A 72,089-nucleotide genomic window follows, 5' to 3' on the forward strand; every position below is an offset into this window, starting at 1 on the left:
GCCCATTTCTACAGAACTATTTTAAATCTGGGAAGAAAACTTCTGACCTCAGAAAGTTTATATACTACTGAGAGCCTATCTCTTACTATTAAAAATCTATCCACAGAAAGTTTAAAAAATGTTTTCCATTTTTTTTAAACTGGAGGATGATTATATATTGAGGATCCTAAACTATCATTTAATTAGCCTCTGCTTTTACAGTTGAGATTAACATCAAGTCAGCCAATCACAAACCCAAGGGAAGTCTATACAGTATATAAAAATATTGCCACAACAGTATTTGTTTAAACTAGAATTATGGCTCTGTCTTTGTTCATTCTCTGCTAAACCTCTCTTCAGGGCACTATTAAGCTTAAATTTTTATCCTATATCCATTTTTAGAACAAACAAGTACTCTTCATTTCTCCTCAGAAGATGGTAAAATACAACAAAGTAGTTACTATTGCCACTGAGGCTCTAGGCCACTCTTTTTGATGGTAGGAAAGATAGGCCTGCCTCATCACCAGTGAACCTACTGCCATTTAAAACACCATCTTCATGTGTGATGCATTAAATCTACCACTTTCTTTCAAATATGCAAATATTTCATAATCAAATATAACAGTGTATTCGAGGAAAAGATAACTGACTAGATTTGGATTTCTGCTTAATAGCACATGGGGAGGCTAAAGTCATAAATTCTATTATGCCAAATTGTCAAGCACATTACTAATTATCTAAGTCTGTATAAAATCTACAAACAAATTTGCAAATTCCAAATAAATTCAAATTCACATTATGAGTTTAAAAATAAAATAAAATAAAACACCATCTTCCCTGTTCTCTTCAGAACACCCGAGGGATGCCTTTCTTATCTTGTACTTACGTTGCTACAGCTAAAGGCCACTGGAAAACATCTGCGCCATTGATCCAAGGGCTGTCGTATGTTATGAAAAGCAGGTCCACAAAGCCTCCATTTCTTTTGAGGAACTGCATTATCCAGTCATTGTCACAGTATTCATTTCCAAGCAAGACAACAGCCAGATGCTGCAGTTTCTGGGTTTGCATTAAATTCTGTGCATAAAGTAACCACTAGGTGGCATGGGAGATCTTTGCTTTTTCTCTTCCTTTTAATACAAGGACCACATTGTCCACGTCTATGGAGAAGTACCCTGGAACCACACCGGGGCCAGTGATGAAGCTGTTGAAAACAACACACCACAAGCAAGAGATAAACAAAACTGAACAAAGGAAATTTCAATCATTTTATATAAAATCTAGAATAAGATTTAATTAATATTCTTGTTGGAAGTGCAATTTGTATAATGCAAGTTCTTCTGAGCAAGTGGGACAGAATAATAGAAAGCTTTGGATGTAGAAATTCAGCTAGTATATGAGAGTGGACTCTCATTTCTTCACTGAAGGCAAGGCATTAAGATACAATGTAAAGGAAATCATCAAGCTTCAGGAGATTCTGAGCATAATTAAAAGGATTTATGTGCATGCGTGCCACGGTGTGCTTGTGACAGCCAGAGGACAACTTGGAGGAGTTGGTTCTCTCCTTCCACCATGCAGACCTTGGGGTTGAATTCAGGTTGTCTGAGTTAAGGGCAACCACTTTTACCTGGCAAGTCATCTTACCAGCCCTTAAAGGATAATTTTATGTAAATATGAAAGTACATAAAAATAAGTATTGAAAAATACTTATATATCTTCCATCAGTAGAAATATAAAAATCTGAGTGAGATTATACATTAAATTCCTAATAGCAATTCTTTAGTGAAGAATAAAAAGAGTAAGAAACAAAGAAAAGGTTTTATTGGAAACTATTCTGTTAGGAGGAAAGTTAAACATAGAGAATTCCTGACAGCTGAGATATATTAAGTCTGAATGGTTAGCAAGTTGGAGAATGTTGTATTTTCTTCTTTGCAATATATTTTTAAGAGTCTTCATAAAAGGAATAGACATGCTCCAAAACTCACACTGTCATCTGCTGCCCCAAGTAATCACTGCCGCCGAAGTGTTCTGAACTTTGGGAGTCAAAGTGCAAGGGAATGAGCAGTTGGGAAGTGAAAACAGTGAGTGTGGACAAGTGTTCTGAAATCCCGGATGAGGATCAACGGAGAGTAGTGGGGGAGGAAAATGAAGGAGAGAGAGGCAGCACCTGACAGAACATGGTCTGAGAAGAGAAGCATGGAATGCACAGAACATCCTGGAGTAGGGAGATCACCTCCTAGAGAGCTCAGGGTGAGGGAAGGCCCCAAGAGAGATTGGGTAAAGATGCCTGCGCATCTAGTTAAGGCAGAGAATTACAGATGCCCTCACTCTCGGTGTGCTAGGAATAAGAATGTGCGCCCCACTCCCTGTCCATGTTGGCCTGGGATCCAAGCCCAGATGTGCGCATGTTCAGTGAGAGTTCTACCAACTGAGCTGTATCTCCAACCCCTAGCTACTACACTTAAAACACGAAAATTTCCTACTATACACTAACATTATAAAAATAAGGCTTGTGTATGAGTAGTATAATGTACAGAATGAGTGCTATGTTCTAATTATCTAAGGTTATTACTGAAAATCCATTAACTGAAAATAATCATGTACAGAATTCTAATTTGCTCTTGTGGGTTACTCAGCATATGTGTAAGCATCAAAACTTACAATTTTCAATATATTTTTCTACTACTTTCCTCAACTGAAAAATGTCTTCAGAGTAAGCACTTCCACATAGAGAGCCCAGAGTAATTATTTCAGTCGAAATAACTATGCAAACAGTATAGTTTTGGAATTCACACAAGTTAGCACCAGTGTAACTTGACTGAGACTACAACTTGCGATTCCATAAGACTTCATTCATTTTGGATACATTATCTACTACTTTTCACTGTTTAATAAGGTATTTTAAAAGTCTGTCACAGAACTTGACTATAAAGTTCTCTAAGAGGAAAGAACATGGTTTCTTCCATGATGACGTAAAATCTTGCATACAAACCTAAGAAAGGCAAACTGGGCTTAGCCTTTCTTGGTGGTAGTTAACGATGTTTTGCTTTAATCCCTTTTCTATCACTGTGGTAATACCAAGTAATCATAAGCTTAGGGTGACAGGCATGACTGTGCCTTCAGTGAAGAAATGAGAGTCTCACATATTCCATTCTATAGACTAGTTGAATTCCAGAACCTTCTCTGCAATGTTAGTCCACTGAAATGTTCACTGCTCAACTACAAACACAGAAAGCAATTTATGCATGCAATAATTTTTTTTTTGGACTGGCCATTAAACCCAAGGTGTTGCACATTCTATGACAGCCTTCCTGCCACTAAGATCCACTTACTCTTTCAAGCAGTGAAATCTAACTAGTGTGAAGTTTAGGAGTATACACACAACCTACAATGAGATTAGAACAATGAGGCTAAATACCTGTTTACACTGCATGCATGATTTGAGAGAGTAGCTTTGAGAGAGTCAAGCAATGACAGGCTCGGGAGCTACCTGAGTTGGCAAAGTGCTTGTGCCGTGAGCATGAGGACCTAAGGACAACTCTTGAACTAAGATAAAAGGCTGATGTCATGATGGAGAGGCAGATCCCTGGTGCTCACTGTCCAGACAGCCTAGCCTAATCACTCAGCTTCTGGGAGAAACCTGTTCTCAAAACCAGCTGGTTGCTGCAGGCTGCCGAGGTGTGTATGTGGGCACACATGTTAACATAAGGTTGAAGGGAGAAGTGGTGGGTTGTACAGAGAAGGAACTGGAGGGGAGGGAATGCAGGTTGGACTGGACCATGTATTCATGATCTAACATGTATTCATGTCCTCATGTACTACCAGTATATAAAATATTTAATTGAAGACAAACAGGGACAAGCCCGGTTTGGTGATATGCACCTGTAATCCCAGCACTGAGGAGGCAGAGGCAGGCAGATCGTTTTGATTTTGAGGCCAGCCTGGTCTACAAAGCAAGTCCAGGGCAGCCAAGGCTACACAGAAAAACACTGTCTTGAAACAACAATAACAAAAACGAAGTAAACATGTAAAAACAACTAATATTTACTTCCGTTAAAAGCCAACTGGAAACAGTAACTTCATGATAAAACTATGTTTTTTCTAATTAAAATCATCTTAATTCTATTTGAAACTTAAGAAATTATACAGTGATAAGTAAGTTAAATAAAAGTAAAATCCTTGAAAGTGTTGGCAATGCACTGGTGTTTTAGAATCCAAAAATCAAAACAGAAACAGTTTTGAATTTTGGAAAAGAAAGGGAGCCTACATAATTATGTAAATCATAGTAGATATGACATAAAATGTTTTAATAAGTAAAAGTTGGACTCTGAGTATTTCCAGGTTAACCTAACTACGAATGAAAAGAAAATCATGAAAGTAATGTTTACTTTCGTCCTCTAAGGCATAGAACACTGTGTTCATTTACCAGTCAAGTGTATGAAATGTGGAACATGAAGTTTTCCATATCATCAGCTAAAACAAAAGTGAAATAAGACTCCCAAGGATTTATTTACAGACTTTTAGTTTCTTTCTTCTCTGCACTGGGGACTGACCCCGGGGCCTGGCACATGCCAGACAACTCATCTGCCACTGAGGCAGGTCTCCAGCTTTCCCTCCAAAATTACCTTGAAATGTCTAATTTAATAAGAAAACCTTTACTAAAGTGTAAGCAGGACCTATTTATTCATTTATTCATTCACAGGATAGAATTCTGTATTCTTCCCAAGCTGAAGCATAAAGATATAAAATAGGTTTATAGAAGTATAAATATACTGTGCATACTATATGATAAAAATATAGAGCATACTTATGAGAGTATATTCCCTCCAGTAGGTCCATGAGGCGTCACGAGGCAGGCAAGGTCAGTGTTGTCTAACAGTACCTGTACTGTGTTCTTCCTACAATCAATTGTCCTTCCCTCCATTGCGCAGTCACGGCCAGGGGATCAAGAGTGCCTTCGAAAACATGTTCCCACAGATACAAACCTGGTAGTCAAAGAACAAAACCAGACACATCTACTGTCTTAGCCGTTTTAGAATGTTAGGAAAATGTATATTTTATTCTTTTCTCTTTTGACTCTGACCTGAGACATTTCTCTCCATGGTCGGTTGCAGGCGGTGACCTAGACAATCCTCGGTCATGTGTGGCAGCTTACTGTATGCGGGGTTGACTTCAGTGGCTGTAGTTGTAAAGATGACAGGACATTTTACTTATACCAAGGAACCCCAAATGTCACTGAACCCTGGCTACCCATCATATTCTGAAGCAAAATGTATATTATAAACTAAAATACCATCATTATTAGAATTAATTTAATATCGTGACTGGAGAAACTAAATGTCTTGTGCTGAAGCCACAAGTACACCAAAGCATTCAGTGTGTCAAGGGGATAGATATCACCTCCCCATTTGTTCAGACGTCCTTGAAGGCATGATCCCCTCTGCAAGCTGACAGACACTTCATCCTGTCTCCTAAGGGCAACCAGGATGCTTTGTTTTGTTATAGGAGGTAACATTAATATGCAGGCCTATAACCTCTGAGAACCCCTTGTCAGTTATTTTGAAAGATATTCTTTGGTCCATTTCCATTATGCCATGCTCTTAAACCACACTAACAACCAGTGTGAAAATGTGGGCCATTGGATAAAACATCCAAATGTGTCAGGCTAAATAATGCCCTGCTTCTCCAGGTCATACCCTAATCTCTAGATCCTGTGACTATTGTCTTACACAGCAGAGTGCCTCAATGTGACGTAGCTGCTGAGGTGCAGAGCCTTCCAGAGACAGACTCCCGCCTTGAGGAAGGCAGAAGCTGTAATGTTCTCAATTGCTCCTTCGGCAGTTCGCTATAACAGCCTCAGCAACCTGTGCTATGTGGGTAGAACAGGGTACCTGGAAGGGAGGTGCCACTGTAACAAACAGTTACATGTGGAAGGGGTTTGGAAACTGGGAAATGGGGGGGGCTGGAAGAAATCTGAGAGTAACTTTTTTTATTTTTATTTTTATAAGCAAAGTCTACTTTAGATTGCCTGAAACAGACTGCAGAATAATTCAGATGCTCACAGTTCATTTAGTGAGCAAGACTCAGAAGAGAGCAAGGAACACAGTAGAGAAAACCTACATTGCCTTAAGAACAGACTCCCTGAAACTGACTTGGTTAAAGGAAATACACAATCTAGCAAATTCCAAACCAGGACAGGACACAGTTTACACCGTTCAAGCTTTTCCTCTTACAGTGACTTACCAATGACTGCTTTGACCCACATTTGTACACTGTGTTCGTGTTTCTCTTTTGTGGGTTTGTTTAATATTTGCAGACGATCTCCTGGGCTCCTCCAAGGGGCTTGGGTCACTTCTCCAGCCCCACCCCCTGCAGCACACACAGCTTGTCTTCTAAGCTCCAGAAGGCTCTATTCCATTGCTGTTGCTCTTCTTGGTGGTCATCTTATGTTACTGCAACTGGGATGGAATTCCCCAATAGCCTCTCAAAGGCTCTCTGCATGGTCCCTTTAATCCTGGGTCTTCAACTGCTGCTGAGGCTGCACCTTCAGCAGTGGCCTCTCCTGGCTTCCTACAGAGCCAAGTCTCAGCTGATATCCACACTCCTTCAGGCCTTCAAAACCAGTACCACCTGGGTGACTCGTACACTACCAAGTTCTGTTGCCAACAGCCTTGGCCACCTCTGGAACACAGCACCTGTGTGTTGACCCCGAGAAAACACTTTCCAGAAGGCTTTACGTTAATGATGCTGGGCTCTTAAGCACTGCTAGTTCCTCAGCTGAGGCTGACCAGCACTGATTGTCTCAGTCACACAAAGCTTTCTCTTCAATGGTGCTGGTCTTGTGTTCATCACAGCTGATTCTTCAGTTCCAGCTGTTCAGACACCACAGATTCCTCACACAAATGGCCCAGCAGAGTCTTTGCTTTCCTCTGAAACTTGCAAGCCAGGCCTCTATTATCAGCCCCTCTCTCAACATCCTTATCTTCCAAGCTCCAGCAGCTGCCCACTAAGCTGTCAACACTCAATGGTTTTTTCATCCAAAGTTTTAAGTCCTTCTGCAATCCTCCCAAAACATCACGGTCAGCTCAGTCTCACAGCAACACCCCACAATCCTGGTACCAACTTGTCTTTGTTTGGGCTGCTATTACTACAATGAAACACTGTGACCAACAAGAAAGTCAGGGAGGAAAAGGTTTATTTGACTTACATATCACTGAAGGAAGTCAGGACAGGAACTCAAGCAGGGCGGGGACCTGGAGGCAGGAGCTGATGCAGAGGCCATGGAGGGGTGCTGCTTACTGGATTGCTCCTCATGGCTTGCTCAGCCTGCTTTCTTAGAGAATTAGGACCATCAGCCCAGGGACTGCACCATTCAGGATGGGCTGGGCCCTTCCTCATCAATCACTAATTAAGAATATGACCTACAGCTGTATCTTATGGATCAATTGAGGCTCCCTCCTTTGAGATGACTCTAGCTCATGTTAACAAAAGACTAGCCAGGACAGATACCAAGGGACCTTGGGGATCTTCCTGCCTCTGCCTTTCCATCCCTGGGATTACTGTGTCCTGGGACAGAACTGGGACCTTTGGACCTTGTTCTTCTTTGCAAGCAGTTTACTGATCAAGCCTTTTCTCCAGCCTGGATCTTCTAATGTCTTTCATTAATCTCTTTATTTATATGCATATTGGATCTTTTTGTTTCATTTTTTATTTTTTTGTCATTTGAATTTAGTTATTTTCTATTGTGATTTCTGAGAAACCTGCGCAGTTTTAGTAGCACAAAAACTTTTATAAATGTTGATAAGCGTAGAAAGGCTCTTTAGTCTAAATTTTAAATCATATATTAATTTTTTTTAATTATCCTCTTCATAATAAACTACTGGTATTTTGACCCAGAGAACATCTAAAATTTATGATACCATACATTCTATTTTTCAGTACCCGTGTTGTTATTTATCCCGTTGTTAGTACCTGAGGAGTGTAAATTAGTTATTAACATTTTTTCCATCCCCATGGAAGAATCTTATGTACTTGTCTTGTTGTTTGGTCTGATCTGTGGCCATCTAAAATTGCTTTGGTTAAGTTTTGTTTCGTTGTGTTTTTTGGTCTCATGGCCAGTGTCCAGTAAAACTGACATGCATCTCTCTTTAGAAAACTGTTGGAATCTGGAGAATGTTCTTAAACACATGTGCAGTCAGCAAGTAGTTTTTTTAGCACCCTACATCCTCATCACTTGTTTTAGCAATGTGGGAGAGCAAACAGAACCTTGGTTATGTCAAAATCCAGTGTGTGGCCACCTCTGTCTTGTAGATGACCCCTGTGTGTGCCTGACGGCTACCACAAGCAGGTGCTGGGTAATACTGAGTGGCATATGTCATCCTACAAACAGGCACCATGCCTGGAAGATGGTAACATAGTCAAAATGGAGAAACATTATTACAAATCATAAATCTTTCGGGTTTTGGATCAAGGACCTCAACATAAAACCAGATACCCTAAATCAATTGGAAAAAAGTGGGGAACAGCCTAGAACTCATTGGCACAGGAGACAACTTCCTGAACAGAACACCAACAGCACAGGCTCCAAGAACAACAATCAATAAATGGGACCTCATGAAACTGAAAAGTTTCTGTAAAGCAATGGATACTGTCATCAAAACAAAACGACTGCCTACAGATTGGGAAAGAATCTTCACTAACCGTTTATCTGACAGAGGACTAATATCCAGTATATACAAAGAACTAAAGAAGCTGAAAAGCAGCAATCCAAGTAATCCAATTAAAAAATGGGGAAAAGAGCTAAACAGAGAATTCTCGACAGAGGAATATCAAATGGCAGAAAAACACTTAAAGAAATGCTCATCCTCATTAGCCATCAGGGAAATGCAAATCAAAACGACCCTGAGATATCACCTTACACCCATCAGAATGGCCAAGATGAAAAACTCAAGTGATAAGACATGCTGGAGAGGTTGTGGAGAAAGGGGAACCCTCCTCCACTGCTGGTGGGAATGTAAACTGGTACAACCACTCTGGAAAGCTATCTGGTGCTTTCTAAGACAAATAGGAATAGTGCTTCCTCCAGACCCAGCTATACCACTGCTAGGTATATACCCAAAGTTTGTTCAAGTACACAAAAAGGACACTTGCTCAACCATGTTTATAGCAGCTCTATTTGTAATAGCCAGAACCTGGAAACAACCCAGACGTCCATCAACGGTGGAATGGGTACAGAAATTGTGGTATTTTTATACAATGGAATACTACTCAGCAATCAAAAAGGAAGAAATCATGAAATTTGCAGGCAAATGGTGGGATCTAGAAAAGATCATTCTGAGTGAAATATCCCAGAAGGAGAAAGACAAACATGGGATATACTCACTTATATAGACCTATAAGATATGATAAACATAATGAAATCTATACACCTAAAAACGAAAATCAATTGAGCGGACATGGGGTGAGATGATTAATCCTCGTTTAGAAAGACAGATGGGATGTGCATTGAACGTATGACAGGAGTCTACTGAGTGCATCTGAAAGACTCTAACTAGCAGTGTTTTCAAAGCAAAGACTCATGACCAAACCTTTGGCAGAGTACAGGGAATCATAAGAAAGAAGGGGAGTTAGTCTGATGGGGAAAGGATAGGAGCTCCACAAGGACCAAATATATCTGGGCACAGGGTCTTTTCTGAGACTGACATTCAACCAAGGACCATGTATGGATATAACCTAGAACCTCCACTCAGATGTAGCCTGCGGTAGCTCACTAACCAATTAGTTTCCCAAAGTGAGGGGAAGAAGGACTATTTCTAACAGGAACTCGATGACTGGCTCTTTGGTCTCCCCACCCCCGAAGGGAGGAGCAGTCCTGTTAGGCCACAGAGGAGGGCTTTGCAGCCAGTCCTGAAGATACCTGATAAAACAGGATCAGATGAATGGGGAGGAGGTCCCCCCTATCAGTGGACTTGGAAAGGGGCAGGGTGGAGATGAGGGAGGGAGGGAGGGACTGGGAGGGAATGAGGGATCAGGACACGGCTAGGATACAGAATTAATACAATGTAACTGATAAAAAAAAAACGATAATGTTTATTCCAATAAAATTTAAACTGGGGTTAGCTAATGTAAGATTCAAAAAAAAAAAAAAGAAATGTGTTGGAAGATGCTTGAATTAGAAAAATGATTAGTAGTTTAGACATTATTATCATCATTGGTATTGTTTGTTATTATAACCATGATACAATTATGCAGATAAAATCATTGAATTATAGGAAAAAAAAACAAATCATAAATCTTGCCGGTTTTGGAAAAAGAACTCAATCTTTGTAATACATTTCTTCGATGCTGTAGCTTCTTAACATAGCAACAAAAGAAGTCAGTAGAACAAAATGAGTAAACTGTCATTAATACAAAAGAAGTCAGTAGAAATAAACTGTCCAACATTTGCAAAATTTTGCAGTCGAACAGTTCTGCCAAAATAACTCTCTTCTAAAAGGCAGATGGGAAACTGCACTTACCTATATTTAACAGAAGAGGGCACTGCAGGCAGACTTTTAAAATATATGACCATGGTATTAGAGGTTCCTGATCTAGTCTAACAAATTCTTTAAAAAATAGATTATAGAAGTTGGGTGTTTATGTGTCAGTGAATTTGTGATGTTTGTTCTGAGATAAAAAAAAAAAAAAAGAATGTTACAAAGAGAATTCTGGGTTTGTTATTAAAGAGATCTGTGTTCGTATATGTGGCTAATCTTTTATGAGCAAGCTGTTTCTAGGTCACTCCAACTGAGGGAACAAATGGAATAAAAATGATAAAAAGAAAGATTTCTCTGTGTTGGCCCCATCAGCTGTGCACTGAGGCTTGTCCCCTCCCTACTCTTCCTGCTCTCTGATGTGCGAGTGACCTCCTTCTTCATCCTGGTTGGCTGTATTAATGTCTTCCATGCGCCACACCTGGCTAAACCCAGACGAATAGCACTGTTCCTCGCTCTGGGAGACGTGTACACTGCCACAGTGATGTAGATGCCAAAGGGCACGTGGCAATGTCAGTTCTGCTGATAGGGCATGCATGCGGCCCTAAGGCGACTTGATATGCTGGTGTGGGTTGGTGATGGTGGGGGATCCCACTTTCTAAGGAGAAGGGGAGGGGGCAAGGGAAAGAGTGAGGGGGTGGGATCAGGAGGAGAGGAGGAAGGGGGCTACAATTGGCAGGAAAGTGAATAAATAAAAAGAAACAGCTTTTTTTTTCTTTTTTCTTTTAAACATCAACTTATTTTCATTACAAAAAAAACTCTTTAATCTTGTTTTGATGAAGCCTCAAAATGGGCCTGGCCTTGCCTACATTCTAGAAGAAAGACATTTTGGAATCAAACTTGCAAAGGGAGGGGGCTGTGTGATCTCTTGCTAGTGGGAGGCTTGAGCTACCTCATGCAGGTCAAGATGAGCATTAGCAGTAGCAGTGCATTTCCATGAAATTTTCTGCTCCTTTCATAATCAAATAGGGCTGTGCTACTCTGCACTCAGTCTTAACTGCAGCTCGGCTGTGCATGTCTGGAGAAGCCCAACCTTGAACTCTAGAAGCAATATTTATCTGTGTGCTGTGTTCTCACACAATAGGAGTAGGACAATTGGGATCTCTAAGCACTAATTCATTTTCACACCACACTGTACCAGGACTCACCTTCTTGTGTCAGCTGTTTATTTATTTTTGACCCGCTGCTTTAAAAGATAACAGTTTGAAAACTCCCAGGTTGGTGATGCAGCTTGATTTCCATGTCAGTATTCTGGGGCTTCTGACTAAACTTCCCTGTTATTAATCAACATCTAGACTTACGGGTTAGTTCTATAATTTCATAGTGGGCAGGGTAAGTTTCACTTCTGATCCCTACCAAAATGTCACCAATGTTTGGCCCTCCTAGCTCACACATTTTGACTTGTTTGTCCAGGTGTTCTACTAGTGTGACAACATTTCCGGTTCCTTGAACTGTACCTCATGTGACACAATGTCAAATCATTACCCTAATACTTTCAGGGAGAGCCACTGTGGAAAACAGCATGTCATTTTCCTACAGCCTGGCAATGTAGAGTTGCCAAAGAAAATAAAGTTTCCATCTTACTATAGTTCCAAAAATGGGAATTAACTTAAGTCCAATAGAAGCATGCACAGAATGTTTATGATAAAATACAATGAGAACAAATGAAAAGGAAAGACCCAAATTGCTGAGGACAGATAGCATATGTGTTCATCAGAGAACATGTGCTTGAGGTAACAATTATTCCCTAAATTATTGATGGACTTCAGTAAATCCAAATAGATAATGAATCTTGAGGCTTTAGAAACACGAACAAGCAAAAGCACATGAGGGAAGCACAAGAATGACAACAGTGTGGAAAAGTGAAAGAAATATGGAGGAGGCACAGTACTCCAGACAGAATAAAGCCACAGCGACCAAGGCACTGTGTTGTCAGTGAGCCCAAGCATTCAACAGAACATCTTAATGTCGATGTGCAAGTGAACAGTTAGTTGGTTTTTGACACTGCTGCAAAACGAATAAAGAAAAGGTAATTTTTTCCAAGAAATGGTATTGGAATAATTAGATATCCATGAGCAAAATAGTTACAATTTTTGCAGCCTATGAAAAGTTACCTTGAAGAGGACTGTAGATTAAACATAAAATTATCATAAAGTGTTTAAAAGAAACCATAGAAAATGATCTCCATTACCTTGAGGATTGATGGTAAGTTTCCATATATGACTCCAAAAGCAAAATCTCTGAAAAAAATATCAACAGCAGCAGATTGAAAGAAAATGTTTGCAAATCATATACACGACCAATGCAAAATGTAGTCTCAGTACAATAAAACCAATGCCTGGTGGAAAAAAATGGGTAAAATATTGGAAGATATTTGTGCCATTTTTTTCTTTGATGTGAAAAACAAACAAACAAACAAACAAAACAGCGGACAAAAGCGAGCTAAGAGCAGGGAGGTGTCTGTTGGGTCCTGGTTTGCAGGTCCTGGCTAGCGGGAGCCCCAGCCCGCGAGGTCGGCCAGGCCAACTCGGGCGAGCGAGTGGCTGGGGGGTGCGGGGTGGAGGCGGCTCCTGGCCGCTTCCTCTACGGCCGTGGGGCGGACGCGGGGACCGCGCCAGGGCCGCGCACCATTGTTGAGACCCTCGCGGGGGTCGCGCCCCGCCGGCCGACGCCGCCTCCTCCCTTCCTGCCGGAGCCCCGGGGCTGGGACGCCGCCGCCGCTGCCGACGCCGGCAGGCCGAAGGGATGGCCGTCCCCGCGCAAGTCCGATCGGCGGGGCTCGAAGGGCGGCGGCGGCGACGCGCCTCGTACGCGTCGGGTTCAGCGCCGGCGGGAAACGCCTCTCCGGAACCTGCGCCGCGAGGGTCCTCTGCTGCCTCGGTCGCCCGGCGCCTGGGCTCGGTCTCCGCCGCCCATCGGCCGCTGCTGCCCCCTGGCGGCCGCGGCCACTCGCGCACCCTTAGCCGCGCCCCCGCCCGGCGGCCGCCCAGCCCTTGGCGCGCGCTCAGCCCTGCGCTCGCTGCGCAGGGAGGATGGCTGGGGCTGCCGCAGGCCGCTGGCACTTCGGCGAGGCGGGGCCCTGTCGCCCGAGGGGACCGCGCTCAGGGCCGACCCTTTAGCCGCCCTCGCCCCGGTCCCGGCTCCGAGCTCGTCCGGGAAGATGGAGGCCCCTTGTGGCCAACCCGAGTGGGGCCCGCGCACCAGCAGTGACTGCCCTGAAGGAGCCCGCTGAGCCTCGCTCCTCCTGGGGTCCGCGCGGTGGTCTGCGCCCGGAGACTCCTCTGAACCTAGGGACAGACTTTCTTGCCCCCTTCTGTGTGGGCCCTCGACAGTTTTTTCCAGGGGAGGATGTCCAGAGTTGGGTGTCGCCCTTAAAGAATCCAAGATGCTAGACCCCAGGAGGCAACTGAATATTGGATTGTGAAGGACCTGCCTGTCAAAAAGCACAAGAGGGCGAAGTTGTCCAGTTGAGGCAGGGAGGAAAACTGCCTGAGCACCATCGTGCTCTCGATCCCAGATGTAGTTCAGGTACTAGGATGACAGGGAAAGAGCGGTATACTTGGCATCGGTCACACTTAGGTGTCGCTGGCTTTCATCCGGCTGTGTTTACCCTTTAGGACCTTTTCTGGCTCCTCTCAACCAGTTTATCAAATGCTGAGTGATATATAGCAAAGGCGTGTCTGATGCCAAAATGTTTTCACTGCAAGATTTAACGGTCAGAGACTTTTAGACTGTTCCCTTGGTGAACAAACATAAGCCAAGAACGGGGAGTCTGCGTTAGGCAGCTGTCCTGAAGTATCTTAACCGTGTATTGCATAAATAAAGAGTTGCAGGCTGTGGGAATAATAGTGTCATCCAAGTTCAGGACTTGGGGACATGGACGGGATGAAAAGCAGACTGTGCGTGAGGCAGGTTGGGGAATAAGTTGTTATAGAAAAACAGCTCTTCAACAATTGATTGTTAGTTTGCAGTGGTGGGGAATTAACCAAGGCCTCATACATGCAAGACTATCCCTGAGCCATCACCACCCCTCCTCCACCTCTCTACCCCACCTCCCACCCATCACTCTGCAGCTGCCTGTTCCTGCATTTAAAGGTTGAATAGTAAGTACTTGGCCATCTATGAGAGAGGAAAATGCATTCCAGAGAAAAGACACATTTTACCCTTGGTCACTGCAAATAACTTTTCCAGAGATCCACTCAAAGTTTAGGTATGATAGAAGACAAAAAATACTTCACATTTTTTAAACATATGCAGGTGCACTGAGCTGGCATTTTTTAACTTGCTAATTGCCTCAATTTAATTTTTAGCGATGTTCTGTTCTATATCAGAATAGGATGTAAGAGTAAGGCTCTTTTATTTTGAACAACAGGTCTCATGTAGACCAGGCTGGCCTTGAACTTGTTTATTGAGACAAGATCTCATGGAGCCCAAGATGGGCCCAAATTTGCAAAGTAGGAAAGAATGACCTTGAACTCCTGATGCCTCTGTTTTTACCCTCTAAATGGTCAGATTATAGGCAGATGCCTCCACAACTGGTTTTCTGTAGTCCTGGGGAATAAACCCAGGCTTTAGGGCATTCTAGCTAAGCCCTCTGGCAGCTGGGCTCCAGCACCAAAGGACTTGTTTTTCTGTGTACTGCACATGAAGTTAGACTGTGAGTTTTTTGATGCTAGGAATTGGGGGGGCTAGGACTCACCGCTGAGCCCTCGGATCTTAAACTCAGTTCTGGGCTGCCCTGATGGCATGAGGATCTGATGAAGGAGCCGTTTTATAGAGAAGCTCCAGAATGCCCAGTGCAAGGGAGCCCTGCTGTGCTGTGCAGAGCACAAGGAGCCTTTTAAGCAGAGAAGTGCCATGAAGAGATTGGTATTCTGTAATGATAACTGGCAGAGAAAGGATGGGTCAGCCTGGGGAGAGCAAGAGCTGACACAGGCAGCCTGAGGGGGTCACAATCAAAGTCACCTTTAAGTGGGATTCATTTAAGTGGAACTGGAATTCTTCCTTTCATATTTTTTAACGTAACGTGAATACCCCATTTTTTAAAAAGATTTATTTATTTATCTATTATGCAGTATTCTGCCTGCATGTGTGCCAGCAGGCCAGAAGAGGTCACCAGATCTCATGATAGATGGTTGTGAGCCACCATGTGATTGCTGGGAATTGAACTCAGTAACTTTAGAAAAGCAGCCAGTGCTCTTAAACTCTGAGCCATCTCTCTAGCCTGGACCTGGGATTCCTATCACCCATGGTGCTGTTGGGGTTTCTTCTGTATTTGTACCTGAGAAAAGCAATGTGAGAGAAGAGACTGAATTACTAGAGAGGAATTGTTGACTGAGCCCAGAACAGAGTCAGAGGTAGAGAGGGCTTAGTGGTGAATCCTAGTTCTGCTGCTAAATAGTATATTAAAAAAAAAAAATCACTACCTGCCTAGGCCTCAGTTTCCTCATCTTTAAAATGTGTTAGTTCTTAGATCCCTGGAATGGAATAAACTCTTAATGAGATGATTATTTAAAATTGCTTAACAGAAGGGCCTCTGGCTTAGGCCTTGTCTTAGTCACTCTTCTGTTGCTGTAAGGAGACACCATGACCAAGGCAGCCTAAAAAAGAAAGCCTTTCCCCGGGGGCTTACTCACAGTTTCCAAGGGTGAGTCCATGGCCCCCACGGTTTCACAAGGGAGGCAGGCAGGCATGGGGGTGGAGTGGCAGTGAGGGCTTCCATACTGAGACAGCAACCGAGAGACAAACAAACAGAAAGAGGCCTAAACACTCAAACAGCAGAGCCTATGGGGACAAATTCAAACCACCTCAGGCCTATAGTTGAACCATCTAGAGGCTAAGAAAGGAGGGTTGCTTCCTCCCGGGGATTGAGACCAGCATAGGTACCACAGGAAGCATTGGCCTACAGCCTCAGCCACAGCAGCCAAGCAGTTTCTACACACCAACTGCATTTGATCATCGCTATAATCTGTGCCTTTTACTGTTCCAATTGAGAGAGATACTGTGTGGCTCAGCTGCCCTCAAACTCATGGTGCCTCCTCTCCTCGACCACCACACTCAGCTTCAACAGACTTTAACAGGAAACATTTTAAAAATGAGAGACAATGCCTTACCCACGCTTGATTTCACCAGGGTCTCTGTAATGCAAATTTACCTGGAAGTTGTGATAAGGTATCCCGTGAGAAAGAGCACAAGAGATAACGGGTTTTATTCTGAATTCCAGTCAATCCTGGGGAAGGGATTTCAGGGGGAACCTGGGGTATTTTGTTCAATGTTGAGAGAATTAAATGCTCATAGTCAGTTTTGCTTAGCTTTTTATTCAGTCCAGGAGCCCAGCTTATGGAATAGAGGTCCACATAAGGTTGAGGTGGGTTTTCCCATGTAGGTAATCCCTCACAGGCGCACCTACAGGTTTGTCTCTGGATGCCTCTGGACCCCCACAAGTTGACAACATTAACTACCACTGTGTTCACTCAGCAATCAATATGATATGTTGAGTGTTCGTGGCTTAACATTTCCAAGTTTGGGGATTACTCACTAAAAGTGAGCAGTTTGCACACAGTCTCACAAGAACCCCACAAGATGACACTAATATTGCCCTAATATTCCTAAATGGAATCTGGAGACTAAAGATTCTATAAATCAGACATAACGAGGATGTAATCCCAGCACACATCTTCCTGCACCCGGATTGACTCTTCTTTCCTGCTGTCTACTGTTTCCTGTGGACCTGTAACTCCTTGCCACTGGGAAGCAGGTTTACGCACGCAAGATGAGCACTTCTGATCACAGCTTTATATCGATGGATCTTGTTCCTCACCTGGCCTTCAGTGCCATCATCTTTCTCAGACTTAAGAACCAAACCGACTCCCAAATTTGAAAATGGTGGACAGCTAAAGTCTGGGCTACCTGAATCCTGGTTCCCACATCAGTCCTGTGTGACTTGGCTCCACCTTGTGGTGGCTGTTTTCTTAGCCCTCTGCTCCTTTCTACCGCCTCCTAATTTACATCTTTTCACTCTTCAGAGGTATGTGATGAGAACTTTGCCTGCTGGTGAGATTCCAGCCCTCTCTGGATAGTCCAAGTTTCCAGAAGCAGAGCTTCCTGTCCCATGTGACCCTTTACCCTTGGTGGAAGTAGGGGTATTCACCAGGGTCTGTGGCCAAACAGTGTCACTTAGAGAAGCATTGCTTTGCTTCAGTGCCGAGTAATTGAATGGTGTCAGTGTGTGTGTGTGTGTGTGTGTGTGTGTGTGTGTGTGCACTTGCATGTGTATATATGCATCTATACATGTGAAGGAAATAGGCTGACATCACGTGTTCCTCAGCCCCTTTCCACCTCAGCTTTTGAGTCAGGGTCTCCCTCCTAACCTGGGGTGCACCCATTTGGCTAGGTTGATTAGGCAGTGGGGCCCAGGTATTCTCCTGCTGCCTTCCCAGCTGGGAACCTACAGACTCACCCCATCACACTGAGGACTTTTTACTTTGCTGGAGATCCAAACTCATGCTTTCATGGTGGGCACTTGACCAACTGACCCATCTTTCCAGACTCTGAAACAAATTTTAAAATAGCAAATGGAAATGCACCATTGGCGCCAAGTTCACATACTTTTTAGCTATAATTGTGGCTTTAATGAATTTCCTGTCTGATGGGCCATCCTGGGACGCCGTCAAATGGAAGGGTACATTCTTGTGCCCCCAAGGGGACTGGTTACAAATGAAGCAGGGGAAGCCAGCATGCTCCCTTGTGTTTAGGGATCAGACTAGAGCATCGCAGCACACATCAGACTCTCAACACACGTCCAGCACTGTCTGGACTCCCAGTGACCCCTGACCTCACAAAGTGCTTGCACTTACACGTACAGTGGTAGTGTTTGGGATCCAGTCCTGGGACACTTCATAACCAGCATCAGAGCACTTTAGAGTCTGTCTTAAACTCAGACACACCACTTCACGATTAGGACGACACTTCTCAGGACCAATGCGCGTATGGGGCACAGGGAGATCTCGTCCTTCTTCAGAGTGAAGCCTGAGATGCTGACGTTCCAGTAAGCTCTGAGGAGGTGTGCTACAAAGGCCATTCTGAGGAGCAAAGACACCATAAGTTCCAAATATTGACTGGTGAAAAGAATTCTCCAGGTGAGTCTACTCATGTGAAGCTCAGAACTAAAGCACATCAAGAGAATAACCTTATAATAGAGTTTTACTACCTGAGTGCCAGTGACAGTGCTGCCAAGACAATTTTCATTGAACGCATCTCTAAAAACTAATTGTTTCTTCAGTACACTTTTCCTCTTCACCTGCTCACCTGTAAGAGCATCGGGCTTGTACTCAGGTCCATCTGTTTCCATGCTGCAGGAGTCACAGTTCAATTACAATGGATCAGCCTTCTTTCTGCTCATCTCGGTAATTCTGAACACCTACCCCGACCACCCTCTCATTAGGACAACTATTTTCTGCTCTTAGAATGCTACTAAGGTTTCCCATGTTTCTGATGCACAGTGTAGTCAGGATATGAATATTCCAAGAGCCTATACCATTGAAAATATTAAATCCCATCCCTTATTTTAACAAGATGGTATTAGCACTCCAAGGAACGCAGCAAGAGTTAGGTCAGAGAAGAACTGTCAGCTGCAACTCAACAGTCAGGGTGAAAGGTGGGATAATAAGTATTCAGAGCAAAGCCTGAAAAAAGATCTCTTAGCAGCTACAGATCTCTGCCCATATTCTAGAAGGCAAAGGTCAGGCTCTCTTTTTCTTGCACTTTGGTAGAAGGTATTAAGAGGGTGCCTGTTTTTCTAGCCTCTTCCCTAGAGACACATGCTGTGGCGTTAGTCCTGACTTGTTGATAGATATGTGCCCAGGGAGAACAGTCTAGGGTTGGTGAATGGCACATAACCTCCCCCTGAACTCCAGAAAAAGAAGCCTCAAACTAACTGGGGCACTGTGTACCCTCACTTGTACAGGCCAATGCCACTCTTGACAGCATGTTTCCTTCTGATCAATACTATCACTTAAATTTTGAGGAAAGTAATGTTTGCATGGCTTTAGCTCCTTCTTGAGGAAGAGGCCAAGAACCTGAAAACCCTCGGCCTGGTGCCCCAAGCACCAGCAGCACTCCTATCGACTGAGTGGCTCGAGGTGTCACACATCCCACAGGCCATCAGAAGTGGGTAGTGGCAGCGAGACAGAATGCTTGGTCTAAACCCTCCTTTCTGTCATATTCAGTCATGATCATTTCCATCATAAAAGAATGGACAGACACAGATATATTTGCATACTATGCTTTGGAAATGGATTTGGGGTGGGTCCTAGAGGGAAAATTGAGTCCCGGATGTCATTTAATAGGATGGAGACATGCTTGATTCTCATATGTAATTCCAGAACTCAGGAAGGGTGTGGTAGAGGGATTGCCTGGGTTAGGGGCCATACTAGGCTACTGTATTAGTCGGGGTTCAGTGAAGAAACAGAACTAATAGAATGAATATGTACAGGAAAGTGTAAAAGGGATTTATTATGGTGGCTTACAGGCTGTGGCCTGACTATTCCAACAATGGCTGTCTCCAAAGGAGTGTCCAAGAGGCTAATAGTTGTTTGGTCAACAAGGCTGGATGTCTCAGGGGGTCTTCAGCACGTTCTGGAATCCTGGAAGAAGTAGGCTCTAATGCCAGTGAAGAAGTGGACTTGCCAGTCAGAGTGAGGGCAAGCAGGCAAGGAGAGAGCTTCCTGCTTTCACCTCCTTTGTATGGGCTGCCACCATAAGGAGTGGCCAGATTAAAGGTGGGTCTGTACACTTGGAGTGATTGAATTAAGAAAAGTCCCTTACAGGTGTACCCAGAACCTTGGCTTTTGTTCATTCCAGATGTAGCCAAGTTGACAACAAAGAATATCTATGGGAGCTACACAGTGAAACTGTCTAAAAAGGGAGAAACTGTGGAAGAAACTGAATTTTTATTTTGACTGTGGTTTTGGGAGACTGGCCCTTTAGAAGAGGTCCTGGTATACAGCCCCTATGCTTAAACTGGACTGATTTGTTGTTTTGGTTTTTGTTTTGAATACGGAAAGTCACGATGAGATGGGAAGAGATGTTGCCTACATTAACATACTTTAATTTTTTTTATTATATGTGTATGGGTGTTTTGACTGCATGTATATCTGTGCAGCATTTGCATGCCTGGTGACAGACGTAACAGGGCGCTGGAAGCTGGTCTCCTGGAAGCTGTGAGGCACCATGTGGATTCTGGGACTCCAATGTGGGTCTCAGAGTGTTTTCCACTACACGGCCATTTTCTAGCTACTTTTGTAATGAATACAATAGATATAAAAGAAGTAACAGGGCCAGAAGATATTTCACCTTGATGGTACAAGACAGAAAAAAAAAAAAGATAAAGTAAATGGGCAGGTACAGATAAAGCTGGGATTACAAGCACCAGGTGGCATTGCCCCTCTCTCATGCCTTCCTAACTTTTTGTTTCATTGCTGCTGCACAGCAGGCCTGCGGCCAGCAGGATTGTCCACTGGGTAATAGTGCTGGTCAGGTGAGCCTATGAACCTGAGATGTAGCCTCGGGATCCAGCATGCAATAAAGCTCAGCTTCTAAAGGTTGTCCTCTGGCCTCCACAAATACACAATGGGACACATTCATGCACTCATACATGTATACACACACACACACACACACACACACACTGTACACACCTATGCTCTCTACAAACATACTCTGTCCACACACATACTCTCTCTCTTGCTAAATGATAATTTAAAATAGAAAAACTTAAAACTAAAGCAGGCTTGTAGAATTGTGGTTTGTCCACCAGGAAAAACTGCTTGGACACAGGGTTCAAGCTGATAGAAAATATTAGTGAGCTGGCAACTACACTGAGCACTCAGGATCCTAGGGTATCCCTCAGCTTTTCTCAAGGTGAGCTTTTAAGCACAAATCCCATAACCTGTGTCTGAGGTCTGTCTTCCCCTCCTTTTGCTTGAATCCCAGACTTTGGAAACCATCATTGTATTCTTCTCTTCCATGAACCAGAGATTTTCAGATTATATTATCTCACAGAGGTGAGATAATACAACATTTATCAGGTTTATTTCACTTGACATACATTATCCATGTTCAGCCATAATTTTTCTTCATATGTAAATTCTTCCATTGTGTGCATGTCATGTATCATGAGTAATCTTGGGTTGTCAACTTGATCACATCTGGAATCAACTAAAACTCAAGCACCTGGGCACATCTGTCAGGAATTTTCTTTTCTTTTCTTTTTTTATTTTAGAACCTTCTTTTTCTTTTTCTTTTTCTTTTTAACTTTCTAAAAAGATTTTCGAAATTATACTATAATTACATTTCTCCCTTCCCTTTCCTCCCTCCACACCCTGGCATTTCCCCTCCCTACTCTGCTTCAGATCCATGGCCTCCTCTCCTTTCATTAACTGTTATGGCATTGCAAATATGTATATCAGTATGCATAATCCCAAATATAACCTGCTAAGTCCATAAATTGTTGCTGGTGTGAGGAGCTTCCGGGAGGCTGTTCTGTACTGGGCATTTAATCGGTGTGCCCTTAATGAAGTTGGCTCCCTTCAGACGGGATTTTCCTGGACTGGGTCATTTGAGAGGGATTCATTGGGTTCAGATGACCCAACCTAAATTTGGCCCTCACCTTGCAGTGGAAGCCTGCATAAAAGATCCTGGAAGAAGGGAGTCTTTGCCTTTTGTCCACTCACCCTCCCTTTCTCTGGCAAGTTCATCCATCTTGCTGCTGAGGCATTTCTTCACTGGCATTACAGCCTACTTCTTTGGGATTTCAACATATACTGAGGACCAGCTTAGACAGCCAGCTTTGTAGACTGAACAAACTACGTGGATCTTGAAGGTGGTAGGCATTAAATCGTGGCCTTTGTTTATGCAAGGCATACGCTCAGTAATTGCTGATCTACAAGCTCCCTTCCTATATAATGTATTTTATCATTCGGGGCTCTTTGTATCCAAGGCTGACTGTGAAAGCCCTACACTGCTTAAGATGACCTTGAACTTGTGGTTCTCCTGTCTTTTCTTCCAGAGCGCTAGGAGAAGAGGCATGCCCCATCACATGCAGTTGTGTGTGGTATGGGAAGCAAACCCAGGGTTCTTATTTGCTGGGCCAAGAGTTCCACCAAGTGAGCTCTACTCCACTCCAGCCCAGCTCTGCTGCCCCACAACTCAGCCCACACATGCTGACTTCTTTGAGAGAGCCTGCACACAGGCACACACACACATATGCACACAAGTACACACGTGAACACAGACAAACACACACCAGAAGCTACAGAAAGAAAGAACACAAGGTTAAATGTCAAAAATGTCAAACTGTGTCCAGAACATGAAGTGGGGTTTGGAAAGGCAGCTGTGACGACCATTCTTGACTGAGAACTGGATTCCAGTTATGTGGTATTATGTAAAACCCCAAAATGAAAAGGCATACCTGTGAGGGATTCCTTGCTTAATTTTAATCCTCATCTTTGAAGAGGGAAGCCATGCCTCTAATCCAGGCCACACCTTCCCCTAGATGCCTCTATAAAAGGCGCTGGAACTAGGGAGCTTTTGCTATTTGCCTGTTACTGCCTCGCTGAGAAGAAGTCCATTCCTTCACTGTCCTTGCAGTCTACTTGTGTAGAATTCTGGCCTTTACTGAAGACCAGCTGAGACATCCACACTCATGGACTGAAAAACTACTGGACTTTTGGACCTTCCATTCATAGGCAGCCATCTCTGGACTAGCTGGACTTCAGCCTGTAAGTCATCTATCTAAACTCATCTATCTATCTATCTATCTATCTATCTATCTATCTATCTATCTATCTATCGTGTGTGTGTGTGTGTGTGTTCTGTTACTCTCTAGATCCCTGACTAAGCCTGCCAGCCTTGTAAACAAGGGGAGCCCAGTTGTCCAGATGCTTTGGTTCTGCCCCTGCCATTCTCTGCTCTGAGAAGTTCCTTTGGGTCAGAGAGGAAGGCAGGAAAGACTGAGAGGCACACTCTTCTCTGTGGTTTCTCTCTGCCCTCTTGTGGCCGTGGCCTGAATTTGCAGGGTGAGAGGCACAGCCATTCCACAGTGATCCACTAGGATAAAAGGCCTCTGTCTTCGCTCACCTTTCAGAGTTTATTGCAGTTCGGTCATTTATTTGTGTTGGGGGTGCAGCAACTGCTGGCTTGCCACAGCACATGTGGAGGTCGGAGAATAATTCGGGTGACTGGGTTCTGTCTTTTTATCTTGTGTGACTCAGGAATTGCCCTGAACTGGTCAGAGTTGCCAGTGAGCAGCTAACCGGGCTGAGCCATCTCATTGTTCCTCCCTTCTGTTTGGCAACGATCAAATCAAATATAATCTACAAAGCTTCGCCACTGTTCAATCACATGTTATATGAGTTTTATGGAGATATGGTTATGTCTCTAGATTTTGGGGAGTGAGAAAGGCAGCTACAAGCAGGTTTAAACACATGGTTTGGTCTCCGTCTTTCAAGGTTTAAGGACATAGAAGCTTCTCAAACTATTTTTAAAAGCTTTTACAAGGGATAACTATCTTTTCATTTATTACATTTTTTTTTCTAATTTTGTTTTGTACATTTTAGCAATGATTTTTACTTAGTTTTCCGGTACACTGTTTTTCTGGAAAAAAAAAAAAAAGAGAAATTGGCTTAGTACAAATCCTAGCTTTTATTTTTATAAGATTTATTTTTAATGTGTATGAGTGTTTTGCTTTCACATATGTAAGAGCAGTGTGTGTGTGTGTGTGTGTGTGTGTGTGCGTTTCCTGCTTAAAACCAGAAGAGAGTGTCAGCTCCCCTGGCACTGGATTTACAGCTGAATGTAAGCTGCAAAGACAGGGCTAGGAATCAAAGTGTGGTCTTCTAGAAAAGCATCACTCTTTACCACGGAGCCATATCTGCTGAGTCATCCTAAAAAGATCTCTCCAGCCAAGCAGTGGTGCTGCCGCTTTTAATCCCAGCACTTGGGGGTTTTTACATTTATTTATTCATTATATGTGCTGAACTTCTGCTCCTCTGAGTTCTTACTGATCTTGGGTTTGCTTCAGCCAGCAGGAGTTCCAACAGGAATTCCAGGAATGAAAACAAGCTTTAAGACCCTAGACCTGGGGATAGTGGGCAGGGCCTCCATTCACCAATGAATGTTGCCCTGGTGCATAAAACCACATCATAACCAGCTAGTGGAAACTGGACTTCCAGAGCCTTGGTGACAGTGGAGGGAGGCACACAGTAGTCTTGCTTCTAAAGTGTGTTGACTGCTGTCTTTGGCTGAAAGTCTCTGACACTCATTGTGATTTCCACAATTTCAGGTTCTACAGAGGCTCCTTGTGCCCTAGAGCGATCCTTCTCCCTCAGTAGGGAAAAACAAAAGGCAGAGTCGGAACTCCACTGACCTTTCTATAGGGGGACTGAGGAAATGCCACCTGAAAGACAAGATTAGAGAAGATCAGCTATGTGAGAAGTGTCCTGTGACACTGCCACCTCCTTCTGTCTTCCTGGCCTAACTGACCCCAGCGCCAAAAGAAACCTGTGCTCTTCCCCTGCGGATTCTGACCTTGAACCACCATGTCTGGTGTGGATAAGACATCTCCCAGTTGACTAAAGGACCCTTCAGCCATCAAGGGGAAAACCCAAGAACTCCCACAGAATGCCCAGCTGACCTGCACTTTGACTTGGACATCAGAAAGCTGTGTTGCGGCCGGCAGCCAACACCTGGGCAAAGACAATCCAAGTAGTCCCTATATAAGGCAGCCTTGCAAGCAGGGTAAAAGAATGAGCCCTGAACAGCCAGAGAAAGGCCAGAAGAGGAAATGCCAAGAAGACAAAGAGGATGATGTGTGGTCCGAAGAGGCAGTCCAGTCCTGGAAGAAGCTGAAACAGGAACAGCATGAAACAGAGCTTGGGGATGAAGAGCCTGACAAGAGCTGAATATGGACACCCCAGGAAAAGGGTCCGTTACAGCTAATGGCCCCAGAGTGTGCCAAAGGCCCTGAGGAAGAGGCTGTGACTGAGGAGTCTGTGGGTGGAGGCCAGGGTCTCAAGCCCCCCCACAGCAACAGGGAGGAAGAAGTTCAGAAAAACCACAATGAAAAGTGCCCAGGGCTGTTGGAACTCCTCCAACCTGATGTCCCCGTGAGCTCAGGCCCTCACAGCACTCACACAAGCACCATGGACACCTCCAAGACTTTCAAAGGTTGTGCTGAAGGGCAGAATCATGAATCGGAAACACCTCAAATCTACACAGACAGTGTCAGCAATGGCATGCCCAAAAGCAAAGTGTCAACACCTGAGGTCAAGAAAAAGGCTCTTGAAGACCAAGAGAAGGGTAGAGGGCTGGACTGTGGTCCTGATATCACAGTGGACATGGAGAAAGAAATCGGCAGTGCACTAGGCCCTGGGTCAAAAGATGAGTTCTTGAGCTGTGCCTTCAAACTGCAAATGACTCGAGGAGACCTGTGGACCCTAAGGAACACCCAGTGGCTCAACGACAAAGTCATCAATTTTTACATGAACCTTCTCATGGAAAGAAATCAAAGTCAAGGCTACCCGGCACTTCACGCATTTAATACCTTCTTTTACACCAAGTTAAAGTCTGGTGGCTACAGGTCAGTCAGAAGATGGACCCGGGCAGTAAACATCTTTGCAAAGGAACTTCTCCTGGTCCCAGTTCACCTGGGCACGCACTGGAGCCTGGTGGTCACAGACCTAAGAAAGAAGAGTATTGTCTACCTGGACTCCTTGGGACAGAAGAGACCCGACATCCTTAAGCTGCTTTTCTGCTATCTGCGGGAGGAGAGCAAAGCGAGAAGGAACAGCGACCTGAGCCCTGCTGAGTGGAAGCAACACAGCATGTTGGCAGAGGAGATTCCTCAGCAGCTGAACGGGGGTGACTGCGGCGTGTTCGCCTGTAAATATGCAGATTACATTTCCAGGGGCCAGCCCATCACCTTCTCCCAGCAGCACATGCCTCTGTTCAGGAAGAAGATGGTGTGGGAGATCCTGCACCAGCACTTACTGTAGCAGCGCCCCCTGGCGGCCACTGCGAGGCAGCTGCTCCGAGCTCTTTCCCAGGTGAGGCTAAGGACTGCAGGTACTGGGTGTGGAAGAGCCTTGAACAAGTTCTGAGTGTAAAGACTGTGGCCAGGACAGCCGCGGCTGCACAGAGAAACCCTGTCGGGACAGAACAACAACAACAACAGAAGACACGTGTGCCCACCGAAAGTTAGAAACTATCCGGCCTGCACAGCGCATGCTCACAAGCACGTGGCTTTCAAGATTTATCTGTGACTGAGGTCGATGCTGGATTGAATTTTGCTGTTCTTGTTCACAAGTTTTAGCTAACTGGCAGTGGACGGCTTCCGGTGCTTTTCGGCCTTTAGTTCTCTACTGCTTGTTTGCATTAGTTATTACTGAAAGGAAGGCCACCAGTTGCCTGTCTCCGAGTGAATCTCAGGTTCCTTCCGGTACTGTGTGCTACCACAGAAGTGTCACAGTGTGCTGCTGTTCACGGGATCTGAGCAATCCAGGAGAAGTAAGAAACCCACCGGAGGCATCTCAAGATACTTCCCAGCCTGGAAGTAAAGACACATATTTTATTCTCTGAAGAAGAGTAACTAATGCTAGATGTGCATTGTAAACCCGGGACTCCTTGAAGCCTCACCCTCCTGAGGGCTGTACTAAACTGTTTATTCCAAAAAAATAAATATATATATTTATATATATATATGTAAATAAACAAATATTTATATATAAATAAAAATATCTTTTATATATTATATATATAAATATATATATTCTCAAGCTATTTTTAAGATGTTTTCTTTGTATATATTAAGCTGAAATTTAATATGTCATGTTAATATTTATATTCTGTCATCTTAGCCCCACTATTGGTATAGACTTAATATATTTAGTGTGAATATTGCCAACTACATGATAATCTATTTTTATACAGGAAACTTTAATTTTTTATTAGCAGTAAATCTTACATTTGTGTTGTTATTCATTAAAGTTTTTATTTAATAAAGTTTGGAGTTTTTTGAACATACTTCTCAAGATCCTGTGCCTGCTGTTCCTTGCATGGTGTAGTAAGGTTGTCCGAGAGAACTGGAAAGCAGATGTCCACGACAAGATCCAACAGTGTAAGCCGGAACCTGTTCATACATCTGCATGCTGAGATTGCTCTCGTTCCAAACCTCTGACCTGAAGACAGGGCACTTTAGCCAAGACCTGTCCTCCTCCTGGGAGAAGCTCAATATCGCAGCCACGGCTGCCTTGAAAAACCAAACAGAACAACCAAAACAAAAAAAAAAAATATGTGATATCAAGACTTCAAAAATTCAAAGTTTTAACATAGTAATCAATGGAGTTCTGATACCTAAAATTACTTCTCATCATGTTAAAACCACCTCTGTCCAGACCTCTGGACAAAGAAAAGAATGTTGATTTTTTTAACCCCAGATAATTTTTTTTTAAATCCCCAAGCTTTTATTATGACTTAAAAGTAGAAGGCTCCAGAAGTTCATCTTTTGTAACTTAAAAGAATTCATGTGAGCCTCACAGAGTTTGCAACTTGGATCTATCTACCTGTCACAGGTCAATTGAACTCCAATCAACAGACTAAAATTCCCCAACTTTTGCCTGTTCCTGATGGAATAGGTGTGTGTGTGTGTGTTTGGGGGGTGCTCCAAATGTAAGAGTTTCCTTTAAGTTCTTTAACTTTAGCTTCTGTCCCTAGTCTGAATATGTCTCAGCAGATTTCCACTCACCTGACAGTCACCACCCAGGAACCAGAATCAGACAACAAAGCACTCCAAATGTGATCTACAGCACCCAAGCCCCAGGCAGTCCTACAAAAGTGGAGAGCCTGGGCTTGCTAGGTGATGTGCTCCAGTCCAGCTGCGGTGATTGCTTCCTGTCTTTTACCTTGATCAGGAAACCAGATGCTTCTGATGAGTGCCCCATTTCCTGAATGAATCCCCTCCCAGGCTTTGATTAACATTCCAGCCTTCTTGGGCCCCTACAATGGCATCCTAATTTCAGTTGGGGCCCATTTACAAAAGCATCTATGTCACCCTTATCCTCAAAAAAAGACTGAAAAAGTTCAGTCCAAAGGAAACTCTCTGGCAAGGAAGACAAATGGCTACTTGGAGTGCCTACCCAATAAACCAGGCTAGCTCATACTGACCTCCAGGCTCCCTTGTTTGAAAAAAATAAATAAATAAATAAATAAAAAGGTACCTGTAAAAATCAACTAGATCAAGATCCATCAGCAGGTTGATCCATTAGCTGAAGCAGTTTTGCAACATGATAGAGCACTCACCATACTCTTTGCAGAACAAGGATGTGATTGTGTGGCTGTAAGAGAAAATGTTGTTCTATGCAAACCACTCAGCAATCATTAGAGATTCCTGTACTCTCAGGAAAACAAAAACAAAAACAAGCAAACAAACAAACCCCGTACACTGCAGACAGAAAAATGACCCAGAACAGGGCAAGCCCATGGTTGCCATTCTCATTTCTTTGATTTTCCGGGTGATAACTCTGTCTTCAGCTACTGCAGAACACCAGACACTTCTGCTTCTGCTGATCATCGCTGGCTTGTGCATCATAAATGTCTTAACTAGATACAGAAATTTTGGTCTGGGTGCCAGTATACTGATGTTTATTAAATCCCCATGTGAACAGATGTTAGGCCCACCGAGAGCCCAATTACCAGAGAGACAGATGAAGGTAACTTGGAGATTTTTTGCCGCAAACAGAAGAGGTTTATTCAGGCCAGTGAGTGATGGGGCTGCTTTGCAAGTGAGCAGGGAACAGCCCCAAGAGACAAAGGCATGGGGTTTTTAAAGGAAAAAGCAAGGGAGGCGTGGGGGTTGCAAGCTTGGCAGAACATGATTGGGTGAATGGGGTTATGGGGTAGTTGACTTTTAATATCATTGGTTCCTTTTAGGCACCCACGTCCAGTCAGGCCTGCCCCTGACATCTGGTGGATATCTGATCTTCAAGTTACACCCAGAATGTCCTGGATGGGGGAGCTGTGGCCATCCGGACTAGTTGCCAGGCACCCTATCTTATACTGCAGGCCTGGACATTCTTCTGCAGCAGGGTGGGTCTTGTCCACATTCACCCACTTCTCCTTTTGTCTGTGTCCTTCTGCTTTCTGGAAAACTACCAGGAGAATTTAGTTTAATTAATATGGGGTACAGAATTCATAAAGAAACCTGTAAAGCTAGCCTGTTCCTTTCACAGGTAACCACCACAGGGTCAAGAACTTGACTCAGGATACAACTTAAGTGGGGGATGGAAGTGATGGTGAACATTATGTTTAAAGTTACTGTGCTTAAGAGAACTATCAAACAAAAAGCGTGTCTAGCCTATAAGTCCTACTTGTCCAAGGACAGAGGAGGTCTCAGAATGCTTGGGGTTGTTGTTGTGATTGCCTGGTCTTGTTCATGGAGGATACAGACAGTGTGTGGTCACTCCTGTGAATAAGCTTGTTTGCCCTTGACTGCACCTAGATGGAGGTGTCTGAGGATATGCAGGCAGGAAGTCTGCCAGTGTTCCTGCCTCTAGGTGCACAAGGCCAGGATGGACACAGCCTGTGAGCCTTTAGGAACACATGATTATTGTACCTTGGGACTGCATCTTGAGAGCACTCTCAGGCACAGTCTTCACACCGGGGGTATCTGGTGCTAGCATCTGAATGAAGTTTCTTCTTTGTTAAAATTTTAATAAATAGATAAAGAAATAAAAAAGCTTTGTTTTCTGAAAGTACGGAGATCTGTGTTTTTGGAAGTTGAATGAATTATTTCCAAATGTACATTTTCAACACTGGTATCTTCAAATATAAGTCTCAGCCTTGTTTTAAGTGCTGTACCAAACTGTTTATTTGAAAAAGGGTACTCAACTTAAAGCTACTTTAACATTTTTGGTACAGATTAAACTGAAATTAATTTGTTACTCATTAAGAGTATTATTCCCCTTCACATCCTCACTGTGATTTAGTATTTAGCCTCAATAGTTCCAGTTTCATAATAATCAGTTTTACATGTAATAGTTCAACCTTTTCTGTTCATTGCATAATTTATAATGGTATTATGAAGTCTTTATTTTATAAAGTCCAGAGATGTCCAGAACATACTTTATAAGATTATGCTCCCACTGCTACTTTTATGATGCATTCAAGATTTTCTGACACAACCTAGGGAGCAGATAGCTAGGGGATAACCCATCAGAATTTCTGTCATTCAAGCATCCTACATCAAGTTCTGATTACAGCACTTAAGGGCTTTGTTGCCTGAAGTTCTCCAATCTTCCACATTTCTTCTGCAACTCACTTCCAAAGTATTAAGAATCACATGTTCAGGGTATTGTAACAACAGCCCAACTCCCATTACCGATTTTCTGTATTAGTTCCTTTTCTTGTTTACTATGAAAAAATGTTTTGACAAAGCAAGGAGAGAGTTCATAATGTATTCCACAATTCAAGGGTATAGTTGATATATATAGGAAGACCTAGTTGGTAGCTGGAGCTCAAGCAGTTGGTCACATTGTCAACTGGGACCAGAATAAGTTCCTTTGCAAAGAGGTTTAGTGCCTGTGTCCATCTTTTGACTAACCTGTAGCCCCCGTTCCATTTTTAATTGGATTATTTGCTTTTTTTTTGTTATCCAGTTTCTTGAGTTCATTACATAGTTTGGATATTAGTCCTCCATCAGGTGTGGAGTTGGTAAAAATATTTTTGCATTCTGTAGGGTGCTACTTTAATTGATAGTGTCCTTTGTATTACAGAAGGTTTACAGTTCCTTGAGGTTCCATTTATCCTAGTGCCTGTGAGATTGGTGTTCTGTTCAGAAATTCATCTCCTGTGCCAGTTAAGTACAGAGCTGTTGCCTGCTCTTTCTCCTATCCAGTTCAGTGTATCTGTTTTATGTTGACTGAACACAGCTGTTTCTGTTGGTCTGGACAAGTTTTGAAAGGTATTTCGGTGAATAATAGTACTATTGAACTTTTAGCATGATTTCAGCAGAACCCGTTGTAAAAGATTTTAGATCACCTTTTAAATTTCCTCAAGCTCCCCCAAAGCATCTATTTTGCCTGTTTCCCTCCTTTTATCACAAATTCAATTCTGCAAAAAGGGATAGACCTGACACTCTTACAGATAAACACTGAAAATCCTTTCTTTCTTTTTTCATCCTGAGATCCAAGGTAATTGGCTGCTGGACTGATGGGACACACAGCAATCACCAGCTAAGATAGTGTCATCAAACCATCTTCTGTAAGACAGCAAGCAGCAGTAAGCTAACAGCTCCAGGAACATGACCTGGTGTCTCAGGTATTGACAAGTTGACAACTGTTGGCTCCTAACCTTCCATGCTTACACTATCCTGCCATCTTCCTAGGATGAACACTCAGTGTCCTGAACTCTAGTCACAGCATGGAGTCTGTTCTAAAGGCTGTGGAGCCATTAGAAGGGGACTGGCTGGCAAAGCAGGTCGTGTGAGACTTTTACACACCTCTCTGTAGTCTGGCGTTCTTCTACCTGGTCAGCCATGATGCAAATAGTTGATGCCTGACAGTTCTGCTAGCCTGGATACATCTATTCTTGCCTCCTTTCTGGCCTTGGTACCCTGCAGATGTCAGAAACTATGAGCCAAAATAAACTTTCCAAACTTGTTCCTGCCGGCTGTCTTGTTACTATGTTAAGGACACAGATGCTTTTCATTCTGAGAAGAGAGTATGACCAGTTAGTTGGCTTGAGAAAAATCCTCATGGAAACTGAAGTTTTTAATGTTTTTTTTTTTCTGACTGCAATAACCAGTGTTTTAACATATAATGCTGTTTCCCTAAAGTTTGCAATTTCTAATATCGGTACATAAAATAGAACGTGTTATCAAGTGCAATGTTTTGGGACTGTATACATTGTGTACTAGCCACAACTTGCTAATTCACATACAAATCACCTCAGAGTTGATACAGTTTGTGAAAGCACGTAACACCCACTCAGGCACCTTTCAATTATATTAAAATAATTTCCATGTTTTATAGAAGAGCCATTAAGTTCATTGATGCTATCTAACCTTGCAGCCATTGTTCAGCATATATCCTGCTACTGACATGACCAGATGTCAGCCATGGTAAATAGTACTCTATCAGTTAGTTCGTTATTTTATGTGTCATATGCACTTGTGTGCATGGAAGACAGAAGAACATGTCAGGATCTACGGAGCAATACTTACAGATGGCTGAGTGTGTGCCATGCATGCTGGGCACTGAACTCAGGCTATATGCAAGGATAGTGAGCACTTTCAAACACTGAGCCAGCACTCCAGCCCCTAAAGTGGGTTAAAGTCATTGAGCACGGTCAGTAAATGCTGGCTTCTTGATCTCAGTAGAATTGAACCTGAGTCACCTGTCTACCTATCCATCCATCCACCAATCTATCTATCCACCTATTTGATGTGTTTGTGTGTGCATGCTGTTGGGCGGTCACATGACAGCCCATGAGACTCACTTCTCCCGTACCGTGTAGTTTCTGGGGGACTGCACTTAGGTCATCAGGCTTGGCAGTAAGCACCTTTAACCACTTAAGTATCTTGCCAGGTCAGCCTCAGTAAAATATCGCCATTTCTTTGATCTTGTATACAGCAGTAGCCAAAAAGGAGAACATTTGGTCCCTTCTGTGAAACTGAGTTGATGGAGCCGCCTTATCAAGTGCTGTACATATTCACACTTAGGAACACACACTTACAACTAGGTATGATTAACCTTTATTATTGATTAAAAAATGAGCTTTCTAAAATATTAGTAAATTTCCACTTTAGTTCTGTTTTGAAGTATTGGTACCAGTGAAGTAACATTTTTCTTCTTTGAATCTTTTCTTGTAAAGTTAGTCTTCTCCTTTTCTAAAATGGCAGGAAGCTCCTCTTCCAGTCCTTGATGAAGATAAAGGGGGCACCCATGGCATTGAGTAACTGCAGAGGAGCGCTGTGGTGACTGGACATGTTTCCACAGTGGCCAGCTGTCATCACATCTTCTACCACAGGAATGGAGCCAAACGAGCAGGCCTCATATATTCTGTAACACTCTGTGTTCACTCCTACAGGACACAAAGTGAGGTCACTCTGAAGCAAAGCATCTTGGTAATTCTTAAGACTTTCATTTGTCTCCTGAGGCTACCACCTAGGAAATTAAACAAACAACAAGGAAATCCCTGTAAGGTTTTACTTTCCTATGGCATCTTTTTTGAAGCAAATCTTTTAATGTAAGTTATCAAAAATGTGAACACATCATAGAGATGATAAATATGAGAGGCTTTGAAAATGTTGGGCCAAACACATTTCTTAAAACTTCTTTAAGGTTTGGGGGTGTGGGTATAGCCCAGCTGCTAGAACTCAGACCTAGTATTGATCATCATCTATCCATAAACTGGGTATATAATTCCCTAATTCTACAAGTTGGGAGGCATAGGAAGAATCAGGAGTTTAACATCATCCTGGGCTAAATACCGAGTTTGAGGCCAGCCTGTGCTACGTAAGACTACCTAAAAAAAGTTTTTTTTTTTTTGTTTTGAACATTTGGAAATAATCTGAACATTTTATTACTTTATATTTAAAAATATCCAGTGATCAATCTTCGAATGGGTAGTATTCATTCAATCGTATTTCCGGAGTGCTGTGTCCTCTTGTCTTACTCTGATGCAGCTGTGCTTTATCCAGTGGTGGGCATTAGGTCTTTCAGTTAAGTCAGGACATTTTCTAGCAAGTCTGAAGCCCCAAGAACTGGTAGGGAGGGCAGCAAGGTGGAAGTAGGGGAACTTAGGTGAGCAGTCAAAAACCATAAAGTCTGCTTACAGAAGACTCAACTGTAGTGTTCTGAAGAGGGAACGACATAAGCAATAAACATTTTAACAATCAATCTGGCTGTGGTCTTGAGAATGGAATGAATATATAGGCCACATACATGCAGAAGCTGAGCCTGGCATTCTTTTCTATTCGTATTCTCTTAGTGAAATAAGCTCCAATCTCTAAAGGGAGACTGAGGAGGTGTCAAGAGGTTAGGACAGAAGGTATAAAGCAGTCTTTGAGGATGAAGGGGGAATACTTTAGGAAATATAGGAGTGATGGGTTCTTCAGCTTTCAGACTGTCTAAACTTATGCACAGCTGCGTGAGTATGGCTATGGGGTGGGCAGAAGGGGAGACTAGACAGGTAGGGCTCGCTAGATGGGGGAATTAGAAAGGGGAACATATATGCAGGGCTGGTTGACTGTAGAATTTAAGCTGTGTAATTCAGAAGTTGATACAGGGACAGGAAGAACAATCTGGGCATAGTAAAAACCATGTTGTAAATTCCAGCTGAACTGTGGAGTCCCATTACAGAGAATGAGTTGGAATGGCAAGATAGGATGATTACCAACAGAAATGCTAGAATTCCAGGTCATGGAGAAACCTTGTGGTATGTGAAATGCAAGTGGTCATTTAGGAAATGACCATAACAGGAAATGGCTGATCGAAGCCTATGATCTATGAAGGGGAGAAAGGAAAGAAACCTTATACCAAGGTGATAGAAGGATTGGCTAGACTTAGAAGTCACCAAGAATTCAGACAAGACTGGTGTCAGCCAGAGGGGCAATGGAGCTCCAGTCTTTAAGGAATCAGGGAGGTAAGGTGAAGGTGAAGGCTCAGGGCTACAGAGTTCCAGTTACACACACTAGCATGAGACTGAGAACTGGGGTTCCGGGTGCAGAAGGACAGAATGGTCTAGAAGCAGCAGGAGCACAGAGGGTACTACCTGACCTCTAGCTCAGCTCAACCAGAACCATTTTATTAGTGCTTGTCCTCCAGTAAGACTTTGCTCTCTCATACCACCTCTCACTCACCAGCCCTTCAGCTGCTGTGTAAGCACCCCCCTGCCTTATGTCCTTTGCCTTGGCTCCCCTCTCTAAATGGACCCTGCTGACTCTTGTGCCCTCTTCAGGCCTGTATATAATATAGCCCTCCACCTGGTGCTCTCCTTCGCTACCTGAAAACAAATGTTCTACCCTCCACCTCAGTCCTCTCTGTGGCCTTCTTGTCTTTAATTCTCTTCTCACACGTCATTACCATCTCCTGACACACACTGTTTTACTTGTCTCCTCCAACAAGTGCTATGAGGGCACTGTTTTTGTTTTGTTTTCACTGTTTTTATGAGTAAGATGGTTTATGTCATTTGGCAGTTGTTTGGTAACTCAGAGTAAATGAATTTAATACAATTACATTAACAGTAATTGTAATTACTGTTAATGTAATTGTATTAAATTCATAGTAATTAGTGATATCCATCTAGAAGGCAAATTCTGTCACAATTAAAAAATAAATTTCTAGATCTAGAAGCATATGTTTTAGGCATCCATTCCCTGGCCACTCAGCTTTATACTCCATGTGTTTATTTAATAGCAAAAGAAATTATTGCAAAATGACTTTCATTACTCCATCAATACTTGCTTCCTGATTATAATGGGAAAGACTGGAGAAAAGCCAGTTTCCTAAGTTTTAGTTACTACTATACCTTTAGACAGGAGGCTGGAATAAGCAGTTACCACTGTTTCTCTGGAAACCTATTTGTACACAAGGTGACATTCGGATTGGAGAGCAACAGGAAGGAACCATACAAACATTGAACTTACTGCTCTCTTGCAGAAACCCAACAAAGTTTATCACTTCCATCTTGTTTCAAAATGTTCATCAGTGCTTGTCTTGATGAGTTTTCATAGACAGTTCCTAAAAAATTACATATGTAGGGCCTCTCATCATGCAGCATCGACCAGCTGGCTTCAACCACGGGAAACTTTCTGTATCTATAAAAGCAAGTAATGAATTACTATATGGTAGGATGCCCCTCAGCTTGGCTTGTTAAGCCATCTGTTAAGGACAATGATTTCTAAGCACATTGTACACCATAGACATAAACAGTCCTATTTGTCCACTAAAAAGAAAATATACTGTTATAATCACGATCTCTGAAGAGTTAATTTCAAAAAAATTCCAAAGAATAAAACAATGAATAAAACCTGTGTTGGTATAACATTCTTTTGAAATGTATACACCTTACCCTTGTTCATTCAAATGCTGATTCCCCCCCCCCATCTGTCTGGTTTCAATCTGGATATTGCCTTGTGATACTTATTTTAAGCATACTGTCTCAACTGTGTGCAAACATCCCAAAATAAAGAAATTAGACACAATATTGAGCTGAAAGGAGCCAGAGGACAGGAAAGAGGGGAGGAGCCAGAGGGCAGTGGGAGGAGAGGAGAGCTAGGAGAGAGAGCTGGAGGAGAGATCTTGGAACTACGTGGAGATGGCCTGGACATAATATTTCACAAAAAGCAAGTATAACATGGGAAATCTAAATGTTAGGAAACTATGAGGGCTTGGATGTTTAGGATGGAGTAATTATTGCCCAGCACTGTGTTCTAGGTTAACTAAATAAAGCCAGTCTCTATGTGGTGATTTGGTTATACAGATGTTAGGACTATCAGCAGTTTACTAGAAGATATATTAATCACTGCTTACAACAAACCTGTTATTCTACAGAGGGGGCTCATTCCATGGGCACTGGTTTGCATATAAATGTGTGCCTGTAGTCTATCCTGTACACAAGATTATTATGGCATTTTGGGTCAAATAACTTTTTGTTTTAAAGAGTGCCATACACTGCACCATGTTTAATAACATTCCTGGGCTCTACCCCCTTGACACCAGTTGTTATAATTCCCCCTCTTCAGTTGAGACAACCAAAAGGTTTCCGGATGCCACCCAATGTCTCCTCATCGGGAACAGGGTGAGGTTGGCAACACCAAAATGACTATGCTTCTGTCTTCTATTAGGCGAGTAGGTGATGTCATACAATGTGGAAAAAGTATAAACATTTCTACAAATACAGGCTCTTTTCAATAAATAGATTTTTCTGAAGGTTGGGTGTACTTACAAAGTTTTTGAAATTTTAAGGCTGGTCCCAGCCTAAACCTGTTCGCCTGGAATGTTGTCCACATAGGGGTGGGAATACCTGTCCCTGGCATTTCTCTAGTGACATTTGTACAGCTAAAGCAGTCTGAATTCAGACATGGTGGTAACCAGTGACATAATAAAGAATGTCAGATTTAATTCTATCAGTGAGATGATTCATTTCCTCAACAAATATGTGAGTACCTACTGTGTATAAGCATTATTTTAAAATTTACTTTTTTTTAAATTTATGTGTATATTAGTATATTTGTGTGCCTGCTTGTCTCCATGTGTAGCCAAGCACCCACAGAGTTCAGAACAGGGATTCAGAGCCTTGGAACTGTAATCACACATGGCTATGAGACACACAGCATGTGGGTGCTTAGAACTGAATCTGAGTTTCCTATATGAGCAGTAATTGTTCTTAACTGCCCCAGCCACCTCTATAGCCCATTTCTACAGAACTATTTTAAATCTGGGAAGAAAACTCCTGACCTCAGAAAGTTTATATACTACTGAGAGCCTATCTCTTACTATTAAAAATCTATCCACAGAAAGTTTAAAAAATGTTTTCCATTTGTTTTTAAACTGGAGGATGATTATATATTGAGGATCCTAAACTATCATTTAATTAACCTCTGCTTTTACAGTTGAGATTAACATCAAGTCAGCCAATCACAAACCCAAGGGAAGTCTATACAGTATATAAAAATATTGCCACAACAGTATTTGTTTAAACTAGAATTATGGCTCTGTCTTTGTTCATTCTCTGCTAAACCTCTCTTCAGGGCACTATTAAGCTTAAATTTTTATCCTATATCCATTTTTAGAACAAACAAGTACTCTTCATTTCTCCTCAGAAGATGGTAAAATACAACAAAGTAGTTACTATTGCCACTGAGGCTCTAGGCCACTCTTTTTGATGGTAGGAAAGATAGGCCTGCTTCATCACCAGTGAACCTACTGCCATTTAAAACACCATCTTCATGTGTGATGCATTAAATCTACCACTTTCTTTCAAATATGCAAATATTTCATAATCAAATATAACAGTGTATCAGAGGAAAAGATAACTGACTAGATTTGGATTTCTGCTTAATAGAACATGGGGAGGCTAAAGTCATAAATTCTATTATGCCAAATTGTCAAGCACATTACTTATTATCTAAGTCTGTATAAAATCTACAAACAAATTTGCAAATTCCAAATAAATTCAAATTCACATTATGAGTTTAAAAACAAAATAAAATAAAACACCATCTTCCCTGTTCTCTTCAGAACACCCGAGGGATGCCTTTCTTATCTTGTACTTACATTGCTACACCTAAAGGCCACTGGAAAACATCTGCGCCATTAATCCAAGGGCTGTCGTATGTTATGAAAAGTAGGTCCACAAAGCCTCCATTTCTTTTGAGGAACTGCATTATCCAGTCATTGTCACAGTATTCATTTCCAAGCAAGACAACAGCCAGATGCTGCAGTTTCTGGGTTTGCATTAAATTCTGTGCATAAAGTAACCACTGGGTGGCATGGGAGATCTTTGCTTTTTCTCTTCCATTTAACACAAGGACCACATTGTCCACGTCTATGGAGAAGTACCCTGGAACCACACCTGGGCCAGTGATGAAGCTGTTGAAAACAACACACCACAAGCAAGAGATAAACAAAACTGAACAAAGAAAATTTCAATCGTTTTATATAAAATCTAGAATAAGATTTAATTAATATTCTTGTTGGAAGTGCAATTTGTATAATGCAAGTTCTTCTGAGCAAGTGGGACAGAATAATAGAAAGCTTTGGATGTAGAAATTCAGCTAGTATATGAGAGTGGACTCTCATTTCTTCACTGAAGGCAAGGCATTAAGATACAATGTAAAGGAATGCATCAAGCTTCAGGAGATTCTGAGCATAATTAAAAGGATTTATGTGCATGCGTGCCAAGGCGTGCTTGTGACAGCCAGAGGACAACTTGGAGGAGTTGGTTCTCTCCTTCCACCATGCAGACCTTGGGGTTGAATTCAGGTTGTCTGAGTTAAGGGCAACCACTTTTACCTGGCAAGTCATCTTACCAGCCCTTAAAGGATAATTTTATGTAAATATGAAAGTACATAAAAATAAGTATGGAAAAATACTTATATATCTTCCATCAGTAGAAATATAAAAATCTGAGTGAGATTATACATTAAATTCCTAATAGCAATTCTTTAGTGAAGAATAAAAAGAGTAAGAAACAAAGAAAAGGTTTTATTGGAAACTATTCTGTTAGGAGGAAAGTTAAACATAGAGAATTCCTGACAGCTGAGATATATTAAGTCTGAATGGTTAGCAAGTTGGAGAATGTTGTATTTTATTCTTTGCAATATATTTTTAAGAGTCTTCATAAAAGGAATAGACATGCTCCATAACTCACACTGTCATCCGCTGCCCCAAGCAATCACTGCCGCCGAAGTGTTCTGAACTTTGGGAGTCAAAGTGCAAGGGAATGAGCAGTTGGGAAGTGAAAACAGTGAGTGGGGACAACCATTCTGAAATACCGGATGAGGATCACCAGAATGTAGTGGGGGAGGAAAATGAAGGAGAGAGGCAGCACCTGACAGAACATGGTCTGAGAAGAGAAGGATGGAATGCGCAGAACATCCTGGAGTAGGGAGATCACCTCCTAGAGAGCTCAGGGTGAGGGAAGGCTGGAGAGAGAAGGGGTAAAGATGCCTGCGCATCTAGTTAAGGGAGAGAATTACAGATGCCCTTACTCTCAGTGTGCTAGGAATAAGAATGTGCGCCCCACTCTCTGTCCATGTGGCGCTGGGAACCAAGCCCAGATGTGCGCATGTTCAGTGAGAGTGCTACTAACTGAGCTGTATTTCCAACCCTTAGCTTAAAACACGAAAATTTCCTACTATACACTAACATTATAAAAATAAGGCTTGTGTATGAGTAGTATAATGTACAGAATGAGTGTTGTGTTCTTTGTGTTCTAATTATCTAAGGTTATTACTGAAAATCCATTAACTGAAAATAATCATGTACAGAATTCTAATTTGCTCTTGTGGGTTACTCAGCATATGTGTAAGCATCAGAACTTACAATGTTCAATATATTTTTCTACCGCTTGCTTCAACTGAAAAATGTCTTCAGAGTAAGCACTTCCATATAGCGAGCCCAGAGGAATCATTTCAGTCCGAAGTAACTGTGCAAACAGTAGAGTTTTGAAACTCACTTAAGTTAGCATCAGTGTAACTTGACTGAGACTACAACTTGCGATTCCATGAGACTTCATTCACTTTGCATACATTATCTACTACTTTTCATTTTTTAATAAGGTATTTTAAAAGTCTGTCACAGAACTTGACTACAAAGTTCTCTAAGAGGAAAGAACAAGGTTTCTTCCATGATTGTAAAATCTTGTGTACAAACCTCAGAAAGGAAAACTGGGCTTAGACTTTCTTCGTGGTAGTTAACAATGTTTTCTATCACTGTGGTAATACCAAGTAATTATAAGCTTAAGGATGACACGCATGACTGTGCCTTCAGGGAAGAAATGAGAGTCTCACATATTCCATTCTATAGACTAGTTGAATTCCAGAAACGTCTCTGCAATGTTAGTCCACTGACATGTTCACTGCTCAACTATAAACACAGAAAGCAATTTATGCATGCAATAGACATTCACTTTTTTTTTTTTTTTGTACTGGCCATTGAACCCAAGGTGTTGCACATTCTATGACAGCCTTCATGCCACTAAGATCCACTTACTCTTTCAAGCAGTGAAATCTAACTAGTGTGAAGCTTAGGAGTATACACACAACCTACAATGAGATTAGAACAATGAGGCTAAATACCTGTTTACACTGCATGCATGATTCCTCTGAGAGAGTCAAGCAATGACAGGCCAGGGAGCTAGCTGAGTTGGTAAAGTGCTTGTGCCGTGAGCATGAGGACCTAAGGACAATTCTTGAACTAAGATGAAAGGCTGATGTCGTGATGGAGAGGCAGATCCCTGGTGCTCACTGTCCAGACAGCCTAGCCTAATCAATGAGCTTCCACATAAACCTGTTCTCAAAACCAGCTGGTAGCTGCAGGCTGCCGAGGTGTGTATGTGGGCACACATGTGAACATAAGGTTGAAGGGAGAAGTGGTGGGTTGTACAGAGAAGGAACTGGAGGGGAGGGAATGCAGGTTGGACTGGATCATGTATTCATGATCTAACATGTATTCATGTCCTCATGTACTAACATTATATAAAATATTTAATTGAAGACAAACTGGGACAAGCCGGGTTCAGTGATGTACACCTGTAATCCCAAAACTGAGGAGGCAGAGGCAGGCAGATCGTTGTGAGTTTGAGGCCAGCCTGGTCTACAAAGCAAGTCCAGGGCAGCCAAGGCTACACAGAAAAACACTGTCTTGAAACAACAACAATAACAAAAATGAAGTAAACATGTAAAAACAACTAATATTTATTTCCGTTAAAAGCCAACTGGAAACAGTACCTTCATGATAAAACTATGTTTTTTCTAATTAAAATCACCTTAATTCTATTTGAAAATTAAGGAATTATACAGTGATAAGTAAGTTAAAGAAAAGTAACATCCTTGAAAGTCTTGGCAATGCACTGGTGGTTTAGAATCTAAAAATCAAAACAGAAACAGTTTTGAATTTTGGAAAAAAAGGGAGCCTACATAATCACGTAAATCATAGTCGATATGACATAAAATGTTTTAATAAGTAAAAGTTGGACTCTGACTATTTCCAGGTTAACCTAACCACGAACAAATAGTAAATCATGAAAGTAATGTTTACTTTCGTCCTTCGAGGCATAGAACATTGTGTTCATTCACCAGTCAAGTGCATGAAATGTGGAACATGAAGCTTTCCATATCATCAGCTAAAACCAAAACAGAAATAAGACTCCCCAGAATTTATTTACAGACTTTTAGTTTCTTTCTTCTCTGCACTGGGGACTGAACCCAGGGCATGGCACATGCCAGGCAACTCATCTGCCACTGAGGCAGGTCTCCAGCTTTCCCTCCAAAATTACCTTGAAATGTCTAATTTAATAAGAAAACGTTTACTAAAGTGCAAGCTGGACCTATTTATTTATTTATTCATTCCCAGGATTGATTTCTGTTTTCTTCCCAAGCTGAAGCATAAATATATAAAGTGGTTTATAGAAGTATAAATATACTGTGCATACTATATGATAAAATAGAGAGCATACTTATGAGAGTACATTCCCTCCGGTAGGTCCATGAGGCGTCACGCGGCAGGCAAGGTTAGTGTTGTCTAACAGTACCTGTACTGTGTTCTTCCTACAATCAACTGTCCTTCCCTCCATTGCGCAGTCACGTCGGGGGATCAAGAGGGCCTTCGAAAACATGTTCCCACAGATATAAACCTGGTAGTCAAAGAACAAAACCAGACACATCTGCTGTCTTAGCCATTTTAGAATGTTAGGAAAATGTATGTTTTATTCTTTTCTCATTTGACTCTGAGCTGAGACGTTTCTCTCCATGGTCGGTTGCAGCAGTGACCAAGACATTCCTCGGTCATGTGTGGCAGCTTACTGTATGCGGGGTAGACTTCAGTGGCTGTAGTTGTAAAGATTACAGGATATTGTACTTATACCGAGGAACCCCAAATGTCACTGAACCCTGGCTACCCTTCATATTCTGAAGCAAAATGTATATTATAAACTAAAATACCATCATTATTAGAATTAATTTAATATCGTGACTGGAGAGACTAAATGACTTGCGCTGAAGCCACAAGTACACCAAAGCATTCAGTGTGTCAAGGGGATAGATATCACCTCCCCATTTGCTCAGACGTCCTTGAAGGCATGATCCCCTCTGCAAGCTGACAGACACTTCATCCTGTCTCCTAAGGGCAACCACAATGCTTTGTTTTGTTACATGAGGTAACATTAATATGCAGGCCTACAACCTCTGAGAACCCCTTGTCATTTATTTTGAAAGATATTCTTTGGTCCATTTCCATTATTCCATGCTCTTAAAGCCACACTAACAACCAGTGTGAAAATTTGGGCCATTGGATAAAACATCCAAATGTGTTAGGCTAAATAATGCCCCGCTTCTCCAGGTCATAACTTAATCTCTAGATCCTGTGACTATTGTCTTACACAGCAGACTGTCTCAATGTGACCTAGCTGCTGAGGTGCAGAGCCTTCCAGAGACACAGACACTCCAGCCTTGAGGAAGGCAGAAGCTGTAATGTTCTCAATCGCTCCATGGGCAGTTCACTACAGCAGCCTTAGCAAACTGTGCTGTGTCAGTAGAACACCTTGAAGGGAGGTGCCACTGTAACAAACAGTTACATGTGGAAGGGGCTTGGAAACTGGGAAATGGGGGTGGCTGGAAGAACTCTCAAGAGTAACTTTTTTTTATTTTTATTTTTATAAGCAAAGTCTACTTTAGATTGCCTGAAACAGACTGCAGAATAATTCAGATGCTCACAGTTCATTTAGTGAGCAAGACTCAGAAGAGAGCAAGGAACACAGTAGAGAAAACCTACATTGCCTTAAGTACAGACTCCCCGAAACTGACTTCGTTAAAGGAAATACACAATCTAGCAAATTCCATACCAGGACAGGATACACTTTACACTGTCTTCTCAAGCTTTTCCTGTTACACTGACTTACCAATGGCTACTTTGCCCCACATTTGTACACTGTGTTTGTGTTTCTCTTTTGTGGGTTTGTTTAATATTTGCAGATGATCTTCTGGGCTCCTCCAAGGGGCTTGGGTCACTTCTCCAGCCACACACCCTGCAGCACACACAGCTTGTCTTCTAAGCTCCAGAAGGCTCAATTCCATTGCTGTTGCTCTTCTTGGTGGTCATCTTATGTTACTGCAGCTGGCTGGGATGGACTTCCCCAATAGCCTCTCAAAGGCTCTCTGCATGGTCCCTTTAATCCTGGGCCTTCAACTGCTGCTGAGGCTGCACCTTCACCAGTGGCCTCTCCTGGCTTCTCCCAGAGCCAAGTCTCAGCTGACCTCCACACTCCTTCATGCCTTCAAAACCAGTACCACCTGGGTGACTCATACACTACCAAGTTCTGTTGCCAACAGCCTTGGCCACCTCTGGAACACAGAGCCTGTGTGTTGACCCCGAGAAAACACTTTCCAGAAGGCTTTACGTTAATGATGCTGGGCTCTTAAGCACTGCTAGTTCCTCAGCTGTGGCTGAGCAGCACTGATTGTCTCAGTCACACAAAGCTTTCTCTTCAACTGTGCTGGTCTTTGTTAATCACAGCTGATTCTTCAGCCCCAGCTGTTCAGACACCACAGATTTCTCACAAAAATGGCCCAGCAGAGCCTTTGCTTTCCTCTGAAACTTGACTAGCCAGGCCTCTATTGTCAGCACCGCTCTCAACATCCTTATCTTCCAAGCTCCAGCAGCTGCCCACTAAGCTGTCAACACTCAATGGTTTTTCATCCAAAGTTTTAAGTCCTTCTGCAATCCTCCCAAAACATCACGGTCAGCTCAGTCTCACAGCAACACCCCACAATCCTGGTACCAACATGTCTCAGTTAGGGCTGCTATTACTACAATGAAATACTGTGACCAACAAGAAAGTTAGGGAGGAAAAGGTTTATTTGACTTACATATCACTGAAGGAAATCAGGACGGGAACTCAAGCAGGGCAGGGACCTGGAGGCAGGAGCTGATGCAGAGTCCATGGAGGGGTGTTGCTTACTGGCTTGCTCCTCATGGCTTGCTCAGCCTGCTTTCTTATAGAACTAGGACCACCAGCCCAGGGATGGCACCATTCAGGATGGGCTGGGCCCTTCCTCATCAATCACTAATTAAGAATATGACCTACAGCTGTTATGGATCAATTGAGGCTCCCTCCTTTGAGATGACTCTAGCTCATGTTAACAAAAGACTAGTCAGGACAGATACCAAGGGACTTTGGGGATCTTCCTGCCTCTGCCTTTCCATCCCTGGGTTTACTGTGTCCTGGGACAGAACTGGGACCTTTGGACCTTATTCGTCTTTGCAAGCACTTTACTGATCGAGCCTTTTCTCCAGCCTGGATCTTCTAATGTCTTTCATTAAACTCTTTATTTATATGCATATTGGATCTTTTTGTTTCATTTTTTATTTTTTTTCATGTGAACTTAGTTATTTTCTATTGTGATTTCTAAGAAACCTGGGCAGGTTTAGTAGCACAAAAAGTTTTATAAATGTTGATAAGAGTAGAAAGGCTCTTTAGTCTAAATTTTAAATCATACATTAAAAAATGTTTTTACTTATCCTCTTTATAAAACTACTGGTATTTTGACCCAGAGAACATCTAAAATTCATGATACCATACATTCTATTTTTCAGTACCCGTTGTGTTATTAATCCCTTTATTAGTACCTGAGGATTGTTAATTAGTTATTAACTTTTTTCCATCCCCACAGAAGAATCTTATGTATTTGTCCTGTTGTTTGGTCTGATCTGTGGCCATCTAAAATTGCTTTGGTTAAGTTTTGTTTTGTTTTGTTTTTTGGTCTCATGGCCAGTGTCCAGTAAAACTGACTTGCATCTCTCTTTAGAAAACTGTTGGAATCTGGAGAATGTTCTTAAACACATGTGCAGGCAGCGATTAGTTATTTAGCACCCTACATCCTCATCACTTGTTTTAGCAATGTGGCAGAGCAAACAGAACCATGGTTTTGTCAAAATGCAGTTTGTGGCCACCTCTGTCTTGTAGATGACCCCTGTGTGTGCCTGACGGCTACCACGAGCAGGTGCTGGATAATACTGAGTGGCATAGGTCATCCTACAAACAGGCACCATGCCTGGAAGATGGTAACATAGTCAACCTGGAGAAACATTATTACAAATCATAAATCTTGCGGGTTTTGGAAAAAGAACTCAATCTTTGTAATACATTTCTTTGATGCTGTAGCTTCTTAACATAGCAACAAAAGAAGTCAGTAGAACAAAATGAGTAAACTGTAATTGATACAAAAGAAGTCAGTAGAAATAAACTGTCCAAAATTTGCAAAATTTTGGAGTTGAACAGTTCTGCCAAAATAACTTTCTTCTAAAAGGCAGATGGGAAACTGCACTTACCTATAGTTAACAGAAGAGGGCACTGCAGGCAGACTTTTAAAATATATGACCATGGTATTAGAGGTTTCTGATCTAGTCTAACAAATTCTTTAAAAAATAGATTATAGAAGTTGAGTGCTTATGTGTCAGTGAATTTGTGATGTTTGTTCTGATTTAAAAAAAAACAGAATGTTACAAAGAGAATTCTGGGTTTGTTATTAAAGAGATCTGTGTTCGTATATGTGGCTAATCTTTTATGAGCAAGCTGTTTCTAGGTCACTCCAACTGAGGGAACAAATGGAATAAAAATGATAAAAAGAAAGATTTCTCTGTGTTGGCCCCATCAGGTGTGCACTGAGGCTTGTCCCCTCCCTACTCTTCCTGCTCTCTGATGTGCAAGTGACCTCCTCCTTCATCATGGTTGGCTGTGCTAATGTCTTCCACGCGCCACCCCTGGCTAAACCCAGACAAATAGCACTGTTCCTCGCCCTGGGAGATGTGTACACTGCTACAGTGATGTGGATGCCAAAGGGCACCTGGCACTGTCAGTTCTGCTGATTGGGCATGCATGCGGCCCTAAGGAGACTTGATATGCTGGTGTGGGTTGGTGATGGTGGGGGCTCCCACTTTCTAAGGAGAAGGGGAGGGGGGCAAGGGAAAGAGTGAGGGGGTGGGATGAGGAGGAGAGGAGGAAGGGGGCTACAATTGGCAGGAAAGTGAATAAATAAAAAGAAACAGCTTTTTTTTTTTTTTCCTTTTTTTCTTTTTTTTTAAACATCAACTCATTTCATTACAAACAAAACTCTTTAATCTTGTTTTGATGAAGCCTCAAAATGTGCCTGGCCTTGCCTACATTCTAGAAGAAAGACATTTTGGAATCAAACTTGCAAAGGGAGGGGGCTGTGTGATCTCTTGCCGGTCCGTGGCTTGAGCTCACTCACACAGGTCAAGATGAGAATTAGCACTAGCAGAGCATTTCCATGAAAATTTCTGCTCCTTTCATAACAAAGTCGGCTGTGCTACTATGCACTCAGTCTTAACTGCAACTCGGCTGTGCATGTCTGGAGAAGCCCAACCTTGGACTCTAGAAGCAATATTTATCTGTGTGCTGTGTTCTCACACAATAGGAGTAGGACGGTTGGGATCTCTGGGCACTAGTTCACTTTCACACCACACTGCACGAGGACTCACCTTCCTTTGTCAGCTGTTTATTTATTTTTGACTCGCTGCTTTAAAAGATAACAGTTTGAAAACTCCCAGGTTGGTGATGCAGCTTGATTTCCATGTCAGTATTCTGGGGCTTCTGACTAAACTCTATAATTAATCATCATCTATACTTATGGGTTAGTTCTATAATTTCATAGTGGGCAGGGGAAGTTTCACTTCTGATCCCTACCAACATGTCGCCAATGTTTGGCGCTCCTAGCTCACACAGTTTGACTTGTTTGACAAGGTCTTCTATTAGTGTGACAACATTCCCGGTTCCTTGAACTGTACTTCATGTGACACAACGTCAAATCATTCCCCTAATACTTTCAGAGAGAGCCACTGTGGAAAACAGCATGTCATTTTCCTACAGCCTGGCAATGTAGAGTTGCCAAAGAAAATGAAGTTTCCATCTCACTATAGTTCCAAAAATGGGAATTAACTTAAGTCCAATAGAAACATGCACAGAATCTTTATGATAAAATACAATGAGAACACAATGAAAAGGAAAGACCCAAATTGCTGAGGATGGATAGCACATGTATTCATCAGAGAACATGTGCTTGAGGTAACAATTATTCCCTAAATTATTGATGGACTTCAGTAAATCCAAATAGATAGTGAATCTTGAGGCTTTAGAAACATGGACAAGTAAAAGCACATGAGGGAAGCACAAGAATGACAACAGTCTGGAAAAGTGAAAGAAATATGGAGGAGGCACAGTACTCCAGACAGAATAAAGCCACAGCGACCAAGGCACTGTGTGGTCAGTGAGCCCAAGCATTCAACAGAACATCTTAATGTCGATGTGTAAGTGAACAGTTAGTTGTATTTGACATCGGTGCAAAAACAATAAAGAAAAGGTAAATTTTTTCAAGAAATGGTGTTTGAATAATTAGATATCCATGAGCAAAATAGTTACAATTTTCGCAGCCTATGAAAAGTTACCTTGAAGAGGACTGTAGGTTAAACATAAAATTATTATAAAGTGCTTAAAAGAAACCATAGACAATGATGTCCATTACCTTGAGGATTGATGGTAAGTTTCCATATATGACTCCAAAAGCAAAATCTCTGAAAAAAATATCAACAGCAGCAGATTGAAAGAAAATGTTTGTGAGTCATATACACGAACAATGAAAAATGTAGTCTCAGTACAAGAAAACCAATGCCTGGTGGAAAAAAATGGACAAAATATTGGAAGATATTTGTGTCATTTTTTTCTTTGATGTGAAAAACAAACAAACCAAACCAACAAACAAACAAAACAGTGGACAAAAGCATGCTAAGAGCAGCGAGGTGTCTGTTGGGTCCTGGTTTGTAGGTCCTGGCGAGCGGGAGCCCCAGCCCGCGAGGCCGGCCATGCCAACTCGGGCGAGCGAGTGGCTGGCGGTGGGGGCAGGTCCCGGCCGCTTCCTCTACAGCCGCGGGGCGGACGCGGGGACCGTGCTAGCGCCGCGCACCATTGTGGAGACCCTTGCAGGGGTCGCACCCCGCCGGCCGCCGCCGCCTCCTCCCTTCCTGCCGGAGCCCCGGGGCTGGGACGCCGCCGCCGCTGCCGACGCCCGGCAGGCCGAAGGGATGGCCGTCCCCGCGCGAGTCCGATCGGCGGGGCTCGAAGGGCGGCGACGGCGATGCCCCTCGGACGCGCCCGGTTCAGCGCCGGCGGGGAACGCGTCTCCGGAGCCGGTGCCAGGAGGGTCCTCTGCTGCCTTGGTCGCCAGGCGCCTGTGCTCGGTCTCCACCGCCCACCGGTCGCTGCTGCCCCCTGGCGGCCGCGACCACACGCGCACCCGGAGCCGCGCCCCCGCCCGGCGGCCGCCCAGCCCTGGGCGCGCGCTCAGCCCTGTGCTTGCGGCGCCGGGAGGAAGGCCGTGGCTGCCCGGGCCCCCGGCACTTCGGCGAGGCGGGGCCCTGTCGCCCGAGGGGACCGCGCTCCGGGCCGACCCTTTCCCCGCCCTCGCCCCGGTCCCGGCTCCGAGCTCGTCCTGGAAGATGGATGCCCCTTGGGGCCAACCCGAGTGGGGCCTGTGCACCAGCGGTGACCGCCCTGGGCGGAGCCCGCTGATCCTTGCTCTTCCTGGGCTCCACGCGGTGGTCTGAGCCCGGAGACTGCTCTGAACCTAGGGACAGACTTTCTTGCCGCCTTCTGTGTGGGCCCTCCACTGTTTTTTCCAGGGGAGGAAGTCCAGAGTCGGGTGTCACCCTTAAAGAATCCAAGATGCTAGACCCCAGGAGGCAACTGAACATTGGACTGTGAAGGCCCTGCCTGTCAAAAATCACAAGAGGGCGAAGCTGTCCAGTTGAGGCAGGGAGGAAAACTGCCTGAGCTCCATCACCCTCTTGATCCCAGATGTAGCTCAGGTACTAGGATGACAGGGAAAGAGCAGTGTAGTTGGCATAGGTCACACTTGGGTGTCGCTGGCTTTCATCCGGCTGTGTTTACCCTTTAGGACCTTTTCTGACTCCTCTCAACCAGTTTATCAAATGCTGAGTGATAGATAGCAAAGGCGTGTCTGATGCCAAAATGTTTCCACTGCAAGATCTAGCGGTCAGAGACTTTTAGACTGCTCCCTTAGTCGGTGAACAGACATAAGCCAAGAAGGGGGAGTCGGCGTTAGGCACCTGTACTGAAGTATCTTAAGGTGTTATAGGAAAATAGCTCTTCAACAATTGATTGTTAGTTTGCAGTGGTGGAGAATTAACCAAGGCCTCATACATGCAAGACTATCCCTGAGCCATCACTACCCCTCCTCCACCTCTCTACCCCACCTCGCACCCATCACTCTGCAGCCCCCTGTTCCTGCATTTAAAGGTTGAATAGTAAGTACTTGGCCATCTATGTGAGAGGAAAATGCATTCCAGAGAAAAGACAAATTTTACCCTCGGTCACTGCAGATAACTTTTCCAGAGATCTACTCAAAGTCACGTATGATAGAAGACAAAAAATACTTCACATTTTTTAAACATATGCAGGTGCACTGAACTGGCATTTTTTAACTTGCTAATTGCCTCAATTTAATTTTTAGCGATGTTCTGTTCTATATCACAATAGGGTGTAAGAGTAAGGCTCTTTTATTATGGACATCAGGTCTCATGTAGACCAGGCTGGCCTTGAACTTGTTTATTGAGACAAGATCTCATGGAGCCCAAGATGGCCCCAAATCTGCAAAGTAGGAAAGAATGACCTTGAACTCCTGATGCCTCTGTTTTTACCCACTAAATGGTGAGATTATAGGCAGATGCCTCCACAGCTGGTGTTCTGTAGTGCTGGGGAACAAACCCTGGCTTTGGAGCATTCTAGCTAAGCCCTCTGGCAGCTGAGCTCCAGCCCCAAAGGACTTTTTTTTCTGTGTACTGCACATGAGGTTAGACTGTGAGTTTTTTGATGCTAGGAAATAGGGGGGCTAAGACTCACCGCTGAGCCCTCAGGGTCTGAAAGTCAGTCTGGGCTGCCCTGATGGCATGTGGATCTGACGAAGGAGCCGATGTACAGAGAAGCTCCAGAATGCCCAGGGCAAGGGAGCCCTCCTGTGCCGTGCAGAGCACCGGGAGCCTTTTAAGCAGAGGAATGCCATGAAGAGATTGGTGTCCTGTAATGATAAGTGGCAGATAAAGGATGGGTCAGCCTGGGGAGAGCAAGAGCTGACTCAGGCAGCCTGAGAGGTTCACAATCAAAGTCACATTTAAGTGGGATTCATTTAAGTGGAACTGGAATTCTTCATTTAGTGTTTTTTTTTTAAGGTAATGTGAGTACCCCATTTTTTAAAAAGATTTATTTATTTATCTATTATGCAGTATTCTGCCTGCATGTGTGCCAGTGGGCCAGAAGAGGCACCAGATCTCATGATAGATGGTTGTGAGCCACCATGTGATTGCTGGGAATTGAACTCAGGAACTTTAGAAAAGCAGCCAGTGCTCTGAGCCATCTCTCTAGCCTAGACCTGGGATTCCTATCACCCATGGTGCTGTTGGGTTTTATTCCGTATTGGTACCTGAGAAAAGCAATGTGAGAGAAGAGACTGAACTACTAGAGAGGAATTGTTGCTTGAGCCCGGAACAGAGTCGGAGGTACAGAGGGCTCAGGGATGAATCCTAGCTCTGCTGCTAAGTAGTATATGAAAAAAAAATCACTACCTGCCTAGGCCTCAGTTTCCTCATCTTTAAAATGTGGTAGTTCTTAGATCCCTGGAATGGAATAAACTCTTATTGAGATGATTATTTAAAATTGCTTAACAGAAGGGCCTCTGGCTTAGGCCTTGTCTCAGTCACTATTCTGTTGCTGTAAAGAGACACCATGACCAAGGCAGCTTACAAAAGAAAGCCTTTCCCCGGGGGCTTGCTCACAGGTTCAGAGGTTGAGTCCATGGCCACCACGGTGTCACACAGGGTGGCAGGCAGGCATGGGGATGGAGCGGGAGTGAGGGCTTCCATACTGAGACAGCAACCGAGAGACAAACAGAAAGAGGCCTAAACATTCAAACAGCAGAGCCTATGGGGACAAACTCAAACCACCTTGGGCCTATAGTTGAAGCATCTAGAGGCTAAGAAAGGAGGAGTGCTTCCTCCCGGGGATTGAGACCAGCATAGGTACCGCAGGAAGCATTGGCCTACAGCCTCAGCCACAGCAGCCGAGCAGTTTCTACACACCAACTGCATTTGATCATCGCTATAATCTGTGCCTCTTACTGTTCCTGTTGAGAGAGATGCTGTGTGGCTCAGCTGCCCTCAAACTCATGGTGCCTCCTCTCCTCGACCACCACACTCAGCTTCAACAGACTTTAACAGGAAACATTTTAAAAATGAGAGACAATGCCTTACCCACGCTTGATTTCACCAGGGTCTCTGTAATGCAAACTTACCTGGAAGTTGTGATAAGGTATCCCGTGAGAAAGAGTACAAGAGATAACGGGTTTTATTCTGAATTCCAGTCCATCCTGGGGAAGGGATTTCAGAGGGAACCTGGGGTATTTTGTTTGATCTTGAGAGAATTAAATGCTCATAGTCAGTTTTGCTTAGCTTTTTATTCAGTCCAGGATCGCAGCCTATGGAATAGAGCCCCACACAAGGTTAAGGTGGGTTTTCCCATGTAGGTAATCCTTCACAGGCGTGCCTACAGGTTTGTCTCTGGATGCCTCTGGACCCCCACAAGTTGACAACATTAACTACCACTGTGTTCACTCAGCAATCAATATGACATGTTGAGTGTTTGTGGCTTAACATTTCCAAGTTGGGAATTAATCGCTAAAAGAGAGCATTTTGCACACATTCTCACAAGAACCCCACAAGATGACACCAATATTGCCCTAATATTAATATAATGGAATCTGGAGGCTAAAGATTCTGTAAATCAGACATAACGAGAATGTAATCCCAACACACATCTTCCTGCCCCCAGACTGACTCTTCTTTCCCGCTGTCTGCTGTTTCCTGTGGACCTGTAATTCCTTGCCACTGGGAAGCAGGTTCACACACGCAAGATGAGCACTTCTGATCACGGCTTTATACCAATGGATCTTGTTCCTCACCTGGCCTTCAGTGCCATCATCTTTCTCAGACTTAAGAACCAAACCGACTCCCAAATTTGAAAATGGTGGACAGCTAAAGTCTGGGCCACCTGAAGGCTGGTTCCCCCATCAGTCCTGTGTGACTTGGCTCCACCTTGTGGTGGCTGTTTTCTTAGCCCTCTGCTCCTCTCTACTGCCTCCTAATTTACATCTTTTCACTCTTCAGAGGTATGTGATGAGAACCTTGCCTGCTGGTGAGATTCCAGCCCTCTCTGGATAGTCCAAGTTTCCAGAAGCAGAGCTTCCTGTCCCATGTGACCCTTTACCCCTGGTGGAAGTAGGGGTATTCACCAGGGCCTCTGGCCAAACAGTGTCACTTACAGAAGCATTGCTTGCTTCAGTGCCGAGTAATTGAATGGTGTCAGTGTGTGTGTGTGTGTGTGTGTGTGTGTGTGTGCGCACTTGCATGTGTATATATGCATCTATACATGTGAAGGAAATAGGCTGACATCACGTGATCCTCAGCCCCTTTCCACCTCAGCTCTTGAGTCAGGGTCTCCCTCCTAACCTGGGGTGCACCCATTTGGCTAGGTTGATTAGGCAGTGGGGCCCAGGTATTCTCCTGCTGCCTTCCCAGCTGGGAACCTACAGACTCACCCCATCACACTGAGGACTTTTTACATTTGCTGGAGATCCAAACTCATGCTTTCACGGTGGGTGCTTGACCAACTGACCCATCCTCCCAGACTCTGAAACAAATTTTAAAATAGCAAATGGAAATGCACGGTTGGCGACAAGTTCACATACTTTTTAGCTATAATTGTGGCTTTAATGAATTTCCTGTCTGATGGGCTATCCTGGGACCCCCCTTAAATGAAAGGGTACATTCTTGTGCCCCCAAGGGGACTGGTTACAAATGAAGCAGGGGAAGCCAGCATGCTCCCTTGTGTTTAGGGATCACTCTGGAGCATCCCAGCACACATCAGACTCTCAACACACGTCCAGCACTGTCTGGACTCCCAGTGACCCCTGACCTCACAAAGTGCTTGCACTTACACGTTCAGTGATAGTGTTTGGGATCCAGTCCTGGGACACGTCATAACCAACATCAGAGCACTTTAGATTCTGTCTTAAACTCAGACACACCACTTCACCCTTAAGACGACACTTCTCAGGACTAGTGAGCATATGGGGCACAGGGAGATCTTGTCCTTCTTCGGAGGGAAGCCTGAGATGCTGAAGTTCCAGTAAGCTCTGAGGAGGTGTGCTACGAAGGCCATTCTGAGGAGCAAAGACACCAGAAGTTCCAAATATTGACTGGGGAAAAGAATTCTCCAGGTGAGTCTACTCATGTGAAGCTCAGAACTAAAGCACATCAAGAGTTTTACTACCTGAGTGCCAGTGACGGTGCTGCCAAGACATTTTTCATGGAACGCATCTCTAAAAACTAATTGTTTCTTCAGTACACTTTTTCTCTTCACCTGCTCACCTGTAAGAGCATTCGGCTTGTACTCAGGTCCATCTGTTTCCATCCTGCACAAGTCACAGTTTAATTACAATGGATTGGCCTACTTTCCGCTCATCTCGGTAATTCTGAACACCTACCCTGACCAGCCTCTCATTAGGACAACTATTTTCTGCTCTTAGAATCCTACTAAGGTTTCCCATGTGTCTCATGCACAGTGTAGTCAGAATATGAATATTCCAGGAGCCTATACCGATGAAAATATTAAATCCCATCTCTTATTTTAATAAGATGGTGTTAGCACTCCAAGGAACGCAGCAAGAGTTAGGCCAGACAAGAACTGTCAGCTGCAACTCAACAGTCAGGGTGAAAGGTGGGATAGTAAGTATTCAGAGCAAAGCATGACAAAAAGAACTCTTAGCAGCTACAGATCTCTGCCCATATTCTAGAAGGCAAAGGTCAGGCTCTCTTTTCCTTACACTTCGGTAGAAGGTATTAAGAGGGTGCCTGTTTTTCTAGCCTCTTCCCTAGAGACATAGGCTGTGGCATTAGTCTTGACTTGTTGATAGATATGTGCCCAGGGAAAACAGTCTAGGGTTGGTGAATGGCACATAACCTCCCCCTGAACCCCAGAAAAAGAAGCCCCAAACTAACTGGGGCACTGTGTACCCTCACTTGTACAGGCCACTGCCACTCTTGACAGCATGTTTCCTTCTGATCGATACTATCACTTAGCTTTTGAGGAAAGTAATGTTTGTATGGCTTTAGCTCCTTCTTGAGGAAGAGGCCAAGAACCTGAAAACCCTCAGCCTCTCGCTCCAAGCACCAGCAGCATTCCTATCAAATGAGTGCCTCGAGGTGTCACACATCCCACAGGCCATCAGAAGTGGGTAGTGGCAGCGAGACAAAATGCTTGGTCTAAACCCTCCTTTCTGTCATATTCAGTCATGATCATTTCCATCATAAAAGATTGGACAGACATAGAATATATTTGCATACTATGCTTTGGAAATGGATTTGGGGTGGGTCCTAGAGGGAAAATTGAGTCCCCGATGTCAATTAATAGGATGGAGACATGCTTGATTCTCATATGTAATTCCAGAACTCAGGAAGGGTATGGTAGAGAGATTGCCTGGGTTAGGGGTCATACTAGGCTACTGTATTAGTCGGGGTTCAGTGAAGAAACAGAACTAATAGAATGAATATGTACAGGAAAGTGTAAAGGGATTTATTATGGTGGCTTACAGGCTGTGGCCTGACTATTCCAACAATGGCTGTCTCCAAAGGAGTGTCCAAGAGGCTAATAGCTGTTTGGTTATGGCTGGATGTCTCAGCAGGTCTTCAGCACGTTCTGGAATCCTGGAAGAAGTAGGCTCTAATGCCAGTGAAGAAGTGGAATTGCCAGTCAGAGTGAGGGCAAGCAGGCAAGGTCAGAGCTTCCTGCTTTCACCTCCTTTGTATGGGCTGCCACCATAAGGAGTGGCCAGATTAAAGGTGGGTCTGTACACTTGGAGTGATTGAATTAAGAAAAGTCCCTTACAGGTGTACCCAGAACCTTGGCTTTTGTTCATTCCAGATGTAGCCAAGTTGACAACAAAGAATATCTATGGGAGCTACACAGTGAAACTGTCTAAAAAGGGAGAAACTGTGGAAGAAACTGAATTTTTATTTTGACTGTGGTTTTGGGAGACTGGCCCTTTAGAGGAGGTCCTGAGCTACAGCCCCTATGCTTAAACTGGGCTGTTTTGTTGTTTTGGTTTTTGTTTTGAATATGGGAAGTCACGATGAGATGGGAAGAGATGTTGCCTACATTAACATACTTTAATTTTTTTTATTATATGTGTCTCGGTGTTTTGACTGCATGTATATCTGTGCAGCATTTGCATGCCTGGTGACAGCCGTAACAGGGCGCTGGAAGCTGGTCTCCTGGAAGCTGTGAGGCACCATGTGGATTCTGGGACTCCACTGTGGGTCTCAGAGTGTTTTCCACTACACGGCCATTTTCTAGCTACTTTTGTAATGAATACAATAGATATAAGAGAAGTAACGGGGCCAGAAGATATTTTACATTGATGGTACAAGACAGAAAAAAAAAAAAGATAAAGTAAATGGGCAGGTACAGATAAAGCTGGGATTACAAGCACCAGGTGGCCTTGCCACTCTCTCATGCCTTCCTAACTCTTTGTTTCATTGTTGCTGCACAGCAGGCCTGGGGCCAGCAGGATTGTCCACTGGGTAATAGTGCTGGTCAGGTGAGCCTATGAACCTGAGATGTAGCCTTGGGATCCAGCGTGCAATGAGGCTCAGCTTCTAAAGCTTGTCCTCTGGCCTCCACAAATACATGATGGGACACATTCATGCATGCATACAGGTATACACACACACACACACACACACACACACACACACTGTATACACCTATGCTCTCTACAAACATGCTCTGTCCACACACATACTCTCTCTCTTGCTAAATGATAATTTAAAATAGAAAAACTTAAAACTAAAGCAGGCTTGTGGAATTGTGGTGTGTTCCAACAGGAAAAAACTTCTTGGACACAGGGTTCAAGCTGATAGAAAATATTAGTGAGCACTACACTGAGCACTCAGGATCCTAGGGTAGCCCTCAGCTTTTCTCAAGGTGAGCTTTTAAGCACAAAACCCATAACCTGTGTCTGAGGACTGTCTTCCCCTCCTTTTGCTCGCATCCCAGACTTGGGAAACCATCATTGTATTCTTCTCTTTCATGAACCAGAGATTTTCAGATTATATTATCTCACAGAGGTGAGATAATACAACATTTATCAGGTTTATTTCACTTGACATACCTTATCCATGTTCACCCATAATTTTTCTTCATATGAAAATTCTTACATTGTGTGCACGCAAGATGAGCACTTCTGATCACGGCTTTATACCAATGGATCTTGTTCCTCACCTGGCCTTCAGTGCCATCATCTTTCTCAGACTTAAGAACCAAGTCGACTCCCAAATTTGAAAATGGTGGACAGCTAAAGTCTGGGCCACCTGAAGGCTGGTTCCCCCATCAGTCCTGTGTGACTTGGCTCCACCTTGTGGTGGCTGTTTTCTTAGCCCTCTGCTCCTCTCTATGGCCTCCTAATTTACATCTTTTCACTCTTCAGAGGTGTGTGGTGAGAACTTTGCCTGCTGGTGAGATTCCAGTCCTCTCTGGATAGTCCAAGTTTCCAGAAGCAGAGCTTCTAGTCCCATGTGACCCTTTACCCTTGGTGGAAGTAGGGGTATTCACCAGGGCCTCTGGCCAAACAGTGTCACTTACAGAAGCATTGCTTTGCTTCAGTGCCAAGTAATTGTATGGTGTCAGTGTGTGTGTGTGTGTGTGTGTGTGTCTGTGTGTGCACTTGCATGTGTATATATGCATCTCTACATATGAAGGAAATAGGCTGACATCACGTGTTCCTCAGCCCCTTTCCACCTCACCTTTTGAGTCAGGGTCTCCCTCCTAACCTGGGGTGCACCCATTTGGCTAGGTTGATTAGGCAGTGGGCCCCAGGAGTCCTCCTGCCGCCTTCCCAGCTGGGAGCCTACAGACTCACCCCATCACACTGAGGACTTTTTACATTTGCTGGAGATCACGCTTTCACGGTGGGCGGTTGACCAACTGACCCATCTTCCCAGACTCTGAAACAAACTTTAAAATAGCAAATGGAAATGCACCGTTGGCACCAGGTTCACATACTTTTTAGCTATAATTGTGGCTTTAATGAATTTCCTGTCTGATGGGCCGTCCTAGGACCCCCCTCAAATGGAAGGGTACATTCTTGTGCCCCCAAGTGGACTGATTACAAATGAAGCAGGGGAAGCCAGCATGCTCCCTTGTGTTTAGGGATCAGACCAGAGCATCACAGCACACATCAGACTCTCAACATATGTCCAGCACTGTCTGGACTCCCAGTGACCCCTGACCTCACAAAGTGCTTGCACTTACACCTTCAGTGGTTAGTGTTTGGGATCCAGTCCTGGGACACTTCATAACCAACATCAGAGCACTTTAGAGTCTGCTTTAAACTCAGACACACCACTTCACACTTAAGACGACACTTCTCAGGACTAATGTACGTATGGGGCACAGGGAGATCTCCTCCTTCTTCGGAGGGAAGCCTGAGATGCTGAAGTTCCAGTAAGCTCTGAGGAGGTGTGTTACAAAGGCCATTCTGAGGAGCAAAGACATCATAAGTTCCAAATATTGACTGGGGAAAAGTATTCTCCAGGTGAGTCTACACATATGAAGCTCAGAACTAAAGCACATCAAGAGTTTTACTACCTGAGTGCCAGTGATGGTGCCGACAAGACATTTTTCATAGAACACATCTCTAAAAACTAATTGTTTCTTCAGTACACTTTCGCCTTTACCTACTCACCTGTAAGAGCATCGGGCTTGTACTCAGGTCCATCTGTTTCCATGCTGCACCAGTCACAGTTCAATTAAAATGGATCGGCCTTCTTTCCACTCATCTTGGTAATTCTGAACACCTACCCCAACCAGCCTCTCATTAGGACAACTGTTTTCTGCTCTTAGAATCCTGCTAAGGTTTCCCATGTGTCTGATGCACAGTGTAGTCAGAATATGAATATTCCAGGAGCCTATACCGATGAAATATTAAATCCCATCCCTTATTTTAACAAGATGGTGTTAGCACTCCAAGGAACGCAGCAAGAGTTAGGCCAGACAAGAACTGTCAGCTGCAACTCAACAGTCAGGGTGAAAGGTGGGAGAGTAAGTATTCAGAGCAAAGCCTGAAAAAAGATCTCTTAGCAGCTACAGATCTCTGCCCATATTCTAGAAGGCAAAGGTCAGGCTCTCTTTTCCTTACACTTTGGTAGAAGTTATTGAGAGGCTGCCTGTTTTTCTAGCCTCTTCCCTAGATACACAGGCTGTGGCGTTAGTCTTGACTTATTGATAGATATGTGCCCAGGGAGAACAGTCTAGGGTTGGTGAATGGCGCATAACCTCCCCCTGAACCCCAGAAAAAGAAGCCCCAAACTAACTGGGGCACTGTGTACCCTCACTTGTACAGGCCAATGCCACTCTTGACAGCATGTTTCCTTCTGATCAATACTATCACTTAGCTTTTGAGGAAAGTAATGTTTGCATGGCTTTAGCTCCTTCTTGAGGAAGAGGCCAAGAACCTGAAAACCCTCGGCCTGGCGCCCCAAACACCAGCAGCATTCCTATCGACTGAGTGGCTGGAGGTGTCACACATCCCACAGGCCATCAGAAGTGGGTAGTGGCAGCGAGACAGAATGCTTGGTCTAAACCCTCCTTTCTGTCATATTCAGTCATGATCATTTCCATCATAAAAGAATGGACAGACATAGAATATATTTGCATACTATGCTTTGGGAATGGATTTGGGGTGGGTCCTAGAGGGAAAATTGAGTCCCGGATGTCATTTAATAGGATGGAGACACGCTTGATTCTGATATGTAATTCCAGAACTCAGGAAGGGTGTGGTAGAGGGATTGCCTGCTTTAGGGGCCATACTAGGCTACTGTATTAGTCGGGGTTCAGTGAAGAAACAGAACTAATAGAATGAATATGTACAGGAAAGTGTAAAAGGGATGGATCACATCTGGAATCAACTAAAACTCAAGAACCTGGGCACATCTGTCAGGAATTTTCTTTCCTTTTTTTTTTTTTTTTTAGTTTAGAACATTCTTTTTCTTTTTCTTTTTTTTTAACTTTCTAAAAAGATTTTCGAAATTATACTATAATTACATTTCTCCATTCCCTTTCCTCCCTCCACACCCTGGCATTTCCCCTCCCTACTCTGCTTCAGATCCATGGCCTCCTCTCCTTTCATTAATTGTTATGGCATTGCAAATATGTATATCAGTATGTATAATCCCAAATATAACCAGCTAAGTCCATAAAACGTTGCTGGTGTGAGGAGTATCCGGGAGGCTGTTCTGCACTGGGCATCTAGTCGGTGTGCCCTTCATGAAGCTGGCCCCCTTCAGACTGGATTTTCCTGGACTGGGTCATTTGAGAGGGATCCTTTGGGGTCAGATGACCCACCTTAAATTTGGACCACACCTTCCAGTGGAAGCCTGCATAAAAGATCCTGAAGAAGGGAGTCTTTGCCTTTTGTCCACTCACCCTCCCTTTCTCTGGCAAGTTCATCCATCTTGCTGCTGAGGCATTTCTTCACTGGCATTGTAGCCTACTTCTTTGGGATTTCAACATATACTGAGGACCAGCTTAGACAGCCAGCTTTGTAGACTGAACAAACTATGGGGATCTTGAAGGTGGTAGGGATTAAACCGTGGCCTTTGTTTATGCACAGCATACGCTCAGTAATTGCTAATCTACACCCTCCCTTCCTATATGTTATATTTTATCATTCCGGGCTCTTTGTATCCAAGGCTGACTGTGAAAGCCCTACGCTGCTTAAGATGACCTTGAACTTGTGGTTCTCCTGCCTCTGCTTCCAGAGAACTAGAAGAAGAGGCGTGCCCCATCACATGCAGTTGTGTGTGGTCTGGGAAGCAAACCCAGGGTTCTTATTTGCTGGGCCAAGCGTTCCACCAAGTGAGCTCCACTCCACTCCAGCCCAGCTCTGCTTCCCCACAACTCAGCCCACACATGCTGACTTCTTTGGGAGAGCCTGCACACAGGCACACACACACATATGCACACAGGAACACACGTGAACACAGACAAACACACACCAGAAGCTACAGAAAGAAAGAACACAAGGTTAAATGTCAAAAATGTCAAACTGTGTCCAGAACATGAAGTGGGGTTTGGAAACGCAGCTGTGACGGCCATTCTTGACTGTCAACTGGATTCCAGTTATCTGGTATTATGTAAAACCCCAAAATGAAAAGGCACACCTGTGAGGGATTCCTTGCTTAATTTTAATCCGCATCTTTGAAGAGCGAAGCCGAGCCTCTAATCCAGGCAACACCTTCCGCTAGAAGCCTCTATAAAAGGCGCTGGAACTAGGGAGCTTTTGCTATTTGCCTGTTACTGCCTCACTGAGAAGAAGTCCATTCCTTCACTGTCCTTGCGGTCTACTTGTGTAGAATTCTAGCCTTTACTGAAGACCAGCTGAGACATCCACAGTCATGGACTGAAAAACTACTGGACTTTTGGACCTTCCATTCATAGGCAGCCATCTCTGGACTAGATGGACTTCAGCCTGTAAGTCATTTATCTAAACTCATCTATCTGTTTGTCTGTCTATCTATCTATCTATCTATCTATCTATCTATCTATCTATCTATCGTGTGTGTGTGTGTGTGTGTGTGTGTGTGTGTGTGTTCTGTTACTCTCGAGATCCCTGACTAAACCTGCCAGCCTTGTAATCAAGGGGAGCCCAGTTGTCCAGATGCTTTGGTTCTGCCCCTGCAGTTCTCTGCTCTGAGAAGCTCCTTTGGGTCAGAGAGGAAGGCAGGAAAGAGCTGAGAGGCATGCTCTTCTCTGTGGTTTCTCTCTGCCCTCTTGTGGCTGTTGCCTGAATTTGCAGGGTGAGAGGCATGGCCATTCCACCGTGATCCACTAGGATAAAATGCCACTCTCTTTGCTCACCTGGCAGGGTTTATTGCAGTTCATTATTTATTTGCATTGGGGGTGCGGCAACTGTTGGCTTGCCGCAGCACACGTGGAGGTCGGAGAATAATTCGGGTGACTGGGTTCTGTCTTTTATTTTGAGTGACTCAGGAATTGCCCTGAACTGGTCAGAGTTGCCAGGGAGCAGCTAACCGGGCTGAGCCATCTCCTTGGTCCTCCGTTCTGTTTGGCAACGATCAAATCATATATAATCTACAAAGCTTCGCCACTGATCAATCACATGTTATATGAGTTTTATGGAGATATGGTTATGTGTCTAGATTTTTGGGTGTGAGAAAAGCAGCTACAAGCAGGTTTAAACACATGGTTTGGTCTCTGTCTTTCAAGGTTTAAGGACATAGAAGCTTCTCAAACTATTTCTAAAAGCTTTTAGAAAGGATAACTATCTTTTCATTTATTACATTTTTTTCTAATTTTGTTTTGTACATTTTAGCAATGATTTTTACTTAGTTCTCCGGTACACTGTTTTTCTGGGGGGAAAAAGAGAAATAGGCTTAGTACAAATCCTAGCTTTTATTTTTTTAAGATTTATTTTTAATGTGTATGAGTGTTTTACTCTCACATATTTAAGAGCAGTGTGTGTATGTGTGTGTGTGTGTGTGTGTGTGCGTTTCCTGCTTAAAGCCAGAAGAGAGTGTCAGCTCCCCTGGCACTGGAGTTACAGGTGATTGTAAGCTGCAAAGACAGGGTTGGAAATCAATGTGTGGTCTTCTAGAAAAGCATCACTCTTCACCACGGAGCCATCTCTGCTGAGTCATCCTGAAAAGATCTGTCCAGCCAAGCAGTGGTGCTGCAGCTTTTAATCCCAGCACTTGGGGGTTTTTTACATTTATTTATTCATGATATGTGCTGAACTTCTGCTCCTCTGAGTTCTTACTGATCTTGGGTTTGCTTCAGCCAGCAGGAGTTCCAACAGGAATTCCAGGAATGAAAACAAGCTTTAAGACCCTAGACCTGGGCAATGGTGGGCAGGGCCTCCATTCACCAATGAATGTTGCCCTGGTGCATAAAACCACATCATAAACCACAGTTTTTTGTGGAAACTGGCCTTCCAGATCCTTGGTGACAGTGGAGGGAGGCACACAGTAGTCTTGCTTCTAACGTGTGTTGACTGCTGTCTTTGGCTGAAAGACTCTGACAATCATTGTGATTTCCACAATTTCAGGTTCTACAGAGGCTCCTTGTGCCCTAGAGTGATCCTTCTCCCTCAGTAGGGAAAAACAAAACGCAGAGTGGGAACTCCACAGACCTTTCTATAGGGGGACTGAGGAAATGCCACCCGAAAGACAAGATTAGAGAAGATCAGCTATGTGAGAAGTGTCCTTTGACACTGTGACCTCCTTCTGTCTTGGGGGCCTAACTGACCCCAGCGCCAAAGGAAACCTGTGTTCTTCCCCTGCGGTTTCTGACCTTGAACCACCATATCTTGTGTGGATAAGACATCTCCCAGTAGACTAAGGTGCCTTCAGCCATCAAGAGGACAACCCAAGAACTCCCACAGAACGCCCAGCTGACCTGCACTTTGACTTGGACATCGGAAAGCTGTGTCATGGCCGGCAGCCAACACCTGAGCAAAGACAATCCAAGTAGTCCCTCTATAAGGCAGCCTTGCAAGCAGGGTAAAACGATAAGCCCTGAACAGCCAGAGAAAGGCCAGAAGAGGAAACGCCAAGAAGAGGAAGAGGATGATGTGTGCTCAGAAGAGTCAGTCCAGTCGTGGAAGAAGCTGAAACAGGAACAGCATGAAACAGAGCTTGGGGATGAAGAGCCTGACAAGAGCCGAATATGGTCACCCCAGGAAAAGGGTCCGTTACAGCTAATGGCCCCAGAGTGTGCCAAAGGCCCCCCAGAAGAGGCTGTGACTGATGAGTCTGTGGGTGGAGGCCAGGGTCTCAAGCCCCCCCACAGCAACAGGGAGGAAGAAGTTGAGAAACACGACAATGAAAAGTGCCTAGGGCTGTTGGAACTCCTCCAACCTGACGTCCCCGTGAGCTCTGGCCCTCACAGCACTCACACAAGCACCATGGACACCTCCAAGACTCTCAAAGGTTGTGCTGAAGGGCAGAATCATGAATCGGAAACACCTCAAATCTGCACAGACAGTGTCAGCAATGGCATGCCCAGCAGCAAAGTGTCAACACCTGAGGTCAAGAAAAAGGCTCTGGAAGACCAAGAGAAGGGCAGAGGGCTGGACCGTGGTCCTGCTGTCACAGTGGACATGGAGAAAGAAATCAGCAGTGCGCTAGGCCCTGGGTCAAAAGATGAGATCTTGAGCTGTGCCTTCAAACTGCAAATGACTCGAGGAGACCTGTGGACCCTAAGGAACACCCAGTGGCTCAACGACAAAGTCATCAATTTTTACATGAATCTTCTCATGGAAAGAAATCAAAGTCAAGGCTACCCGGCACTTCACGCATTTAATACCTTCTTTTACACCAAGTTAAAGTCTGGTGGCTACAGGTCAGTCAGAAGATGGACCCGGGCAGTAAACATCTTTGCCAAGGAACTTATCCTGGTCCCAGTTCACCTGGGCATGCACTGGAGCCTGGCGGTCACAGACTTAAGAAAGAAGAGTATTGTCTACATGGACTCCACGGGACAGAAGAGACCCGACATCCTTGAGCTGCTTTTCTGCTATCTGCGGGAGGAGAGCAAAGCGAGAAGGAACAGCGACCTGAGCCCTGTGGAGTGGAAGCAACACAGCATGTCGGCAGAGGAGATTCCTCAGCAGCTGAACGGGGGCGACTGCGGCGTGTTCGCCTGTAAATATGCAGATTACATTTCCAGGGGCCAGCCCATCACCTTCTCCCAGCAGCACATGCCTCTTTTCAGGAAGAAGATGGTGTGGGAGATCCTGCACAAGCGCTTACTGTAGCAGCGCCCCCTGGCGGCCACTGCGAGGCAGCTGCTCCGAGCTCTTTCCCAGGTGAGGCTAAGGACTGCAGGTACTGGGTGTGGAAGAGCCTTGAACAAGTTCTGAGTGTAAAGACTGCGGCCAGGACAGCCGCGGCTGCACAGAGAAAACCTGTCGGGACAGAAACAACAAAAACAGAAGACACGTGTGCCCACCGAAAGTTAGAAACTATCCGGCCTGCACAGCGCATGCTCACAAGTACGCAGCTGTCAAGATTTATCTGTGTACTGAGGTCGATGCTGGATTGAATTTTGCTGTTTTTGTTCACAAGTTTTAGCTAACTGGCAGTGGATGGCTTCTGGCGATTTTCGGCCTTTCGTTCTCGACTGCTTGTTTGCATTAGTTATTACTGAAAGGAAGGCCACCAGTTGCCTGTCTCCAAGTGAATCTCAGGTTGCCTTCCGGTACTGTGTGCTACTACAGAAGCGTCGCAGTGTGCTGCTGTTCACGGGATCCGAGCAATCCAGGAGAAGTAAGAAACGCGCCGGAGACATCTCAAGATACTTCTCAGCCTGGAAGTAAAGACATCTATTTTATTCTCGGGAGAGGAGTAACTAATGCTAGATGTGCATTGTAAACCCGGGACTCCTTGAAGCCTCACCCTGCTGAGGGCTGTACTAAACTGTTTATTCCAAAAAAATAAATAAATATATATATATATATATATATATATGTAAATAAACAAATATTTATATATAAATAAAAATATATTTTATATATTATATATATAAATATATATATTCTTAAGCTATTTTTGAAGATGTTTTCTTTGTATATATTAAGCTGAAATTTAATATGTCATGTTAATATTTATATTCTGTCACCTTAGCCCCACTATTGGTATAGACTTAATATATTTAGTGTGAATATTGCCAACTACATGATAATCTATTTTTATACAGGAAACTTTAATTTTTTATTAGCAGTCAATCTTACATTTGTGTTGTTATTCAATAAAGTTTTTATTTAATAAAGTTTGGAGTTTTTTTGAACATAGTTTTCAAGTTCCTGTGCCTGCTGTTCCTTGCATGGTGAAGTGAGGTTGTCTGAGAGAACTGGAAAGCAGATGTCCAAGACAAGATCCAACAGTGTAAGCCGGAACCTGTTCATACATCTGCATGCTGAGATTGCTCTCATTCCAAACCTCTGAGGTGAAGACAGGGCACTTTAGCCAAGACCTGTCCTCATCCTGGGAGAAGCTCAATATCGCAGCCAGGGCTGCCTTGAAAAACCAAACAGAACAACCAAAACAAAAAATATGTGATATCAAGACTTCAAAAATTCAAAGTTTTAACATAGTAATCAATGGAGTTCTGATACCTAAAATTACTTCTCATCATGTTAAAACCACCTCTGTCCAGACCTCTGGACAAAGAAAAGAATGTTGATGTTTTTAACCCCAGATAATTTTTTTTTAAATCCCCAAGCTTTTATTATGACTTAAAAGTAGAAGGCTCCAGAAGTTCCTCTTTTGTAACTTAAAAGAATTCATGTGAGCCTCACGGAGTTTGCAACTTGCATCTATCTACCTGTCACAGGTCAATTGAACTGCAATCAACAGACTAAGATTCCCCAACTTTTGCCTGTTCCTGATGGAATATGTGTGTGTGTGTGTGTTGGGGTTGGGGGGCTCCAAATGTAAGAGTTTCCTTTAAGTTCCTTAACTTTAGCTTCTGTCCCTAGTCTGAATATGTCTCGGCAGATTTCCACCCACCTGACAGTCACCACCCAGGAACCAGAATCAGAAAACAAACCACTCCAAAAGTGATCTACAGCACCCAAGCCCCAGGCAGTCCACAAAAGTGGAGAGCCTGATGTGCTCCAGTCCAGCTGCCGAGATTGCTTCCTGTCTTTTACCTTGATCAGGAAACCAGATGCTTCTGATGAGTGCCCCATTTCCTGAATGAATCCCCTCCCAGGCTTTGGTTAAGATTCCAGCCTTCCTGGGCCCCTACAATGGCATCCTAATTTCAGTTGAGGCCCATTTACAAAATCATCTATGTCACCCCTTATCCTCAACAAAAGACTGAAAAGGTTCAGTCCAAAGGAAACTCTCTGGCAAGGAAGACAAATGGCTACTTGGAGTGCCTACCCAACAAACCAGGCTGGCTCATATTGACCTCCAGGCTCCCTTGTTTGAAAAAAAAAAAGAAAAAGGTACCTGTAAAACCCAACTAGATCAAGATCCATCAGCATGTTGATCCATTAGATGAAGCAGTTTTGCAACATGATAGAGCACTCACCATACTCTGTGCAGAACAAGGATGTGATTGTGTGGCTGTAAGAGAAAATGTTGTTCTATGCAAACCACTCAGCAATCATTAGAGATTCCTGTACTCTCAGAAAAACAAAAACAAAAACAAGCAAACAAACAAACCCTGTACACTGCAGACAAAAAAATGAGCCAGAACAGGGGAAGCCCATGGTTGCCATTCTCATTTCCTTGTTTTTCCGGGTGATAACTCTGTCTTCAGCTATTGCAGAACACCAGACCCTTCTGTTTCTGCTGATCATCGCTGGCTTGTGCATCATAAATGTCTTAACTAGATACAGAAATTTTGGTCTCGGTGCCAGTATACTGATATTTATTAAATCCCAGTGTGAACAGGTGTTAGGCCCACCGAGAGCCCAATTACCAGAGAGACAGATGAAGGTAACTTGGAGATGGATTGCCACAAACAGAAGAGATTTATTCAGGCCAATGAGTGATGGGGCTGCTTTCCAAATCATCAGGGAACAGCCCCGAGAGAAAAAGGCATGGGGTTTTTAAAGGAAAAAGCAAGGGAGGCGTGGGGGTGGCAAGCTTGGCAGTGCAGGATTGGGTGAATGGGGTTATGGGTAGTTGACTTTTAATATCATCGGTTCGTTTTAGGCACCCACGTCCAGTCAGGCCTGCCCCCAACATCTGGTGGATATCTGATCTTCAAGTTACACCCAGAATGTCCTGGATGGGGAGCTGTGGCCATCTGGACCGATTGCCAGGCACCCTATCTCATACTGCAGGCCTGGACATTCTTCTGCAGCAGGGTGGGTCTTGTCCCCATTCACCCACTTCTCCTTTTTCCTTGTCCTTCTGCTTTCTGGAAAACTACCGGGAGAACTTAGTTTAATTAATATGGGGTATAGAATTCATAAAGAAACCTGTAAAGCTAGCCTGTTCCTTTCACAGATACACACCACAGGGTCAAGAACTTGACTCAGGATACAACTTAAGTGGGGGATGGAAGTGATGGTGAACATTATGTTTAAAGTTACTGTGCTTAAGAGAACTATCAAACAAAAAGCATGTCTAGCCTGTAATCCTACTTGTCCAAGGACAGAGGAGGTCTCAGAATGCTAGGCGTTGTTCTTGTGATTGCCTGGTCTTGTTCATGGAGGATACAGACAGTGTGTGGTCACTCCTGTGGACAAGCTTGCTTGCCCTTGACTGCACCTAGATGGAGGTGTCTGAGGACATGCAGGCAGGAAGTCTGCCAGTGTTCCTGCCTCTAGGTGCACAAAGCCAGGATGGGCACAGCCTGTGAGCCTTTATAAACGCATGAGTAATGAACCTTGGGACTGCATCTTGAGAGCACTCTAAGGCACAGTCTTCACACCGTGGGTATCTGGTGCTAGCATCTGAATGAAGTCTCTTCTTTGTTAAAATTTTAATAAATAGATAAACAAATAAAAACATTTTATTTTCTGAAAGTAAGGAGATCTTTGTTCTTGGAAGTTGAGTGAAGTATTTCTAAACGTACATTTTCAACACAGGTATCTTTTAATATAAGTCTCAGCCATATTTTAAGTGCTGTACAGAACTGTTTATTCGAAAAAGGGTACTCAACTTAAAGCTACTTTAACATTTTTGGTACAGGTTAAACTGAAATTAATTTGTTACTCATTAAGAGTATTATTCCCCTTCACATCCTCACTGTGGTTTAGTATTTAGCCTCAATAGTTCCAGTTTCATAATAATCAGTTTTACATGTAATAGTTTAACTTTTCTGTTCATTGCATAATTTATAATGGTATTATGAAGTCTTTATTTTATAAAGTCCAGAGATGTCCAGAACATACTTTATAAGATTATGCTCCCACTGTTGCTTTTATGATGCATTCAAGATTTTCTGACACAACCTAGGGAGCAGATAGCTAGGGGATAACCCATCAGCATTCCTGTCATTCAAGCATCCTACATCACGTTCTCATTACAGCACATAAGGGCTTTGTCGCCTGAAGTTCTCCAATCTTCCACATTTCTTCTGCAACTCACTTCCAAAGTATTAAGAATCACATGGTCAGGGTATTGTAACAACAGCCCAACTCCCAGTACCAATTTTCCGTATTAGTTCCTTTTCTTGTTTACTATGAAAAAATATTTTGACAAAGCAAGGAGAGAGTTCATTCTGTATTCCACAATTCAAGGGTATAGTTGATATATATATATAGGAAGACCTAGTTGGTAGCTGGACCTCAAGCAGTTGATCACATTGTCAACTGGGACCAGAATAAGTTCCTTTGTGAAGAGGTTTAGTGCCTGCATCCATCTTTTGACTAACCTGTAGCCCCTGCTCCATTTTTAATTGGATTATTTGCTTTTTTTGTTATCTAGTTTCTTGAGTTCTTTACATATTTTGGATATTAGTCTTCCATCAGATGTGGAGTTGTTAAAAATCTTTTTGCATTCTGTAGGGTGCTAATTTAATTGATAGTGTCCTTTGTATTACAGAAGTTTTCCAGTTTCATGAGGTCCCATTTATCCTATTGCCTGTGCGATTGGTGTTCTGTTCAGAAATTCATCTCCTGTGCCAGTAAGTACAGAGCTGTTGCCTGCTTTTTCTTCTATCTTGTTCAGTGTATCTGATTTTATGTTGACTGAACACAGCTGTATCTGTTGGTCTGGACAAGTTGTGAAAGGTATTTACTTGAATAATAGTACTATTGAACTTTTAGCATGATTTCAGCAGAACCCGTTGTAAAAGATTTTAGATCACCTTTTAAATTCCCTCAAGCTCCCCCAAAAATCCTCATGGAAACAAGTTTTTTATTTTTTTTTTCTGACTGCAATAACCAGTGTTTTAACATATGATGCTGTTTCCCTAAAGTTTGCAATTTCTAATATTGGTATATAAAATAGAACGTGTTATCAAGTGCAATGTTTTGGGACTATATACATTGTGTACTAGCCACAGCTTGCTAATTCACATACAAATCACCTCAGAGTTGATACAGTTTGTGAAAGCACATAACATCCACTCAGGCACCTTTCAATTATATTAAAATAATTTCCATGTTGTATAGTAGAGCCATTAAATTCATTGACATTATATAACTTCGTACCATTGTTCAGCATATATCCTGCTACTGACATGACCAGATGTCAGCCCTAGTAAATAGTACTCTATCAGTTAGTTCTTCATTTTAATGTATCATATGCACTTGTGTGCATGGAAGACAGAAGAACATGTCAGGACCTACTGAGCAATACTTACAGATGGCTGAGTGTGTGCCATGCATGCTGGGCACTGAACTCAGGCTATATGCAAGAATAGTGAGCACTTTCAAACACTGAGCCAGCACTCCAGCACCTAAAGTGGGTTAAAGTCATTGAGCACAGTCAGTAAATGCTGGCTTCTTGATCTCGGTAGAACTGAACCTGAGTCACCTGTCTATCTATCCATCCATCCACCAATCTATCTATCGATCTATTTGATGTGTTTGTGTGTGCACGCTGGTGGGGTGGTCACATGACAGCACATGAGACTCACTTCTCTCCTACCGTGTGGTTTCTGGGGGACTGAACTTAGCTCATCAACCTTGGCAGTAAGCACCCTTTAACCACTTAAGTATCTTGCCAGGTCAGCCTCAGTAAAATATCGCCATTTCTTTGATCTTGTATACAGCAGTAGCCAAAAAGGAGAACATTTGGTCCCTTCTGTGAAACTGAGTTGATGGAGCCACCTTATCAAGTGCTGTACATATTCACACTTAAGAACACACACTTACAGGTAGGTATGATTAACCTTTATTATTTATAAAAAATGAGCTTTCTAAAATATTAGTAAATTTCCACCTTAGTTCTGTTTTGAAGTGTTGGTACCAGTGAAGTAACATTTTTCTTCTTTGAATCATTTCTTGTAAAGTTACAGTCTTCTCCTTTTCTAAAATGGCAGGAAGCTCCTTCCAGTCCTTGATGAAGATAAAGGGGGCACCCATGGCCTTGAGTAACTGCAGAGGAGTGCTGTGGTGACTGGACATGTTTCCACAGTGGCCAGCTGTCATCACATCTTCTACCACAGGAATGGAGCCAAACGAGCAGGCCTCATATATTCTGTAACACTCTGTGTTCACTCCTACAGGACACAAAGTGAGGTCACTCTGAAGCAAAGCATCTTGGTAATTCTTAAGACTTTCATTTGTCTCCTGAGGCTGCCACCTAGGAAATTAAACAAACAACAAAGAAATCCCTGTAAGGTTTTACTTTCCTATGGCATCTTTTTTGAAGCAAATCTTTTAATGTCAGTTATCAAAAATGTGAACACATCATAGAGATGATAAATATGAGAGGCATTGAAAATGTTGGACCAAACACATTTCTTAAAACTTCTTGAAGGTTTGGGGGTGTGGGTATAGCCCAGCTGCTAGAACTCAGACCTAGTATTGATCATCATCTATCCATAAACTGGGTATATAATTCCCTAATTCTACAAGTTGCGAGGCATAGGAAGAATCAGGAGTTTAACATCATCCTGGGCTAAATACCGAGTTTGAGGCCAGCCTGTGCTACATGAGACTGCCTAAAACAAGTTTTT

At 43.4% G+C, this 72,089-nt stretch overlaps 2 protein-coding genes and 1 pseudogene across 2 annotated transcripts; 2 read left to right on the forward strand and 1 right to left on the reverse strand.

Moving 5' to 3' along the window:
• Positions 1–25,798: 25,798 nt before the first annotated feature.
• Positions 25,799–26,560, forward strand: LOC132648482 (sentrin-specific protease 2-like; the record flags this gene model as incomplete). Its single annotated transcript, XM_060370006.1, has 1 exon — positions 25,799–26,560. A coding segment is annotated over one exon (762 nt), but the record flags the coding sequence as incomplete, so codon positions are not given.
• A 6,770-nt stretch (positions 26,561–33,330) lies between these two features.
• Positions 33,331–39,129, reverse strand: LOC132648561 (ribitol-5-phosphate xylosyltransferase 1-like; annotated as a pseudogene).
• A 25,407-nt stretch (positions 39,130–64,536) lies between these two features.
• On the forward strand, positions 64,537–65,256 carry LOC132648690 (sentrin-specific protease 2-like; the record flags this gene model as incomplete). Its single annotated transcript, XM_060370902.1, has 1 exon — positions 64,537–65,256. A coding segment is annotated over one exon (720 nt), but the record flags the coding sequence as incomplete, so codon positions are not given.
• Positions 65,257–72,089: the final 6,833 nt, after the last annotated feature.

The sequence above is a fragment of the Meriones unguiculatus genome, chromosome 17 (genome assembly GCF_030254825.1).
Source record: "Meriones unguiculatus strain TT.TT164.6M chromosome 17, Bangor_MerUng_6.1, whole genome shotgun sequence".
Lineage (NCBI taxonomy): Eukaryota > Metazoa > Chordata > Mammalia > Rodentia > Muridae > Meriones > Meriones unguiculatus.